This window comes from Larus michahellis, chromosome Z (genome assembly GCF_964199755.1).
Source record: "Larus michahellis chromosome Z, bLarMic1.1, whole genome shotgun sequence".
Lineage (NCBI taxonomy): Eukaryota > Metazoa > Chordata > Aves > Charadriiformes > Laridae > Larus > Larus michahellis.
The window spans coordinates 86,631,661-86,702,686 of record NC_133930.1 but is presented as its reverse complement, the minus strand read 5'-3'; the positions used below and the strand labels follow the sequence as shown (position 1 = coordinate 86,702,686).

The 71,026-nt window shown below is 46.1% G+C and overlaps 1 protein-coding gene across 6 annotated transcripts; it reads left to right on the top strand.

Annotated features, from left to right (window-relative positions):
• The first annotated feature begins 21,723 nt into the window (after window positions 1-21,723).
• Window positions 21,724-65,062, top strand: ELL2 (elongation factor for RNA polymerase II 2). Of its 6 annotated transcripts, none has more exons than XM_074570679.1 (13): window positions 21,724-21,844; window positions 28,846-28,893; window positions 33,875-33,922; window positions 38,900-38,947; window positions 44,514-44,635; window positions 48,158-48,321; window positions 51,010-51,269; window positions 53,955-54,079; window positions 54,219-54,306; window positions 56,075-56,645; window positions 58,560-58,629; window positions 60,388-60,559; window positions 61,742-65,062. In XM_074570679.1, exons 1-13 carry the CDS (start codon window positions 21,782-21,784, stop codon window positions 61,886-61,888), a joined length of 1,926 nt encoding a protein of 641 aa, XP_074426780.1. In that variant the 5' UTR covers window positions 21,724-21,781; the 3' UTR covers window positions 61,889-65,062. The 6 variants fall into 6 exon arrangements, with proteins under 6 accessions (XP_074426780.1, XP_074426782.1, XP_074426779.1 ...); XM_074570678.1 differs by having other exon boundaries at window positions 21,790-21,922; window positions 56,075-56,639; XM_074570677.1 differs by having other exon boundaries at window positions 21,790-21,922.
• Window positions 65,063-71,026: the final 5,964 nt, after the last annotated feature.

The window sequence follows — 71,026 nt, the reverse complement described above, 5'->3', positions numbered from 1 at the left end:
ACCAAATCCTTCATTTAAAATGTCCTGGAAGGTGTTGGTAATGCACTGACCTTTCTCGGGGATTCCACCTCCATCACCGCATCGACGCAGGCAGGTAAGCAGGCTGAGCGCTGCGTGGGAACTCATTAATCCCTGACCCTGGCTGCCGTAAATCCTCAGGCTGGTATTTAGCAGTGACCAAATAGCATCTATCTGCTATATTTTTTCAGCTGGCAAGCCAGCCCAGCGAACTGACACCAGCTCAAGACGAGTCCCACGTCCCACTTCATGCCATCGGCAGGAAGCCTGGCTTTGTTCTTCTGCTGGACGACAGGGTACAGCCGAGCAGCACAATTTGTCTGAAAAAATCAAAATTCGCTTTGAAGAGCTTACGTTGTATTTGGAAAGGAAACATAAATTCTTCTAGCAGCTTCTGCCTGTTTCAGCAATACCGTGAAAAAATAAAATGGGCTGTAAATGAGTATAAACAGAAGGTTAGTTCATTTGCATAGAGTGTGAATCATAGCACTTTTTTTTGTTTGTTTTGATGGCTGGTTTCTTTCTCTTCTCAGATACACATCATTATTGCCAATTACTGCTCCCATTCCATCACTTTCTCCCAGAGCTGCTCCTCCGTCCTCACAAACAAGGCCATGGAAGGATGGAGTGGGGCTTTTCCACAAAACAAAGTCTCACAACTTGTAAAAGCTTTCAAAAGAGAGGTAAAGAACTGCGGCGCCGGGCAGAGCTCTCCCAAAGTCTCTGCCTTGCTCTGCCCGGTCCCATTCACTCTCCTGAGCCCCGGGGGGAGCGGGACCGCCGTGGCTGCGCCTACAGCCCGTTCCCACCAAAAGAGCATGTTCTGAGATGCAACCCTGAGACACCACAGAAACAGGAACATAGAATCGCCCAGGTTGGAAGGGACCTTTCAGATCATCAAGTCCAACCATCAATCTAAGTCTGACAAAAACCAGCACTAAACCATATCTCTACCCATCTTTTAAATTCCTCTAGGGATGCGGCCTCAACCGCTTCCCTGGGCAGCCTGTTCCAATGCTTAATAACCCTTTCAGCGTAAAAATTTTTCCTAATATCCATCCTAAACCTCCCCTGGTGCAACCTGAGGCTGTTTCCTCTCATCCTATCGCCTGTTACGTGGCTCCGTCACAAGCTGCGGATCAGGTGCATGGAGATCCTCGCAAAAACTAACATTGATACAAACACCCTCAAACAGTAAACCCATCACCGGTTTTCTTGCTGAAAGGACTTAAAATACAAATAATCTTTGCTTAAGCTCATATTTAGCAGTGATGTTTTCCCATGCACTGCTCTCTGGTTGTTCGCCAGGCCGCAGTATGGCTGCTGCTTATCTCCCACGTGCGCCATGGAAAGGCATGGATTTGATGGATGGACCACCCGGTGGATAAGGAACTGGCTGGATGGCCGCACTCAAAGGGGTGCGGTCAATGACTCAATGTCCACGTGGAAACCAGTGACGAGTGGCGTTCCTCAGGGGTCAGTGCTGGGACCGGTGCTGTTTAACATCTTTGTCGGTGACATGGACAGTGGGATTGAGTGCACCCTCAGCAAGTTTGCTGACGACACCAAGCTGTGTGGCACTGTCGACACACTGGAGGGAAGGGATGCCATCCAGAGGGACCTGGACAGGCTGGAGAGGTGGGCCCATGTGAACCTCATGAAGTTCAACCAGGCCAAGGTCCTGCACCTGGGCGACAGCAATCCGAGGCACAAATACAGTTGGGTGGAGAATGGCTTGAGAGCAGCCATGAGGAGAAGGCCTTGGGGGTGTTGGTGGACGAGAAGCTCAACATGAGCAGGCAATGCGCGCTTGCAACCCTGAAAGCCAACCGCATCCTGGGCTGCATCAGAAGAAGAACGGCCAGCAGGGTGAGGGAGGTGATTCTGCCCCTCTGCTCCGCTCCGGTGAGACCCCACCTGGAGTCCTGTGTCCAGCTCTGGAGTCCTCAGCACAAGAAGGCCATGGACCCGTTGGAGCGGGGCCAGAGGTGGCCACGAAGATGCTCAGAGGGCTGGAGCCCCTCTGCTGTGGGGACAGGCTGAGAGAGTTGGGCTTGTTCAGCATGGAGAAGAGACGGCTCCGGGGAGACCTTATAGCAGCCTTCCAGCACCTGAGGGGGGCCTACAGGAGGGATGGGGAGGGACTCTGGATCAGGGAGTGTAATGATAGGATGAGGGGTAACAGCCTCAAACTGAAGGAGGGGAGATTTAGATTGGATATTGGGAAGAAATTCTTTGGTGTGAGGGTGGTGAGCCCCTGGCCCAGGTTGCCCAGAGGAGCTGTGGCTGCCCCATCCCTGGAGGGGTTCAAGGCCAGGTTGGACGGGGCTTGGAGCAACCTGGGCTGGTGGGAGGTGTCCCTGCCCAGGGCAGGGGGTGGCACGGGGGGGGCTTTAGGGTCCCTTCCAACCTAAACCATTCTGTGATTCTATGAAACAGGATGAAGATTTCTGAAGTGTTTGAGAGCCGCTACATATACGTACACTTCAACCCAAACCCTCAAGAGCAGCTGGAATAAATTACCCTACACAGCATATCTTAAAAAGATGATGTGTGAAATGGTTTAAAGCAACATGAGCCTTTAAAAAGCTAACTAAAACCTTAACGTAGCAGGGAGGCTATCCAAATTAATATTTTACACTTCTTCCAAATGAACCATAAATAATATGTGTCATGAAGGATCAGGCTGGCACAATGGAAATATTTGCAAAAGTGTAGTACACCAGTAAAAGCATAACCAGCCAAGAAGGCAGTTTTTTCTTCATTCTTTTTTCTTTTTCTTCCCCCCCCCCCCGCCCCAATAAGAGGCTGAAATTCCATCCTTAGCTCTGTGTCTCTAATTACTGCAGCATGAAGTATGTGGTATGTGAGATCGCCGTGTTTGGAGACTACTGAAATCTCTAGCCAAAAGAAAGTAAGTTAATCTTAACCCTCTGATTCCTGGCTTTTGTAGTTCTAGGGTAATTCAATGAAGTTCTTTTAGCAGGCTTCTTGTTCACATTTTCCTTCTTTTTTTTTTTCAATTTTGATTTTTAAAATCCATTTTAAATCGACATTCCTGATGGATAAGCTCTAATGCACTCTGTTTGGCCCTGAAATACAGCTTTCTTGTGTGTAACTTTTCTATCCCCTAAAATACGTCCGTTAAATATCTGTTGTTTTTCCACACTATCTGCTCTTCTAAACGCTTTCTCATCTGCTCCCAATTTGCTCATTTGTTCTGTGTGTACTAATGCAGACCCCGCTCCTCCCAGCCGTTACTCACACATCCAGCACTCACACCACCAGCGATGTGCACAGGAGACACGGCTGCAGTGCACCCCTTAGGAACCCATTTGTAAATCAGCGGAGCACGTTATGGGTTACGGTACATGACATATGCACGCAGGAACACATGGTACTGTCCAGGTTTGAGCAACACAGGACTAATGCTTGGGAAAACTGCAATTTTAGAAGACCGTAGTATCAGAATTTGGGAAAATATTTACTTTACAGCCAGCGAGGCTATGTGGGATTCAAGGTCTCCGTGTTTTCAAGCTCCCCAGGTGCGGGGATGAGGAGGAGCAGACCCGGGCACTCGATCCAGGCTGCCAACAGGGTTATTTCCTACCATGAACGGCACATCCAACAGAAATCAGAAAGTTTGCTGAGGAGCCCCCTCTCCCTCCCTCTCTCCCGTGCTGGCTGCCGTCCTGCGCACTCCTCGCCCCGGTGCCGGAGCCCTGAGCCCTTCCCTTCCTCCTGCAGCCGCAGCGCTGGCAGGGTCCCACACTGGCTGTCCCTGCGGGGAGCGCACGGCTCCCGATGGCAGAGTGGGCCGCGTATAGTTCTGGGGCGTTTTACATTGGTGTCGGGATCAGTACTGGTTCTTTAGTGTTATTAATGTTAATTATTTAGTTTTATCCTATTAAATCTATTTATATTTCAACCCTCAGGTTTCCTTTTTTTCTCTGATTCCCCTTCCCAGGTGGGCAGGGGTCATCAGGTGAGAGATAATTGTCTAAACAACAATAAATTGTTGTGGGTTTCTCAAACCGTAACAGGTACACACAGACGGCACACGCAGCCATTTGCCTTGGCATTTCAAGGGGATGGGAGGGAATGGCGGGGGAGAAATGCAGAGATTGTTACCGGAGTTACGAGCACGCCAGGAGGCACGGCAGGAGCAGGAGGAGGCGGAGGGCAGGGGAGCGGCCAGGAGTCAGGGATGCTGCACCTGCATGCCACCCACCAGCCAAGAGCAGTGGTCCCTGTGCCAGGGCTGTCCCCGCTCATGGCCACCAGCCCGGGCTGCCAGGCACCCACCCAGCTGCTCTCCCACCACCCATCCTCGGTGAGACCAAGGGGTCTCCGGTACCTCCCCGCACCATGACCCTGCACCCTTCCCCCCACAGCCCTCCAGTGCCTCCCAGCGCCCCGCAGACTCCGCATGGGGGCTGGGGAGGAGACGGCCCAGCCAGTGGCATCCTCACGGACGGAAAAAGTCCTTCGCTCTTGGACGGGAGAGTTTTAGCCATAAGGACAACTTTAACTACAGAGCTACGAGTATCCCAGCAGAAGGGACAGACACCGTGGCAGATCTGCAGCTGTAGATCTGGGTTTCCAGATTTAATAACAAGAAATAACGTAATATCAGTATAATATTATCCTCTGGCAGACAGGGTGTTTGGGAATTCATTCCTGTATGCTTATGCTGCTGGATAATCTGATTTTTTTCTAGTATATTCAGCACATTTGCTTACTTCTAATTTGTAAGTTTTGAACTGCCAGTTAGATGACGAGGCCTCACCTTTACACTGAACCAAAGCAACCCTCAGCCACACTGATCTCTGTCACCTATCACAGAAAGAGAGAGATGCGCGTACGGAGTGAACTCACGCCCCTGGACCGGCTCCCACAACGCCATCCTCCATGAGAACGCGGGTCTGAGCTGGGGGGAGCTGCCTGGGCATCAGCCCACGGCTGGCTAAAGAGGTAAAGAACTTATTTATTTTCTAAGTCTATCTTACTTCATGGGAGAGGTAGCAGCACATCTGCAAAATAATCTACCATCCTTCCAATCAAAAAAAAATATAATAAAAAAAATAATTTATTTTTCTTGTCTTTCGCGTGCAAAAACTGTGGGCTACGGTCCATGACCTGCTGGGACAGTGTTAGTTCAATAATCCCTCAGCCCAGAGCTGCAAATACAATAGCCCTCAGCCATCCCCAGTGGCGAGCCATAAAAATTCTCCCATACCTCAAACCAAGCCGTAATAATGTGACATTACTGGACCGGCCGCTGGGAAAACGGCCTTTGTCTGCCAGCCCTGCTGTGGATATTTGGGCAACTTTCCTCTGGAAGCCCTTCGCCTCCAGCACCCGAGTCTGTCCCTGAGGGCAATGCAGGCTAAAGGACTGTTGTCTTTTCATCTGGCAACCCAACGGATTGAAACAACAGCGTCAAATTGCGTGGATTTCTCCCATACGCGGGATCTAAGCTCTCAAGCCTAATCACGACCGCTTAATTGGCAGTAATGTTAACTGTTTCACAGCTGGACTTTGTTCCAGAACCAGCATGCGTTTGTTGGGGCTGGACACACCTGAGTAAATCGTGATGGTCTTTCATTTGAAAAGGTACAAATATGTGTCCATGGATTTTAGTATAGGTTATAGAGGAAACAAAGACAAAAGGCTGGAAATTGGGGTATTTGCTACTCATCCCTGCACAGAGACCAGAGAATTCATGATCCAAGATGTGTGGGCACCACGGGACACGGTAGGTTTGTGCACGCGTGGGTTGGTGGGGCAGAGGAGGTTCCTCCTCCCTGGCTCGGAGTGAAGGGGCAGAGGGGCCAAGCTCTCACTTGTACAAGGAGAGATGACATTCCCTAAGGCTGTGGATATTCAGAGGCGTCTCATTTGCCAGCTCGTTGCAATGTTCAGTTCCACCTCTGTTACCTGATGTGTTATTTGAATTTATTTAAAACATCAAGGAATGAATGCTTTAACCTTCGACCTGCTAACCGGAACATCATTAACTGGTTTACAATTTGCTACCAAAGCACCCTGTAATCTAGCGGCCAAAACTAGAAGAAAGACTTGGTCTAACACTCGGATGTTTTCACACTCAAACTAAGGCTCAGCCTAGAAATAGCCAGGCAGGACCTTCCTTGTAACACCACCGCTGCAAGCTCCACCGAGGAGCATCCACAAAGGGGTGCGGAAGCTGTTGCAGATCTCCAAGGAACAGCTATTTTGACTCCACTCAGCTGTGGCTGTGCACCAGGTCCCAAAACCAGGACTTTACAGTTTGAAGGTTCATAATCATATTATTTCCTGTATTCGCAAATGATGGCCATCTTTTTTAATTAAACCTATATTTATATTTATTATCATCATGAGATCACAATGTGCTAAACACTCTCTACTGTTAATGGAAGACTTCATAACTCCAAAAAGGACTTAGCTGTTAAAAATACTAATAAATAGCTGGCAGTTTTGAGAGTCTGAGCATCCAGATGACTGAATTTTCTAGAGAAAAACCACTGCCGTTATTAAAAACATTGCCATGTTTTGCTGAATCAGTCTCACACTTCAGCCCTCTCCTTGAAAGAATTTCAATGCAATTAATCTTACAAAGCCTGAGCCAAAAGAAAGACATTTCCTACAGCTGTGAAGGCCATGCCTTGTCAATAGAAACTGTCTGAAACTACTGCAAGCAATCAAACGGTGGTGGGCTCGCAAGCCACTGACTGTTGTCACCGTAACTGCATCGAGGTTGGTATTCCCTGGAAGAGGTGCAGAGGTTTGCCTAGAAACCTAGATGTCTACCTAGAGCCTGCTACAGTTTGGTGGGCTGGCAGGCTCCTGAGCTTTGTGGAGCCCATGAGTAGTTTGGACGGGGTCGTGCCATGAGATCAGTGGGGACTGTTGGGCAAAGCTCACCCCCACCGTGGGAACGAGCTCCTTTCAACCTCGACGGCTCACCCAGGAGACCCAGGCGCACAGCCAGCGCAGTCCCAACCCAGCACAGAGTAGGAACCACCTTTGTCTCCTTGTGAGCAGCTCCCACAGCGTCTCCTATGTGCCTGGTGGTCTCAACCCTATGCAAGGCCCTAGGGGAACATTAAGGATGGCAATCCAAAGCAATGGTCACACTTTGGCTACAGCCAGCCATCTGTCAGAATATCTCAAACACCCTCTGAAACTGGTTGCACCAGATGTTTTCCAGGGGATCTTGCAGAAGTGGTCAGTGGAACAGATAACCAGTGCACACCAGCTGTGTGTCAAATGCATACTTCTGGGGAGCAATACCAAATTTTGGGGTGTTCTCTCCTGTTAACCTAGTCCCTATTGGTGCAATTGTCAGTGATTAGCTAGATGCAAGCTCGCTAGAGCATCAGAAAAGGCTTTGGCTCATAAGCCTCTCTGGTTCAGCGACTGTATTGCACCCAGACTCAGCAACGTGGGACTTACACGTTGTTGTCTCTACCCCGTCTCTTGCCATGACTCTCTCATGCAAGCGTAGCTCCCTGAAGCAAGTGTACTCGTCCAAAGCCTGTGTGTCTGCTCACACCAACCTGTAGTTTTAGTCTTCTTATGCTCCCACAGACACTCAGGTTAGTCCTTTCGCGTACAAAGATCTAGAGGGCTCTGCAAAAGCTCTAACGCTGGATCGCAAGTGCATTAAGCCTGGAAGCTCATCGGCTGCAATACAGAGCAACAATGCCAGGAAGAGAAAGTGAAGTGACACCATGGGAGAAAGGACAAATGCTCAATCTCATTTATCCCGTGCTGCTTTCACATCGAGCATTGTAACTATTGTTCTCACCTGCTTCTTTCTGTGCGTGAGATTTGTCCCGTACCTCAACCAACCCAAACAAGGGCTTTTAGCAAAAGGGCTGGAGGTGTTTTTCTGTCCAGACTCCAGCTGTGAATTCCACCCTTTCTGCCCGTGACTGCATTACCAACCATCTACCCACACGGTCACCCAACTCAGCTTCCTGGCCCAAGTGAAAACAAGCACTTTTTGGAAAGGTAAGTTGTCGACAGGGTTGGTGAGCTGACTTGGATGACCACGCAGTCACACCATCCAGAGGCACAAGCAACGTGCTGGCCAAGGGAGGTGACTGATAATTCATGTTTCCACCATGTTTTTCAGGTAAACCTTCATTAGGTGTCTGTATATGTATATATCTGCTCTTGTAATTAATAACATGGGGTTGTACTTTGCAGCTTCACACACTTCAGTTTGCATTTAGCCAGCAAAAGGTGACTTTTCTCCAGCAACGTGGACATCAGCAAACCGTTTCAGAGCAGTCCGGGCCAGGACAAAGGAGTTCAGCTGTTCTAAGAGCAGCTGAAAGGTATCCAGAAAGGAAAATTTATTATAGGGAGATTATATGGTGGTAGGAGCAAGATAATGCTACACAGAGACAAAAAAATACTTGCACAAAAAACCACTCAAATTTTAAAAAAAGAGCAGTTCCTGGCATTTGAAGCCCTGCCTTCTCCGAAGAATGATCTGGAAGGAGATCAGTCTCACGTCTGCTCCCATGAGTGGGCTGGAGAGTCTCTGTCCCACACTGAAAAGCTTCAAATGGAGAAATGGGGCTGTCGGTGCCTGCAGGAGGCACCGGGAGCAGCCGGAGGAACTCCCGGGAACCGGGGCTGCTGCCAGGGTCCCTCCGGACAGCGCGGGAGGGCTTCTGCCCCCGGTGTGCCACGTGTCCTTGAAAGGTGGGGACACCAATTTCGTCTTGTCACTAAAGTCTTCGGTCCAGAGAAAGCCCTACAGAGCCCTTCTGGCTAACACCAAGCCGCTAATTAGATTTGCCTCTAACTTAATGAAATCCTGAGCAAAGTCATTAAGGGTTTTGATGACAATAAGTGACTTAGAAAGATGCTAATGAGATGCCACAGGGACCTACTAGGCAACCAAAGCTGCAAGATTTATTCCACGGGTGTCCTGGAAATAGAAGGCATATATACATATACACACACACACACACACATATATATATATGTTTATATATATGGTGACTCTTAAGTGGGAGCCTGCAAGCTTGACTTTTCTGACAAGGCCCTTCTAAGGCAGTGGCCCAGTGTAGTTGTGGGGACGATGTCAGTGCAATGGAGTTTGCCTGAGGATACGAAAGAAGGGCCAGCAGACAGGGCGACCCAGTGGCAGCCGCTTATTAATTTCCCTACTCTGCTCATTTTGGCAATTCCCCAAGAAGCTGCTTTTCAGTTCCCACAGCACCGCAGCAATGACGTCCAGCAGCGCAAGCTGCAGAGTGGTCTCAAAGGCACAGCTTATACCTTAATGGAAAAGGGTTCATGCGCTTTCCTTTCTTGGAATTATTTGCAAAATAAAACCTCAGGCCATTCCACGGTCCTCCCCTCTGGAACAGCCCCCCTGCCCCAGCACACACAGCACCTGGGCAACACACGGCACTCAGGAGTAATACTATTGCCAGAAAAGTCCCTTTCTGAATGCCGGCCAATTCTTTGTGATCATCTCACATTATCTGGAGAACTAATTACTAATTAGTCACAATCCAGACCTCACGTTCAACAGCTTTCCAGCAACGAAACTGCTCCCAGAAATGACAAATTGTATGTGAAAGGCTTTTCAGGATTAAGGATAAATTAATTACTGTAAAGCACAACAATACAGTTAATCCCAACCTCTTGTTCTCCTGTTTAGCTTCATAGTAAGGCAGACATGTTATAGTAATTGTATTTTTGCATTTACAGAGTATCTTCCATTAGAGTAATTCAAGACACCGCAAAGGTAGGTACATCAGTATTAGGTGCCAAGCAATTACGTTCCTTGCAAGTCACTGCCAGGAGAGGAACAAAGCCCCGCTCTTTTTGCCATTACATACTTGTACAATTGTGGCATCTACCAGCTCCTAATCAAAAGCCAGTTTTTCTTCACATTAAGCATCACTGAAACCCTACTCCCCAATTTGGTGTTTTCATTTTGTTCGCTTTTGTCATGAAACTAAATGGCCTTTGCTTCTGCTTCAGTCTGAGCCAGAAAGCATTCTTCCAGTGGGTCTGGGGTGTGAGGAGAAAGGATCAGAGTGAAGAGAGCTGGTTTTATTTTCCTTTTGCCATGGTTCCTCTGCAGTCAACGGCAGCTTTTCCGACAGTTTAAGTGGAATCAGAATTTCAGTCCAACAGCAAATGAGAATGGTATTGGTACATGGCACCTTTTCCCTTCCTTTCTTGAGTGCAGTCATTTATGTATTTATTTCTTTATTATTTATACAGTGCACTGTAATCAAGTGGATCGCATGGAACACCTGATTTTTCCACCAAAACCCATGTCTTCATTTCAAATGCATGACAGAAATTTAAGGACTGGAAAGTAATGCGGGAGGCGAACATTCCAAGTCGTACTTAACTTTCTCGATGAATGAAAAAGCTTTACAGAGCAAATGTAAACCCAAACCCACTGAACATAAATAAGCTGGTTTCAGCAGTTCCAGCCTATATCGAAATTTAAACTTCCCTTCAACAAAGTAGAAAAAACTCCAAGCTTACAATTAAAAGAAGATTAAAAAAAAAAAAAAGGAAAAAGAAAAGCTAGTTTAAAATACAAGAAAGAAAAAAAAAGAAACATTTTAAACAGCGCAATGTGAAATAGGAAAGGGTGACGAGCTACCGAATACCTGATAGTATAAACAATAGCAAAGTGGGATGCACAATTCTAATTGTCAAAATTACAGTAACTGCGGTATTTTGACAGAGCTGAAGGCGTCTGAATGGTGACGGTGACTATTTCTAGCAAATATGGTAAACAAATCTTATTACAACAGCAGTTAACAGTGCTATTTTGTGAAGAAACCCAGCGCTGCACATCCCTATTTCAAGAGCTGTATCTAAACGTCTGGGACAATTTTAAGCATGGTGCAGGGAAAGAAAAGCAAAAACCCAAATGTCTTGCTACATACTAAGTTACATATAAATTACAGGTTGCAAGTCTTAAAGAAATTATAGTCAGGAAAAACATGTCTCTAATTGGTTTAATGATTCTCCAGCATAACAGAGGCATACAAGACATGTATTATATTGCAAAGAGGCTGTACCTCTATTTATAGAATAAAATTACAATAAGGACTAAAACTACAAGTACTCAACCGTGTATTTTAACAAGGAGCAAGTTTAGCAGCTGAACTCCTCCGTAAGAAAGCACATCAAGGCTGGTGTGTTTCAGACCACGCAAAAGTAGTGCAGAACAAAACATCCTTCATAATTTTCCACGTTGTATTCAAGCAATGAAACAAAAGATACTCAACGTGAAGTGTGATAAACAGTGATATAAAAAGAACGTTCAAGAAATCTGGAAGCTTTTACTGGTCTGTAAGCTCCAAATAAAGAGAAAAATTTATAAATCTGGTGCCATTCTCACAAGGAAAAAAGTTTTACTTCTTACAGTTCACTATCACACTCCTATTTTCCCCATTTTGGGAAAATTACACTATTATAGTCTCTTTTCACCTCTAAAGCCAAGAGCAAGAAGAGAAAGCAAGAGCCATGTTTATTTTCTTCTAATAACATGTGCCTTGCACTTGGCTATTTACAGAAAGCATAATCACAAAAAGTTCATTCATGAGAGAAACCAAGAGTATTACAGATTATTACTCATATTTTTAAAGTGAATGGAACTGAAAATTTAGGTCTGTCCTCCCTACCACTTTTCATGAAATAACAAGTCAGCTGCTGATTTAGTTTTATGCCTATTTTTTCAGTCTGGACCCAGAGACATCGGGAAGATGATCAGAGCTGTTTGCAAGACAGAGGACGTGAGGCGGCTGTAAGGTGGGCCCATCCCTAGCAGGTAGGGTGGCCCACGGCTCTGCACTCCCTCGTAGCCATGCCGCTGTGTTCGTGCACAAGCCGACCCGATAAACTCAGTCTGGGCTAAGCAGAAATACAATCAAGAAAACACAAACCCAGTATTCGCAGCATTCTCACCGCTCAGCCTGGAGCAGTGCTATCCCCGTGCTTTCCCTTCCATCTAATATTAAGCAACAATTTAGTTAAAAATCACTAGATAATTTCAGAGCACGGGCCAGTTTGTACTCAGCAATTTGTATTGTTCACTTTTCCTCCCTGTGCAAGTGCTGGCACCACTGTACGGACACGGGGTGTCCTGGTTTGAGGTAAAACCAAACCAACTGTGCGTTCAGTCATTTTACTTCTGAGCGAGGCCTCTTCTCACTCTGAAATTAACAGCACGTTGTGCCGAAAACGGTTCGTTCTCGGCGCGATAAGACCAACGTTTGCAGCTTGTGCCGAGGAGCGGCACGCAGGGAGGCTCTTGCTTATACTTACTGCCGTAACACCCAAGCTCAGCTCATTTCGTTATTTGCCCCGTTGGAGGGTGGGAAGCGGAAAAGCGCAGAGGGGTCCCACCTGCGGGGAGGGGAGGAGCGGACGGGACAGGGGACCCCAAACTGGCCAACAGGGTATTCCAGCCCACCTGTCCCACGCTCAGTATGAAAGCTGAGGGATCAAAGGGTCAGCTCGCTCTCTTCAATGGGCAGCGTCCCAGCAGGGCCCTGTCTGTTCGTCGGCCTGGGATCCCCACCCGCGTGCTCCCGGCTCCGGCTCTGGAATCCAGCTCCCACCCGTCGCCGAGTCCAGTCTGGGACTTCCCCAGTGCCTGCCGGTGACGGCATCCTGGGAGCCTGGTACGGCTTTGTATCTGCTGTATCTATTTCATTATTTCCTTTTTATTTTATTATTAATATCACATTAAAGTGGTTTACTTTCTTCTAAACTCGTAAATCTCTTTATCTCTCCTCTTCCTCTCCATATGCGAGACGTTGGGGGGGGTGCATTTGTCGCCGGCCAATGGCCAATTTGTCCAAAACCACGACATAGGGCCAGCAGACACCGCACCAGGCTGGCACTGGCTCGACACTGGCTGCTGGACACCTGAGCCTGCTACCCTACAGAAAGAAAACAACATTTTCCTACACAGCTTCCAGATTTGATTTCTCACAAATCGTCACAGTGATTTTACGTTTAGTTTTAGTGCATTTCACCAGGGAGACAAAGCGGTTTTGGTTCAGTGCGAGGCTTCCTAGGATCAGATGTAGTATTACAGAGAGCCAGGGGCTACGGATGAATTTGGATGAACTGGTGCAAACCTCTAGGACTGGCATACGCCAGTTTAAATTATACTTATTCTGACAGCAATTAATGTACTAAACGAGACGAATTTTCATTAGAAATGCGCAAGGTTTCTAAACCACAGAGTGTGGTATATAAACTCTTCTTCCCATTGCAGCTGCACAGAGCGAGAACCCTCTCCTATATGTCTGCCTGCTCTGAAGCGATGCTGCAGTCCTCCTGAAGCAGCACCGTGCCCAGAAAGCAGGGAGGGACACAGAGGACTGACCTCCTTCTCTTTGAGAAACAGGGGAAAATGACCCCAGCCCAGGCAGGACTGCTTTAAAAATTGAATTCTGGGCAAAACTCACGCTTTCCAGGGAGGAACAGAGGGACAAAAGAAGGCGCTTTGCAACCTGCGGTTAATGAGCCAGGCGGACTTCAGGCATGGGAAACCCGCCTGACAACAGCTTTGTTCTCAGGCACCGACCCGCTGATGATGGCATTCCGGCAGCACAGAGCCCCTCGTGCCATGGGCAGGTCCCTCCACAACACCTGCTCAATTCAGGACCAGGAGCTGAAGCAGGGGGACGCACGTGGGATGAGACACAATGACGATAGCGTGAAGAGCAACCAGCTCCTGTGACGGTGTCCAAAGCATCCCCTGTGGCCTTGGACCATTTCTTTGACCATGAAGCAAAAAACATGGCTATTTTACCAACTAAGAACACCTTCACCCTCTGTGTACTTCAGACAGGGGCACAAATTCCATGCCTTCGTGACTGACCAAGAAAATGAACAAGACTTGGGGAGAAACAGCGTGTTAACATTAAGAACACCACATTACTTAAACTCCTAAATTCTCACATCAGAGAGAAAGTACTTGGTAACGCTTCTGCTTTAGACATACATGATTTTAGTTTACCTTTCATCCTGCAAACACTTACATGCGTACTGAACTATCAGCAGGAATGCTCTTTTGGGACCATGGCCTAAAACTTATCTAAAACAGAGCACCACCACCAACAAAAAATCCTACATCTCTTTCTACGAACAACCCTATCATTTTATTCACCTCTTAACATAAACCCAAACCACAGTTTCATTCTGTCTCAGCTGTATTCAGAATAAATTATGTCACTGTTACCCTTGCTATCTTATAATAAGCAATAATTTGGTTAAAAATCGCTAGACAATTTCAGAGAAGCACACGCATTCATCCTTTTGCACTGAAGCCACTCATTAATAAAACTACAGCATTTGCTTCAGAAATGTCAGATTGTCATGACATGACTACGTTTGTGTATACCTGATTAGAGAAGTGGATAATGTCCTTCAGCCAAATGAATTACTGTTTGGTTCTCCTACTTCTTCATCCAAATCTCGGTTACCTTAGCAACTTCACATTATCCAGAGGAATTTAAAACACATCACAGCCATGCAACTTCGGCCAAAACAAAGGCAGCATGCCATGCCGGATGCTTCCCAGCAGTTACCACGCCTGCATGGCACGTTGCCGGTATGCAGGCAGCATATATCCAACTAATTCTTTGCCTACATTACGATTTTATTTTTTAAGTTAAGTAGGATAAAGAAAGGATTGTATTTCATGGCAGGAAAGATCGCAGGAGTCAAGAACAACTGCAGCATACATTGTGCAGATATATTTCTGTTTCACGATTTCTGCTGAATTTCAGGGGAAAAAGTAACAGTGATGTCTAGTAGATTTAGGTCAAGACAAAAAATTTTTCTGTTCTTGTAAATTTTTCAGCAGCCTTTTGAAAACAGAAATCTTGCCTATGCTTTGATATATATGCCACAGAATTAAATACCATATATATATCTGTGTGTGTATATATATATACACACACAAACACATGCAGGCACAAGTGCAGCTTCAGGACTGATGGTAAACAGCCATTAGTTTAAAACTGCATAGAGGTTAAGTAAAATAATTCTACTTTCTAAATGCTTCTTGATCTTCCCTGTGCCTTGTACAGACCAATAAAATACCTACATAATCTGTTCGGGCAATTTGAGAATGATACGCCTCTCAGTCTCACACAGCCAGTAAGTAGTAGTAAAAATAACCTACAAACCAGAAATTATGCAAGCTCAACCTTGGCACTATGCAGATGTAGACGGCAGCTGTACAAAGGACTAGGACTGCAAAGGAATTATGCGCCTGGACCCTGTGTGATCCCTGTACGTTATGGGGTTCACGAGAAGGGATGGGAAGGTTTCACTTTGTTGCAGCAGTGAACGATCCCATGTAGAACATGGATTAACGATTACAGTGTTAGCCATGAAAACAGAGACTGTATAATAGGCAATTTGGCATAGGTTGTATAATAGACAGTATTTCACTAACTTACACTGACATTTTATGAACGCAGTGCGAGAACCACATAAGTGGTTAAGTAGATTAAAAAGTCAATACTGCACTGAATTTTAAAGCAACGTTTTGACGTTCTTATAAGTAATTCACTAGCGAAGACTACCAAAAACTAAGCACAGCCATTTCTTAGGTACATCTAAACATTTTGTTTCCACTATCTGTGGATGTGTATTTTTAACCTGTATAATGAGGAAAAGGAGATTTTTTTCTTGGCAGACCACAAAATACGTCCACATCATCCACCACTCCTCCAGCAGCATGAATTATCACTGCAGCCTCCGTTGAGAGCCCACGAAGAGCTCACAGTGCATTAAAGGAACAAATAATGCAATTGGCTGTTTTGCAGCAGTAAATGTTCTCCCTGAACACTGGCTACTTTATTTTTTTTTAAGCGTGTTCATTAGAGGAAGAGCTAGCCCTAAGAACTTGGTTCGACTTTTCATCACAATAAGAGCGTGCAGGACTGAAGCCATATGAACTTTGGCTTAGTACCATCAATTACCAAGCTTAAAAAAAGAAAAACCCCAAACCCCACAAGCTGGGTCACAGCAACCACCTGTGAGATCTGATCCTACTGAGCAGCAGCGTATGGACCTCCTGCTGTTGACATTAGTGAGAGGAAGATCACGCCAGAAACCTGTAGCTGTGAAAGTCCTTTGCAATTAGTCGCCTTCATCAGGCAACTACCAACCCGCCCCGTCGTCCTGGTGCTCCGCTCTCTTGCAGTGGCAGGGCAGTGGCACTTCAGGGGTGCTGAGCCCTCTGCTCGCCAGCGCAGGGCTGCAGAGGAACCTTGCCAGAAACAAAGCGTTTCCAAAGCATAGCCATCTCCTTCCTCCCCTCCTGAGCACAGAGCAAACCAATGCTGATTTTCAGCAATGGCATCACAGGAACGATAGCCTGATTTGTACCACATGTCAACTAAACCACGTACCACAGTAGCGTGCAAATTAACATGCCATATGCTTTAAAATCGTTGCTAACGCTTGCTTTTCGATTTTGTTTGTGCATATAAATGCACTACAGTGCTAAAAACCTGCAAAGTACTTTTGCTCCTTTTTGTAGGGAATGAAATACAGGAAAAGCAGTAGAAGGAACGAAAAGACTCTGCTTTTATCTGTTGTTTCATGGAATCACGGAATCTTCAGAGTTGGAAGGGACCTCTAGAGATCATCTAGTCCCACTCCCCTGCTAGAGCAGGATTGCCTAAACCACATCCCTCAGGGCTGCATCCAGGCGGGTCTTGAAAATCTCCAGAGAAGGGGACTCCACAACCTCCCTGGGCAGCCTGTTCCAGTGCTCTGTCACCCTCACCGTAAAGAAGTTTTTCCGTGTATTTGAACGGAACTTCCTATGTTCTAGCTTGTGCCCATTGTCCCTTGTCCTGTCACTGGGAACCAATGAAAAGAGTCTGGCACCATCCTCCTTAAACCCACCCTTTAGATACTTGTAAACATTAATCAGGTCCCCCCTCAACCTTCTCTTCTCCAGGCTAAAGAGTCCCAGCTCTTTCAGCCTTTCCTCATAAGGGAGGTGCTCCCGTCCCATAATCATCTTGGTTGCCCTACGCTGGACTCGCTCCAGTAGTTCCCTGTCCCTCTTGAACTGGGGAGCCCAAAACTGGACGCAGTACTCCAGTTGTGGCCTCACCAGTGCAGAGTAGAGAGGGAGAATGACCTCCCTCGACCTACTGGCCACAGTCTTCCCTATGCAGCCCAGGATGCCATTGGCCTTCTTGGCGACAAGGGCACACTGCTGGCTCGTGGATAATTTGCTGTCTACCAGGACCCCCAGGTCCTTCTCCTCAGAGCTGCTTCCCAGCATGTCCGCCCCTAACATATACTGGTGTTTGGCATTCTTCCTCCCCAGGTGCAGGACCCTACACTTGCTTTTGTTGAACCTCCTGAGGTTCTTCTCTGCCCAGCTCTCCAGCCTGTCCAGGTCACGCTGGATGGCAGCACGGCCCTCTGGAGTGTCGGCCACCCCTCCCAGCTTGGTATCATCAGCAAACTTGCTGAGGATACACTCTGTCCCCTCATCTAGGTCATTAATGAATATATTGAACAAAATTGGTCCAAGTATTGACCCCTGAGGGACACCACTGGTTACAGGCCTCCAACTGGACTCTGTGCCGCTGATCACAACCCTCTGAGCTCTGTCACTCAGCCAGCTCTCGATCCACCTCACTGTCACCTCATCTAGCCCTTACTTCCTCAGCTTCCTAATGAGGATGTTATGGGAGACAGTGTCAAAGGGAGACAGACCTTGCTAAGGTCAAGGTAGATGACATCTACGGCTCTCCCCTCATCCAGCCAACCCGTTATAACATCATAGAAAGCTATCAGATTGGTCAGGCATGATTTGCCCTTGGTAAATCCATGCTGACCACTTCCAACAACTTCCTGTTCCTCTATGTGTTTGGAGACAACATCCAGAATGAGTCGCTCCATTACCTTCCCAGGGACAGAGGTGAGACTAACCGGCCTGTAGTTCCCTGGGTCCTCCTTCTTGCCTTTTTTGAAGATTGGAGTGATGTCAGCCTTCCTCCAGTCCTCAGGCACCTCTCCTGTTCCCCATGAGTTTTCAAAGACGATGGAGAATGGTCTAGCGATAACATCTGCCAGCCCTCTCAGCACTCGCGGGTGCATCCCGTCAGGGCCCATGGATTTATGAATGTCCAGCTTGGCCAAGTGGTCTCTGACCCGGTCCTCCTCAACTAAGGGAAAATCTTCCTCTCTCCAGACCTTCCCCCTTGCCTCCAGGGTATGGGATGTGTGAGGGACGGCTTTATCAGTGAAGACCGAGGTCCCTTTGGTTGTTTCTACCAGCACAATTGTGCACCTCTGAATCACATCTGGTTTTTTCCATACGCACCCCCTACCTCCTCTAGGCACATACGCTCCTCTGTCACACCTCAATAGGCCAGGGATGAATGACGCCGTTGCCCAGTTACCAAGCTTCTTATTTTACAGCTCCTTTCTCCAAGAAGCTCTTCTAGGGCAAAGCAGACTATGGAAGAGGAAACAGTATACAAAACAAGCAGTACGGTCATATGCTCTCCTTTTCCACTTCAAACAGCAACAAAAAAACTCCCAAACCCTGTATATTGATACTAGCCTCTGCTTATAGAAAGCAACTATCACAAAGAAACAATAGTTTAAGCTTTTTAAGATTAAATTAGATTTCTCACCTTGACACTTGCAGAATGGTGTTTGGAAAAACTCTAATTATCAGAAGATCTAGAAACTGCACAGATGTTAAAGCTCATCTGAGCATGGAATTTGCACTTTAAATGAGTGAGGAAAAAAAAAAAGCCTTCTTCCATATCTACCTGTGCCAGTGGAAGAACTTATTTCACTTATCATTTGCCACTAAAGCAATTTGCGTCAACATTTCTTAACTCACTTTTGCAAGATAAGCTGAAACAATTTACTGTGAAACCTCTGTCATTAGCCTAAAGGTGTCCACTTACAAAGCTGCACTGGTTTAAGTAGCTCAGCGTGCAATCACACGTTTAATTAAAAAGGTGCAACTTCATACATTGGCAAGACCACAGGTTCTTCCCTACAGAGGCAAGCCCTAAAAATCCAAAAAATCTGCAGCACGGAGAACGCAAGGCCATTGACTCCTGCAGGAGGCATGCAAGGTTTTCTTTTGGGGTCTGTTTTCAGGAATAGGGCCTGCGACCTCGCTTTGTAACACCAAAGAGCGAGCTGCAATGCCGTCATCCACCTGGTAAGATGTCCATTACTTTTTTGTGAGTCTCATATTGTATTTTTTCAGTTTGATCCCGGTAATAACAGGAGCTGGACCAGATCCCAAGTTAACTGAATGACCAGAAATGTTTCATTCCCGGCAAAAGATTATTTACACTCTGCATGTTCTCACATAGGAAAACGAACAGCAGAAAGAAAAACTGCAAGCGGGAGAAACAAGCATAAATTAGGCTTTTCCTTTGCAATTGCTGAAGATGTTTATTTTTCTACTATAAACCTTTGGCTTGTTTTACAAAGCTCCTAGCTGTGTGTCTCACAGGCGAGGTTCTCTCTGCTTTTCCTGGGGCTGTTGGTGGGGGAGAGGATCCGCCGCCTTCTACCTGTGGTGATGTGCTTGGGAGCTTACTGAAGGGGAATGGGATGGAAAAGTCTCAAAGTTGGGACCTGAAGCAGACTGCTCTATTCTCAGTTTTTTGTTCACCTGACATTTGAAAACACAGTGAAAATTATATGCACCACACATCCCAAAAATACAACCGGAAGAAAAGCTAAAAGCTACTCCTGAAGGGCTGAGCAATGGCAGAATGTGTTAAGGGAACAGAGGAGGATGAATGCACTGCCCTTCCAAAAGCATGAATTCTCTTCAACACGTTCAAACGTTTTTCCTTCTACTTTCTTGTCTTTATTTTTGTACAGACTCTGCATTGCTACTTGCTGCATATATGATGACCTGGTGAAAACTTCAAGACCCTACACATCGAGGTGTTTTGAACAAATCACTGACCTCTGCTCTCCATACCCTATTGGCCCCTGAGCGGTTATTATGCATATAATAAAGCAGTCACCTTAAGATTCACATTCCAGAGGACCAGTCTTGCAAAGAAACATCTACAGGAAACCTTGATTGAGACACAGCACTGCACAGACACACCTATAGGTATAACATTTATAGGACTCACTTAAGTCCTCCCTAAATAAGAAATGACACAGTATGGATAGAATTACGCATTATATGGTCAAGAGGTTTTTACCATTAGCTTTCTTCTTATTATATATTTTATTCAGCTAGTTTGGACAGCAATTAAACATCACAAAAAAAATACAGCTAAACAGGTATATATTGAGAAATGACCTGAAGAAAGAGGGTTGTATGAGGGGGTATATATACAAGTACATATATATGTATGCATGTATGACGGTGTATATATATACACACATGTATGTGTGTATACATCAGAAAGGCATTTTGGTCCAGGACAGCACAGAAGAGCAACTACTAGTGGAGAAAAAGAACAAACCTGGTGGAGACGGAAGCAAAACCAGTAAATTATAATCTGAACATGGCATCCAGGAGACCAGACCAGGGCAGATATGAACACGGTCTTGAAGGTAAAGACAAGATTTTAATTTGCCACATGAAACACATGCTTTGGAAGATAACAGCCAACACATTTTAAATAGCATGCTTTTAAATCCTAACCTTGTAAAGACTGGACAAGTTTTTTTTGGTGCTAGCTGACTGAGATGAATGGTACAGCAGGAGTAAGACTGGGCATGGGGAAAATGAAAAGTAAGACTGTTTTAAGCTGCCTATGAGATATTTTCCGTGGATGCAAGTAACTTAAATGGCAACCTGCAGTCAGCAGAACGATCGGCCTGTAACTTTGGTCGGTGCCAAACTGATCACTCTGTCACGTCAGCTCCTCCTGTGGAGTGTATGGGAGCCTTCGGATGCTGCCGGCTTACCTCTTCTTACGAAACTGTGGGGTGAGAAAAGGCCCTGAGGAATTCTGTCAGATGGATGAAATCTGAACGGCCGTGACAGGGCAGCTGCGCTGATCCCTGCAGACCGACTCACGCACCCACGGGCGAGGACCACCCTGCTGCTCGGCTTCGTGGTGCCAGGCTGCTCCCTCACCTACAAGACGGTAAAGCAGGGCAGTTTCCCACAGAAACGCTCCATTATCCCTGATTCACGCAAGAAAGCTGCTTCAACAATTCTGTATAAAAAGCAGCAATTAGCGACAGCGCTGCAGGACGTGAAGCCGGCGGCCGACGTGAGGTACCAACGCCCCCCGTGACAAGGCGGTGCGTCCGGACCGCGGTGGGCAGCCCGTTTCCCGGTATATGCACGTAACGCCTGATCATTTTGTGCAGGCCCGGGGCCGCCGTTGCCGGTCCTCCACCTCAGGCCCCGGGGACGGGGGTCCGTGTCTAGGGCCTGGGGGGGCCTGGGGGGGCCTGGGGGAGCCTGGGGGAGCCTGGGGGGGGTGCAGCCGGCGGGGGTGCAGCCGGCGGGGCGGGGGGGTGTCATTCCCCACCCCCGGCTCGGCACCCTCATCGCCCCCAATTTCCCCTCACACACCCTCGCAGATGCCCGCCGCCGGCGCCGCCCTTGAGGAGCGGCGCGGCCCCGCCCTGCCGTGACGTGACGCAGGCCCCGCCCCGCCGGCCAATGGGCAGGCCGCGGCTGCACGAGGCGGGCGGTGGCGGGACTGTCGTACCGGCAGACGGCCGGTGCTGCGGCCAGAGAAAGATGGCGGAGCTGCGGTGCGGGAAGCGGTGCGGGAAGCGGTGCGGCATGTCCGGCTGCGAGGAGGTGCGGCAGGTCACCGTGTTGCGCGTCAAGATGTCCGAGACCGCCCTGCGGGCGCTGGAGAGCTACCAGCGCTGTCAAGTGAGGGGCGAGGGGTGCGGGCGGTGGGCACCGGGGCGGTGGCGGTGTGGGGAGCTTGTCACCTTGTTTTCGGTGCGGGCACCCCCGCCGCTCACCGTCCCCGTCTCCCATGGGGTCCCCCCCCGCCGTGGAGGTGCGCAGGTGCGGCGGGCATCCCCCGGGAACCCGCCGGGCAGGACCGGGCTCCCCCAGTCGCGGTCCACCCGGCCGGCGAGGGGACGGGCGGGCGGGCGGGCAGCGGCCGGTGGCGAGTTGGCGGCTGTCGCACGTTTCGTGCGCCGTGACACTTCGCAAACTTCCAGCAGCTCATCGGCACTCCTCCTAGGCTGAAATTAATGAGTTTGTCATTAGGCGTTGTTAGGGCCAGCGCCGGCTGTGCCGCCCCGGCGGGGGAACAGCCCGGGCGGCGGCGGCGGCGGCGGTGGGGGGGGGGGGGGGGGCGGGTCGGGCGGCAGGAGCCGGACAGCGCGTCCCGAAGTGACTTGGGTGCTTGGTGTTTGCAGTTACAGCTCCGCTCCGTGGTGCCGGGATCCCTACGGCTCATTAGAGTCATTAGCTCGGGGCGAAGGAGGTGCTCTCGAGGGAGGATGCGGGTGGGATGCCGGCGGGATGCTGGGGTGGGATGCTGGTGACGCGCTGGTGGGATGCCAGCGGGATCCTGGTGAGATGCCGGTGGGACACGCGTCTCGGGTGGGAGCGCATCCCTGGCGACGGGAGCCCTCACGCCTCGTCTGGGGCATCCGGCGCTGTCATCGGGAGCGGAGACCCCCAAGGGGTGGTGGTGCGATAGGTGATGTTGTGGTTTGGAGTCAGGCACTTCTACGTGTTCATGCATGTGGCGAGTTGGAAATTGTGCTGACTGTAGTAAAAATGCTTTCTTTACTGCAGGTAGATGCATCTTGGAAGAGGTTTAATTATTTCTGATTTATGAAACGACTCGGGTAAATTATTTACCTGTGGTTTTTTCTACACTAGGATCAATTCCCAAGTTAATGTAAATTTGCATGAAAAATGAGTAATGCATGCCTAATCATCAGGGTATTGCAGACTGAGTGAAGAGCTATTTGTGGTCATCATGATCAAGAAAACAATTGAAATTCTTTCCCTGTTTCGCTGTTTCTTCATCTCCCGAACTGTAAATGAGACTCCAACTCTTCCTGCAGGTCTGCTTTCCATTATGTGGTCCTGCTGGAGTTTGGATGTGCCATTTGAGCAGTGGCGAGTGGAAGAATAAGGGAACATAAAAACTTCAGGCTCTGTTGTTCCAGCCTCTGGAATTTCTGGGTTTAAAAAGGGTCATCTTTTAAACTATTCAACCAAATCACACATTTCTAACTTTCGCACTGGCAGAAAAACCTCCTGTGGCACTGTTCAGGAAGTGATCCTCAGACTTATGTCATTGCAGATGCTTTTTGGTTTGTTTCACTAACGTTTGACAAGAACATCAGCATCAGGGGGAGGGACGAGGGAGTGAGAAGAAACTATCCCTTTCTGTTTTCTCTACTTTAAATAGGTCCGGTTGTGACCTGCTGACTCACACGTCTGTCAGTGCTGCAGGAGGACAGGACTCATGGTGTGTAGCTGGTGGTACCTTCCTTTTCTCTAGGGCGGTACCTTCTCCTTTTCTCTTAATGCTCAGCCACTTTCCTGACCCATTTCAGTTCTGACTATGCAACTGAAAAATTTGCAATGAAGGCACAAAATCAGTGTGGCCAAGAACTGGGGAAGGTGGTAAAGGTAATGCGAGGAAGGTAACCTACAGCTCTGCTGCTGCTCTGTGCTGGAGATCTTATCTGTGTAACACAAGTAATATCTCAGAAAGGGTGTAGAGCTCAGAAATCAGGATAACCCTCTGGTGACCTACTTACCCCATCACCTGTAGAACCTAGGTAGCATGTAATCAGGCTCTGTATGCTTAATTGCTTACTGTTCCAATTTAAGCAGTCTGCATAAAGAATGAAGCACTTGCTCCTTCTTGTCACCTCTGCTAGGGATTTTCCTTGGTGGCATGACAGCTAAAGAAAACTCAAAAGACTCTTAAATTCTTCCATCGATTCCACCTTCAGAAATCCATAACAGAGATTGTTTCTCTTTAGCAGGCCTGATCTCTGCAGCTTAGTATAGGTGAGGACAAATCCCATTTCCCTGCTCACCATGGCCTGGGGTAGGCTGCATTCAGATGGTGGGTGACGTTCTTCTTGCCTACATTTCCTTCCACAATATTGAGCAGCATGCTTTGAGGTCCGTGAGCATCATCTGTGGCAGTATTAAAGCACAGCTAATGCTTTAATGCCAGTGGGACCATGCTCTGGCATCTCGCTGCTGCTGGACATGGCTTTGCTGACCCTGGTACATCACCTGTGCCCCTCCCTCCCTTGTATTGCCCTCTGGGACTTTTTGGAACCAGTTTATTTAGTTCTGAGGTTCTTTTGGTTGTTTTTTGCATTGGTTTAGTGCCTGATGGAGAAGCGTGAGAACTAGTGCAGTGGGAGGGCACAAAGAGCACGTGGCCAGGATAAGCGGTGGGAGCAGAACCTCCCTTTTCCAGTGGCACCTAACTGATTAGATTAGCTCAAGTTTTAGCATGCAACTCCACCCTCTGTGCAGAAACTTTGCCCAGCAAAAAAAAAAAAACACAAAAATAACCTTTTGCTGGCTTACTGCGTGATCCTCAGAAGCAGAATAAAGAGAACACGTTAAAGAGAATGGCATTGGTTTACCTTGGTGCACACGGAGCCTCTCCTCTGGCTTGGCTACAGTATATAATTCCACTGTCACTGATGGTGTCCTGACCTAATCTGCTGACTGATCAGAGAATGCTGCATTGAGTGGTGTCTGCAGAGCAGTGGGGACAGCTCTGCCTTCAACTGATGTGGCTTTTTGCCGGATTACTGTCCATCTACAGTCATGTTTCAGCTGTCCTTCTCCAGGTAAAAGCAGCTGGAGGCATGTATTTTATTCTGCATGCTGTTAAAACAAAGGCTTTGGCCTGTAAAGTCAGGGCTTTTCAAACCAAAGGATAATTGTAAGTCTTAGGAGTCTGTTTTGCATTTAAGTTTTTATTCTTCAAACAGTCAGGGGGATGTTCCAGCTGCAGAACTGCTGAGTCAGTAAGCACACGAAACATGATCGTTGCCTGATGTTCCCCCACTCTGCGCAGTTGAAATGAAGGCATAGGGCTCTGCCACATTTCATTTACCAGGGTCAAATTTTCCCGTGGCTTGTATCTACCTCAGATGGCCAGGGTTGGGCTGGGGGTTAGGAAACTCATTTGTTTGAAAGGATTGCCCTTTTAGGGAGCTCTCGCAGCATCCTGCTGGGAATGAGGATGTGCTTCTGCTCACAGGTGGGGCAGATGTCTTAGGTTTTGCTTTTATGTGTTCAAGATCAGGTCTGAGGCGGACACCTTGTTGGTCTTTTCAAAACCATAGCTTGCATGTTGCCACAGCTGTGCTGCATTTGGATTCATGTCTGTAAGGATGGGCTCTGGCACTTGTGGTGCAGAGATGCTACCCTAGAGGAGCAGCCGAGGAGTTACCAATGTGGGACTTGTCTGGAGGGGGAACTAAAGGTGATGATGCAAGAAGACTGGGAAGATAGGCTAGGAAAAGAGAAAAGCAGACTGGGGTTAACCGGGAGTGATGGAGAAGACCGGGAGCAAGAACTATTAGGAGATCTGGGTGGGCAGCCAAGGACTGAGGTCGGCTAGTTATTGTCCCTCCCGTCTCCCAGGGCAGGGAGTGGGCTGCAGTGAGCTAGCGGTGAGCAAAAGCACGGCTGGAAGAGGTTGAGGGAAGAGGCTGAAGATCATCCTCACAACAGGAGTATACAGGAGACTCTGGTTCTTGCAGGGCACTTCCAGAGCCTACAGTGGAGTTGGGAGAGCCCAAGTTGTCCCGTTCTGCTGTCAGCATATAAACAAATGCATAAAAGCATGCCGGTAGTATGTTTGCCACCAATATCCAAACTGCAGGGCAGTGGTGTTCAGTCTGTGCCAAAGAAGGGATGGGCCTATGTGACATCTCTGTGTTTTTGCCTCCCAAGTTGCCAGTCTAAATACACTGATGGAGAGTTGATGACAAGTTGTGTGTCTATATTCGTTTGATTTCTTGAAATCTCAGATTGCATGTATCTTAATGTATGGTGTAGCTGATAATGCAGAGTTAATCAATTTGGTTCAAGCAATTCAAGTATTCATTCAAAATGCAATTTCATCAATGACTGATTGATTGCAAGCTCTTATGAACCTGTTTTCTTATGGCAGCAAGGCCTGAGTGACGTCACTCTGTGTGTTTCTGTATTGTCGCTAACTTCTGAGTCTGATTTCAAGCAAGTCTGTTAGTGGGGAAAAACAAAGTCTTTATCCCTACAGGGCTTTTTGAGGCAGCTGGGTGGTAGCCGTAGTTCTTCCAGTGGTATCGATGCATTAGCTTCCCGTAGAATTCCTACCTCATCTAGCACACGGGGCTGCCCTGGGTAAATCAGAGGTCTGGTATGAAGTGACTAAGATGTGTATCCTGTTGCAGGTGTCAGAAGGTGGTGGCTGGTGAGACACGGGACTGCAGGAAGAATTTAGGGCAGTTACACACTGTCCTAGCAAATGTGATGGCTTGATCATAGTGCCTTGCCTGCACCCTGCGCAGGTGATCTCTAGAGACACAACTGAGCGCAATGTCCAGAGTGATGTTGTGGGGTGGCTTGAGCTGATTCGAGGCTTCGTGACTCCTGAAAGGGGAAAGTCCTGTTCCCTTTCTCTCCATTGCAGAAAACTACCCATTTAACTATTTTTTGGGAATGTCATCTTCCAGGTTAGCAAGTTGGAATGAGGTTATGGAAGAGATCCACAAGTGCAGGAGTGAATGGGTAGAGAAAGGAGCCGGACCATCCTCTTTCAGGCACTGTGTTGAGCAGATGATGGCAGTGCAGCAAGAATACAACCTTGTTTTCCGACACAGCTAAGTAGATCTATTTGTCAGCTTCCCTAGGAAGGGCAGTCCCACCTTCTGAGCCAGCGCCTCCACCGCTTTCCCTCTGCCAGGGCTGCGACATCGGTGCTGTGGCTCCGGGAGATGGGGCGATGCACCAGGGAGGCCCATTCCTCTCTGCATCTGTGCGCTGCTTCTGCGTACCTTGTCCCCGTGCCAGTGCTGGCATTCTGGCTTTGGCACTGGACAGTCGACTCCTCCCTTCGGCAGCGTTCCTCATGTAAAGTGCCACTGCTGTGCACTGCTCATGGGTGCAGTGAAGGGAACGGGGAGCTACAGGTGAGAATATCAAGTGCCAACAAGTCTCAGTGAAAATCAGAACTTGGACTTTTTCATATCTGACACCCGAAACTACCAGGTAATGCAGATTGTAATTGTCTCTTTCCGTTACTGCTTGTAAAATGGTGGTAATGCCTGGTTACGGTGAATTGGAGGATAAACGCACCCCTACTTGTGAAGTACTCTTGGTGTAACGGTGAGTGCCGTGTCTCCAGGGTTTGTATGGCAACCAAGTTGTGGAGCTGTGTGCTAAGGGTTTTTTTCAGTATTTTGGGTTTTCCTGAGTGCTGTCGAGATCATGTGAAGGCATTGTCTATTTAAAAGAAAAAAACAACAAAAAAAACCCCACCAAAGCTAATCAGAATGCATACACCAAAGGAGGCTAAATTCCAGTTATACCTCCATATCCGTGTATCAAAGTGGCTTTGCCACCCCACAGCATGGTTGTTTCAATATATTACACATTTGGAGGTCAGAGCTGGTGATCTGAACTTCGTTAAGTGCGGCCTGGCTGGCTGTGTATGTAAGGAAGGGATCTCCATGGCAGTGAGATGCTGCCTATCGTAATTCAATGGACTTAGTCAGTGCAGGTGGTCTTTCCTTCCAAATACTTTTTCTCTTCCTTATGAGGAGACCTCTGTAATTCCTCAGGATAAGTTTTGCTGGTATATGGCCATGCTCTGAATTGACAAATAAGTTTTTTGGGCTCTGTGGGAGGCTGTAAGCCCCGAGGCAGGGAAGAGAGGCTGCTGAAAGGAGAAGGAGGGGAGGGGGGAAATCCTTAGGATGGCATTGCCAGAGACCACCAGCTGTGGGATTTCCCAGTGTCGGGTGATGCTCGCTGGGGACGTTGAGCACTGGTGAGGCTGGGCTTAGCTGGACGCTCCTGCTGCTGGCCTCTGCCTGCTCCAGCGCTCGCAGGACAAGCAGGATCAGCTCATCAGCAAGCCCAGTGTGGAGAGTCTTCTGCTGGATGAGCAAGGCGGATTTTATTGCGAAAGGGCAAGACAAGTGCAAGTGGAGGAGGAGGAGGAACCTCTAGATGTAGGGAGAAGAGGACAGGAATTGGATCTAACTCACCTTTCTAGTGATACCGAGTCCTGAATGTTCCTGAACGGCAGCTAAATTTTAAGTCCATACATACTTGCTTTTGCTGGAATAAAGTCTGTATTCACTAGGATTTCATTTTTTGGTGCAACTTGTTTAGCATAAGTGTTTGCAGTGGGTTGGCAAACTCCCCGTGCACAAAGCCCAGCAAAGTGAGCTCGTCAGCGTAGCTGCCCCGTGGTTTTGTGTCCAGCAGCATAATTTTGGATTCACACATTTCAGTGGCGCTTGGGGCAGAGAAGGAGTTGACACTCCTTTCCGTGCCAGCAAATACCCTTGTACAACCCTCAGCATTTTCTTGTACTCCCCGTGGTGCCCCGGTGTCCCTGCTGAGCTCGGTAACGCGTCCGCTGCTGGGCTCTGGGTGCCGAGCGGAGGAAGCCCTGGCTGGGGTCTGCATCATGGTGCAGGCGCAAGGAGCACTCCCGTCTGCTGTGGGGGCATCCGCCGCCTTTGTCGGTGGCAAAATAACTTCTGTCAGCAGCAAAATAACTCTGGAGCGCGGGGGTTTGTCATTTTGCCTACATTCCACTTGTTTTCTTTCTCTTGTAGGGTAATGCTTCTTCTCAGCCTGCAGTTCAGTTTCAGAGATCCCAAGGGGTGAGTATTTTGTACTCTTGCTATATTGGAAAATAAATGCGGTGTAGATTAACCGCTTTGACTTACTTTAAAAAAAAAAAAAAAGTCCTACAGACATTCTTAAGATCTGCTTAACACCAGATACGTTCCACTGTATATTCACTTAAGACTTGTAGCTGAAAGCGGAAGAGAGTCATGTTTTAGGGACGCTTCTTTTTTTCTTGCTTTTGTCACCTTTTAGCCTAAATTTGAAATCAACAGGAATAAGTTGTAAGTAATCAACTGAGCAGTGCAAATTTAGTATTTTAAAATGGACTTTAAGTGGTTATTTTCAAGGTGTGAAGCAGAACTGCAGATTTGAGGAGTGGGGTTTTGTGTGCCACAGACTACTGATCGTTCTTGACCCTTTTCTTAAACTCTAATAAAAGAGAGTATTTCAAGCCTGTTGAAGGAAAATATGAGGAAATATGGCCTCCTAAAGGCCACAGGTCCTGTTAAACAATTGATCAGTGGTGCAAATTGGAGAACTAAAGCTGTAGGTAAAATTAAATACAGACTATGATCTGCAAGTAGAATGATTTAAGATTTTGTGCTTAAAACTTAAAATTTAAGGGAGGGCAAAAGACTCGTTTTTGAAGACTGAAGCACGAACTGTGCCTTTTATGCTGTTAGCCTTAATTTAGATCTATTATCCCGATCTAGTTTTCCAGGTTAGCGGTGTGGCGCTTGTGTAGAGATAGCCGGGAAGGGATGAGAGAAGGACGGGTAAGGTCTTTATGCCGGCGTGAGGAGGTGTGAAACTGCAGCCCTGGCCCAGCGTCAGTCTGGCTGAAGGGTACTCAGATGCTGGGAGAGTCGTATCTACAACTCGTGCAGGCAAAAGTCTCTCCCTTAACACTGCACTCGTAAGAAAATCCTTTCTCCTTATAGCTTACTCGCAATTTAAACTACACTGGCAAATATCGAAAGTATACCGGTGAAAGAATTTCCTCGCTAGAATGAATAACCACCTCAGTTAAGAGACTCAGTCAAAATAGCCGTACCAGGAGAGAGTGGCTGGGAGCACCGATCGGTTTGAATTTGTGCTGCCATCAAGAGGGAAGCCAAACTTGTTAATTTGGCTGGGGAGTAATCGAGTAAAAGGGACTGGCTGGCCCCACCGGTGGGCTCACCAGCGCTGCAAGGGATGGAGCAGGAGCCGAGTTCAAAATAAGCTCTTGGAGTATAAATAATTAACCTAGCTGTTTGCGTGAAGTTCTGCAAGCAGTACGCGGTGAAAGAAAAATTAGCAGTGTGCTTTATCAACCCTGCACCCTCTCTTTCTCTGCAAAATTTCACATGCTGCTCTCTCCCCTGTTCTTAGTAGCAGCTCTAAAGCTCTATGTGAGGTTTGAGACATTGTTAGGCTGCAGGAGACTTTCTTAGCTGTAAAAAAAATCTAGGTGATTTGTCAAAAGCTGTCAAAATCTGGAGGTCACAGGACTGCTGAAGAGCCAATTGTTAATTTACAATGGTGTCACCCTTGTTTCTATTAAACAGTTAATCCAGGTGTGTTTTAGGAGGCTTTTTCTAGCCTCCTTTTACATAATACGTAGCTCTTTAAATATTATCAAAGCACGTGTAAATACTGCTACACATCACAATCTCTAATGTGCTGATGTGAAGGCATCTTCTGCTCACTCTGAGTCGCCATGCCTGAAAAACAGTAGATAATTAGCTTCATATACAAGGGTGGTGCCTTCTAAATATCTGAGTTATTTGCAGCGTGCCATGTGTGTGCGCAGATCTCGAGCCTTGCGAGCAGATACAGCCCCTGCCCAAGACTAATTATTAAGCAAAATTGTGAACCTAGAGAAGACAAGCCAGCTAGCTCGTGAGCTCTTGGCCCACAAATTAGAGATTTAAGACCTGAATGTCAGAGCTCCTCTAGCTAATTTTTTTTTTAACCCATCCTGTGGAGGAGACCTTACTCTGTATCTTCAATATCTTAAATAAAATCTTCATATGCAAATAAAGAGTAGTTACTTAAGTGAAGTGTGCCTAGAGCTGTTTGTAGCTTGGTTTTCAGCCGAGTTGACACCTGATTGTTCCTACTCTTTAGAGAGGGGATGCGCACGTTGCTCTAGCCTAACGGTTTTTCCAGGATCACTTCCTTGGTTTAGCTAGATGGGACTCTGGAGTTTATGCGCTGGGTGTGGGATCGTAGGGTTTTCAAGTTTGCACTGTTCCGAAGTTTTGGGCTTAACTGGCCAAACTGGACTGGGAGGAGGGGTCAGCTCACATGTTAGGTGAGAGGTGGTGCTGGTTAGATCGGCACTGGAAGAACGACGTGCAGAAATGGGTCTGTCTTAGTGGTGGCTCTTCAGGGCGGACGTGAGTCCGCCTCTGATTTCCCAGGTGTCAGCCGGAGAGCCAGTTTCACTTCACATGTCCAGCAGTGTCTTGGAGAAGGTATTGAGATGTCAAAACTTGGAGGCAATACTCGGATTTTTCAGGTGATGAGAAAGTCATGCTGAGGAGCTCCGGAAAGACCTCACCAATCTGGATAGGTGGCATATGGTTTTCACCAGAGGTAAAGTAACATGTAGGGGAAATTAAGCTCTGCATGCATGACATGAAACTTGGAATAGGCAGTTGCAACTACAGAATAAGAGATCTCGGAGTCACAATTTCCAGTCCTTGGAAAGCATTCGTTCAGTGTGCATCAGCAGCCAGAAAAACAAGCAAAGAGCTGGGCATCATCTGGAGGGCGTTGAGGGTGATGGAGAGGGTCCCTTTGGTGCTGTGTAAAGCTCTTGGGCATCTGCATTTCAAGTCCCCTGTGCAGTCCTGATTTGTGAGGGGTGCGAGGGAGTAGAGCTGTCCTCTCCAGCTGTAGCAGCTGCCTTGCGAGGAGAGACCATGGAGGCTGGGGCTCTCCACTGGGGAGTGAAGATCGGGGCTACGGGTTGGGGAATTGTAAGTGATGTGATGGTGGAGCTGGTACTGCTTGTGTCTCACAGTACTGGAGCGAGGGGGCAGTTGGTAGAACCAGCAGATTGGGTCTGTTCAGCTGTTGGATGGTGGACTTCTGCACTTTGCTGCCATAGGAGGCCGGGGGCAGGCAGTATCGGGGGCTTTGGACAGGGACTAGACTAATTCCTGGACAGCAAGTGTGCAAATGGATGCACAACAGGGCTAATGAGGGTTACACCCTCTAATACTCCTAATAAGGGTGGGTGGTGGGGAAGTTCAAGGAGAGTGGGCATGGGAAAGTGGTGGGTCTCCTGGTCTCCCCCAGAGAGCCACTTCTGCAAAAGTTTATGCTCTTTGCTGTGAGAAAAGAAATGCAGGAAAACTGTGTTTTCCTGGGGGAGCAGAGGGAAGGGGGGGGTTGGAGAGGTGCTTCCTGCATCTGTGCTGCGTCCCAAGGTCCAGATGGTGGCTCTGCAGAGCAGTCGGCTCCTCGGGCGCGGTGGGTGGCAGAAGGTTTGGCTGGAGGGCCAAGGTCCCCTGTCCCGCTCCCTGCTGCAGCAGCCTGCCCCTCCACCAGCCAGCGGGCAGGTGAGACCTTTCTGCTTTTCTGCGAAGTTCAGATTTTTGTAATGCTGTTTCCTCACACTGAAGCAGAGGAGGGTAGCTGCTTAATGCCTGCATGGTTTCTTCAGCTCAAAAGCAGCTTGTGTCAAATTCTGTGGGCCATTCCAAGAAGGTGATGGCTGCGGCGTGGTCCTACACAATCATTGCATCTCCCCTCTGGCTTTTAATTGCCTTCATATGTTAATTTCTGTGTGGAGCGTTAAACTTCGTTTTTGAAAACCTCAGACAAGGGTTAGGATTTATAACCCTACACCAGACTTCGCACATGTAACCCATTGCATTCTTAAAAAGAGTTGCAAAAAAGAGATTAAGCAGATAGGTACATTAGTAATCTCAAACTTGTCTCAGTTCTAAAACTTTCTGGCTTTAAGTTGGAAGATTTGTGGAGCAGGCAAATTTGTAGTAAACGGTTTCAGGGCTTAAGGTGGTACATGTTGTTGTCTGATGCATAACTTGAGATAGCGCATCAGCCTCTGATCATGGAAAAACAAGCATAGTCATTTTTAAAGACCCCACCATCAATCCGTGTGGGAACTCCAGCTCTCCGGCAGTATTATTTCTGCCTGAGCCCAGCTGTGGGATTTCCCAGTGTCGGGTGATGCTCGCTGGGGACGTTGAGCACTGGTGAGGCTGGGCTTAGCTGGACGCTCCTGCTGCTGGCCTCTGCCTGCTCCAGCGCTCGCAGGACAAGCAGGATCAGCTCATCAGCAAGCCCAGTGTGGAGAGTCTTCTGCTGGATGAGCAAGGCGGATTTTATTGCGAAAGGGCAAGACAAGTGCAAGTGGAGGAGGAGGAGGAACCTCTAGATGTAGGGAGAAGAGGACAGGAATTGGATCTAACTCACCTTTCTAGTGATACCGAGTCCTGAATGTTCCTGAACGGCAGCTAAATTTTAAGTCCATACATACTTGCTTTTGCTGGAATAAAGTCTGTATTCACTAGGATTTCATTTTTTGGTGCAACTTGTTTAGCATAAGTGTTTGCAGTGGGTTGGCAAACTCCCCGTGCACAAAGCCCAGCAAAGTGAGCTCGTCAGCGTAGCTGCCCCGTGGTTTTGTGTCCAGCAGCATAATTTTGGATTCACACATTTCAGTGGCGCTTGGGGCAGAGAAGGAGTTGACACTCCTTTCCGTGCCAGCAAATACCCTTGTACAACCCTCAGCATTTTCTTGTACTCCCCGTGGTGCCCCGGTGTCCCTGCTGAGCTCGGTAACGCGTCCGCTGCTGGGCCCTGGGTGCCGAGCGGAGGAAGCCCTGGCTGGGGTCTGCATCATGGTGCAGGCGCAAGGAGCACTCCCGTCTGCTGTGGGGGCATCCGCCGCCTTTGTCGGTGGCAAAATAACTTCTGTCAGCAGCAAAATAACTCTGGAGCGCGGGGGTTTGTCATTTTGCCTACATTCCACTTGTTTTCTTTCTCTTGTAGGGTAATGCTTCTTCTCAGCCTGCAGTTCAGTTTCAGAGATCCCAAGGGGTGAGTATTTTGTACTCTTGCTATATTGGAAAATAAATGCGGTGTAGATTAACCGCTTTGACTTACTTTAAAAAAAAAAAAAAAGTCCTACAGACATTCTTAAGATCTGCTTAACACCAGATACGTTCCATTGTATATTCACTTAAGACTTGTAGCTGAAAGCGGAAGAGAGTCATGCTTTAGGGACGCTTCTTTTTTTCTTGCTTTTGTCACCTTTTAGCCTAAATTTGAAATCAACAGGAATAAGTTGTAAGTAATCAACTGAGCAGTGCAAATTTAGTATTTTAAAATGGACTTTAAGTGGTTATTTTCAAGGTGTGAAGCAGAACTGCAGATTTGAGGAGTGGGGTTTTGTGTGCCACAGACTACTGATCGTTCTTGACCCTTTTCTTAAACTCTAATAAAAGAGAGTATTTCAAGCCTGTTGAAGGAAAATATGAGGAAATATGGCCTCCTAAAGGCCACAGGTCCTGTTAAACAATTGATCAGTGGTGCAAATTGGAGAACTAAAGCTGTAGGTAAAATTAAATACAGACTATGATCTGCAAGTAGAATGATTTAAGATTTTGTGCTTAAAACTTAAAATTTAAGGGAGGGCAAAAGACTCGTTTTTGAAGACTGAAGCACGAACTGTGCCTTTTATGCTGTTAGCCTTAATTTAGATCTATTATCCCGATCTAGTTTTCCAGGTTAGCGGTGTGGCGCTTGTGTAGAGATAGCCGGGAAGGGATGAGAGAAGGACGGGTAAGGTCTTTATGCCGGCGTGAGGAGGTGTGAAACTGCAGCCCTGGCCCAGCGTCAGTCTGGCTGAAGGGTACTCAGATGCTGGGAGAGTCGTATCTACAACTCGTGCAGGCAAAAGTCTCTCCCTTAACACTGCACTCGTAAGAAAATCCTTTCTCCTTATAGCTTACTCGCAATTTAAACTATACTGGCAAATATCGAAAGTATACCGGTGAAAGAATTTCCTCGCTAGAATGAATAACCACCTCAGTTAAGAGACTCAGTCAAAATAGCCGTACCAGGAGAGAGTGGCTGGGAGCACCGATCGGTTTGAATTTGTGCTGCCATCAAGAGGGAAGCCAAACTTGTTAATTTGGCTGGGGAGTAATCGAGTAAAAGGGACTGGCTGGCCCCACCGGTGGGCTCACCAGCGCTGCAAGGGATGGAGCAGGAGCCGAGTTCAAAATAAGCTCTTGGAGTATAAATAATTAACCTAGCTGTTTGCGTGAAGTTCTGCAAGCAGTACGCGGTGAAAGAAAAATTAGCAGTGTGCTTTATCAACCCTGCACCCTCTCTTTCTCTGCAAAATTTCACATGCTGCTCTCTCCCCTGTTCTTAGTAGCAGCTCTAAAGCTCTATGTGAGGTTTGAGACATTGTTAGGCTGCAGGAGACTTTCTTAGCTGTAAAAAAAATCTAGGTGATTTGTCAAAAGCTGTCAAAATCTGGAGGTCACAGGACTGCTGAAGAGCCAATTGTTAATTTACAATGGTGTCACCCTTGTTTCTATTAAACAGTTAATCCAGGTGTGTTTTAGGAGGCTTTTTCTAGCCTCCTTTTACATAATACGTAGCTCTTTAAATATTATCAAAGCACGTGTAAATACTGCTACACATCACAATCTCTAATGTGCTGATGTGAAGGCATCTTCTGCTCACTCTGAGTCGCCATGCCTGAAAAACAGTAGATAATTAGCTTCATATACAAGGGTGGTGCCTTCTAAATATCTGAGTTATTTGCAGCGTGCCATGTGTGTGCGCAGATCTCGAGCCTTGCGAGCAGATACAGTCCCTGCCCAAGACTAATTATTAAGCAAAATTGTGAACCTAGAGAAGACAAGCCAGCTAGCTCGTGAGCTCTTGGCCCACAAATTAGAGATTTAAGACCTGAATGTCAGAGCTCCTCTAGCTAATTTTTTTTTTAACCCATCCTGTGGAGGAGACCTTACTCTGTATCTTCAATATCTTAAATAAAATCTTCATATGCAAATAAAGAGTAATTACTTAAGTGAAGTGTGCCTAGAGCTGTTTGTAGCTTGGTTTTCAGCCGAGTTGACACCTGATTGTTCCTACTCTTTAGAGAGGGGATGCGCACGTTGCTCTAGCCTAACGGTTTTTCCAGGATCACTTCCTTGGTTTAGCTAGATGGGACTCTGGAGTTTATGCGCTGGGTGTGGGATCGTAGGGTTTTCAAGTTTGCACTGTTCCGAAGTTTTGGGCTTAACTGGCCAAACTGGACTGGGAGGAGGGGTCAGCTCACATGTTAGGTGAGAGGTGGTGCTGGTTAGATCGGCACTGGAAGAACGACGTGCAGAAATGGGTCTGTCTTAGTGGTGGCTCTTCAGGGCGGACGTGAGTCCGCCTCTGATTTCCCAGGTGTCAGCCGGAGAGCCAGTTTCACTTCACATGTCCAGCAGTGTCTTGGAGAAGGTATTGAGATGTCAAAACTTGGAGGCAATACTCGGATTTTTCAGGTGATGAGAAAGTCATGCTGAGGAGCTCCGGAAAGACCTCACCAATCTGGATAGGTGGCATATGGTTTTCACCAGAGGTAAAGTAACATGTAGGGGAAATTAAGCTCTGCATGACATGAAACTTGGAATAGGCAGTTGCAACTACAGAATAAGAGATCTCGGAGTCACAATTTCCAGTCCTTGGAAAGCATTCGTTCAGTGTGCATCAGCAGCCAGAAAAACAAGCAAAGAGCTGGGCATCATCTGGAGGGCGTTGAGGGTGATGGAGAGGGTCCCTTTGGTGCTGTGTAAAGCTCTTGGGCATCTGCATTTCAAGTCCCCTGTGCAGTCCTGATTTGTGAGGGGTGCGAGGGAGTAGAGCTGTCCTCTCCAGCTGTAGCAGCTGCCTTGCGAGGAGAGACCATGGAGGCTGGGGCTCTCCACTGGGGAGTGAAGATCGGGGCTACGGGTTGGGGAATTGTAAGTGATGTGATGGTGGAGCTGGTACTGCTTGTGTCTCACAGTACTGGAGCGAGGGGGCAGTTGGTAGAACCAGCAGATTGGGTCTGTTCAGCTGTTGGATGGTGGACTTCTGCACTTTGCTGCCATAGGAGGCCGGGGGCAGGCAGTATCGGGGGCTTTGGACAGGGACTAGACTAATTCCTGGACAGCAAGTGTGCAAATGGATGCACAACAGGGCTAATGAGGGTTACACCCTCTAATACTCCTAATAAGGGTGGGTGGTGGGGAAGTTCAAGGAGAGTGGGCATGGGAAAGTGGTGGGTCTCCTGGTCTCCCCCAGAGAGCCACTTCTGCAAAAGTTTATGCTCTTTGCTGTGAGAAAAGAAATGCAGGAAAACTGTGTTTTCCTGGGGGAGCAGAGGGAAGGGGGGGGTTGGAGAGGTGCTTCCTGCATCTGTGCTGCGTCCCAAGGTCCAGATGGTGGCTCTGCAGAGCAGTCGGCTCCTCGGGCGCGGTGGGTGGCAGAAGGTTTGGCTGGAGGGCCAAGGTCCCCTGTCCCGCTCCCTGCTGCAGCAGCCTGCCCCTCCACCAGCCAGCGGGCAGGTGAGACCTTTCTGCTTTTCTGCGAAGTTCAGATTTTTGTAATGCTGTTTCCTCACACTGAAGCAGAGGAGGGTAGCTGCTTAATGCCTGCATGGTTTCTTCAGCTCAAAAGCAGCTTGTGTCAAATTCTGTGGGCCATTCCAAGAAGGTGATGGCTGCGGCGTGGTCCTACACAATCATTGCATCTCCCCTCTGGCTTTTAATTGCCTTCATATGTTAATTTCTGTGTGGAGCGTTAAACTTCGTTTTTGAAAACCTCAGACAAGGGTTAGGATTTATAACCCTACACCAGACTTCGCACATGTAACCCATTGCATTCTTAAAAAGAGTTGCAAAAAAGAGATTAAGCAGATAGGTACATTAGTAATCTCAAACTTGTCTCAGTTCTAAAACTTTCTGGCTTTAAGTTGGAAGATTTGTGGAGCAGGCAAATTTGTAGTAAACGGTTTCAGGGCTTAAGGTGGTACATGTTGTTGTCTGATGCATAACTTGAGATAGCGCATCAGCCTCTGATCATGGAAAAACAAGCATAGTCATTTTTAAAGACCCCACCATCAATCCGTGTGGGAACTCCAGCTCTCCGGCAGTATTATTTCTGCCTGAGCCCAGCTGTGGGATTTCCCAGTGTCGGGTGATGCTCGCTGGGGACGTTGAGCACTGGTGAGGCTGGGCTTAGCTGGACGCTCCTGCTGCTGGCCTCTGCCTGCTCCAGCGCTCGCAGGACAAGCAGGATCAGCTCATCAGCAAGCCCAGTGTGGAGAGTCTTCTGCTGGATGAGCAAGGCGGATTTTATTGCGAAAGGGCAAGACAAGTGCAAGTGGAGGAGGAGGAGGAACCTCTAGATGTAGGGAGAAGAGGACAGGAATTGGATCTAACTCACCTTTCTAGTGATACCGAGTCCTGAATGTTCCTGAACGGCAGCTAAATTTTAAGTCCATAAATACTTGCTTTTGCTGGAATAAAGTCTGTATTCACTAGGATTTCATTTTTTGGTGCAACTTGTTTAGCATAAGTGTTTGCAGTGGGTTGGCAAACTCCCCGTGCACAAAGCCCAGCAAAGTGAGCTCGTCAGCGTAGCTGCCCCGTGGTTTTGTGTCCAGCAGCATAATTTTGGATTCACACATTTCAGTGGCGCTTGGGGCAGAGAAGGAGTTGACACTCCTTTCCGTGCCAGCAAATACCCTTGTACAACCCTCAGCATTTTCTTGTACTCCCCGTGGTGCCCCGGTGTCCCTGCTGAGCTCGGTAACGCGTCCGCTGCTGGGCTCTGGGTGCCGAGCGGAGGAAGCCCTGGCTGGGGTCTGCATCATGGTGCAGGCGCAAGGAGCACTCCCGTCTGCTGTGGGGGCATCCGCCGCCTTTGTCGGTGGCAAAATAACTTCTGTCAGCAGCAAAATAACTCTGGAGCGCGGGGGTTTGTCATTTTGCCTACATTCCACTTGTTTTCTTTCTCTTGTAGGGTAATGCTTCTTCTCAGCCTGCAGTTCAGTTTCAGAGATCCCAAGGGGTGAGTATTTTGTACTCTTGCTATATTGGAAAATAAATGCGGTGTAGATTAACCGCTTTGACTTACTTTAAAAAAAAAAAAAAAGTCCTACAGACATTCTTAAGATCTGCTTAACACCAGATACGTTCCATTGTATATTCACTTAAGACTTGTAGCTGAAAGCGGAAGAGAGTCATGCTTTAGGGACGCTTCTTTTTTTCTTGCTTTTGTCACCTTTTAGCCTAAATTTGAAATCAACAGGAATAAGTTGTAAGTAATCAACTGAGCAGTGCAAATTTAGTATTTTAAAATGGACTTTAAGTGGTTATTTTCAAGGTGTGAAGCAGAACTGCAGATTTGAGGAGTGGGGTTTTGTGTGCCACAGACTACTGATCGTTCTTGACCCTTTTCTTAAACTCTAATAAAAGAGAGTATTTCAAGCCTGTTGAAGGAAAATATGAGGAAATATGGCCTCCTAAAGGCCACAGGTCCTGTTAAACAATTGATCAGTGGTGCAAATTGGAGAACTAAAGCTGTAGGTAAAATTAAATACAGACTATGATCTGCAAGTAGAATGATTTAAGATTTTGTGCTTAAAACTTAAAATTTAAGGGAGGGCAAAAGACTCGTTTTTGAAGACTGAAGCACGAACTGTGCCTTTTATGCTGTTAGCCTTAATTTAGATCTATTATCCCGATCTAGTTTTCCAGGTTAGCGGTGTGGCGCTTGTGTAGAGATAGCCGGGAAGGGATGAGAGAAGGACGGGTAAGGTCTTTATGCCGGCGTGAGGAGGTGTGAAACTGCAGCCCTGGCCCAGCGTCAGTCTGGCTGAAGGGTACTCAGATGCTGGGAGAGTCGTATCTACAACTCGTGCAGGCAAAAGTCTCTCCCTTAACACTGCACTCGTAAGGAAATCCTTTCTCCTTATAGCTTACTCGCAATTTAAACTATACTGGCAAATATCGAAAGTATACCGGTGAAAGAATTTCCTCGCTAGAATGAATAACCACCTCAGTTAAGAGACTCAGTCAAAATAGCCGTACCAGGAGAGAGTGGCTGGGAGCACCGATCGGTTTGAATTTGTGCTGCCATCAAGAGGGAAGCCAAACTTGTTAATTTGGCTGGGGAGTAATCGAGTAAAAGGGACTGGCTGGCCCCACCGGTGGGCTCACCAGCGCTGCAAGGGATGGAGCAGGAGCCGAGTTCAAAATAAGCTCTTGGAGTATAAATAATTAACCTAGCTGTTTGCGTGAAGTTCTGCAAGCAGTACGCGGTGAAAGAAAAATTAGCAGTGTGCTTTATCAACCCTGCACCCTCTCTTTCTCTGCAAAATTTCACATGCTGCTCTCTCCCCTGTTCTTAGTAGCAGCTCTAAAGCTCTATGTGAGGTTTGAGACATTGTTAGGCTGCAGGAGACTTTCTTAGCTGTAAAAAAAATCTAGGTGATTTGTCAAAAGCTGTCAAAATCTGGAGGTCACAGGACTGCTGAAGAGCCAATTGTTAATTTACAATGGTGTCACCCTTGTTTCTATTAAACAGTTAATCCAGGTGTGTGCTTTGTATTAGGAAAGTCTATGGTAAGGTCTGCTCGCACGCTGTATGAGACGGAAACGTCTGCAGGGACTTTGCTGCTTGCTGCAGAAGCAGTAATCTCTAACGGTACTTTCCAAATCTGTCCATAAGTAAGGAAATTCAAAATAAGGAATTTATTGCAGGAGATTCCTAGATCCTAAGTCTCTGCAGTAGGGAGAGAAATTTAAGGTCACTGGGGCAGACGGTAAGTTAAAGCAGGACATTTACTACTGTATGTACAATCGGAGGAAAATGGTGAGCTCGTGATTTCTGTATATTGTGCAGCCATATTCTGAGTATTTCCAGAGCACGCAAATTGCATGGCAGAGAACTGACCTGGCCCTCTGAAAGGCCTTCATTCCTCCTCTGGACTGGTTTCCAGTTGGAGGACTCTGGAGTGAAGGGCAGGCGGGGTGCGTCCAAGGCGGTGCAGGCTACCTACGACAGCGAGACATTTCCTTAAATGCTGCCGAAAACAAATAGTGAATTTTTTTATTTCTCTCTTAAGTGTACTTCCTCTGCAATTCAGGCAGCTATCTAACTCCCAGATGAGGATAAAATGCTAGCATTTAAAAAAAGGCTTTTTTTTTTTTTTTTTTTTAAATATTCCATCTCTAGCTACACACATTGTAGTCCCGGTCCTCTATGGATGATAGGAAGGGCTGGAGTGGAGAAATAAAAGGAGCTTTCTGGCATGGGGTGGTCTAGAGTTGTGTTACACGTGGGAATTGAGAAAAGGAGCCTAATGCTAGAAGACAGAAGGGAGGAGCTTTTATTCCATGTGTATGTTTAGCAGAAAGCTAAGATTGGTGTCAAAAGAGTTAATAAAATATCTGTGATTGTGAAAACAACCTTTTGCACCAGAGCACAAGTCGGCAGCTGGGAGGGAGAACTTTTCCTCCTGGAGCACCTTACTCCCAAACTGTCTGGACGATAACGTCTGCTGGTATCAGAGATAGCTGGAGGATACCAAGGGACTGCAAGAAATGGACCATTATGGTAATACAGATTCATTTTTAAGAAACACTTTGTAATTAAACATTTTGGAGTACATCTAGACAGCCTGGAGAATCTAGCAACTCTGCTGTGCTAGATACAATAGCCCTGAGGAATGTGACTGTTGGCAATTGACTTGAAACGCAGTAGGGATATATTTAAAAAAAAAAAAAAAAGGTCTTTTTATAGTCCAGCGTATTTCTGGAGTGATAGCGTTTCAAACAACCGTGCTTTCCCTGCTATGGCTTCCCTCCAGTATTTTCAACTTTCTCTGTTGTGTCCTGCAACTTGTAAATGCTTTCTTACATGAAGATAAAATTTGTGAAGCGTGCACCGTACCCGCCGCTGGTAACGTCCTCGATCTCCAGCTGCAATGTTTGTGCCTCTGACTGCCGTGGGGCGGCCACCGCTGTCTCGCCTTCCTTGCCCTCCTGGCGTTCAAGCGGTTGAACTGGTGTGTAAAGGTGAACTGCATGGATTTGGGGGAGCAAATACGAAGCTCTCAGAAAAAAGGTGAGAGAGGAAAAAAAGGAAGGAGAGGGGGAGAAGACTGAAACTGAAGGGAAGTCCTTCTCCCTTTAAGGTTTTTCATTTGTCTACAGGTCAGCAGAGTCAGTAAGATGTGTGCATTTGAAATGGCTTTTGCATAAAAATATTTAAATTTTTTTGCAAGGCAGCCATGTGTAGTCCCATTATTTCTGTGGAAAGGAATCTGAATTTCTTTTTGGAAAGGGACATTGGCCACTTACGTTCTGTAGCATAATGAAGGAGGAGGAGGTTTAGTACTTGAAGGAAGCAGCATTTTGCAAAAAGATTCCTAGTATAAAACCAAAAGAAATCAGTGCTGGTATTTTTTTTTTTCATGTTTTAGAGCAGTTTGTTGAAGTTTCAAATTGGTTGAGTTGGTTTCTGGAGCACTTTTGTCTCCTTGAAGGTGCAGGCTGGACATCTGCATTAACACAGTCAAAGGAGCAAAGTCACAGAATCCCAGACTGGCCGGGGTGGGCAGGGGCCTCTGGAGATCACCCAGTCCAACCCCTGCCAGAGCAGGGTCACCCAGAGCAGGTGGCACAGGATGGCGTCTCCAGGCAGGTTTGGAGTATCTCCAGAGCAGGAGGCTCCGCACCTCTCTGGGCAGCCTGTGCCAGGGCTCTGCCACCCTCAAAGTGAAGAAGTTCCTCCTCACGTTTAGGTGGAACTTCCTGTGCTCAAGTCTGTGCCCGTTACCTCTTGTCCTGTCCCTGGGCACCACTGAGAAGAGCCTGGCCCCATCCTCCTGACACCCCCCCTTTCAGTATTTGTAAGTGTTGATAAGGTCCCCCCTCAGACGTGTTTTTTCCAGACTGAAGAGACCCAAATCCCTCAGCCTTTCTTCATCAGAGAGATGTTCCAGTCCCCTTAAACTTGGGAGCTTACCTGGGCAGAAGCCACTGTAGGAATGATCCAAATGATGCTATGGCAAAAACTGTCACTCTTGGGATTTGTGACAGTGGAAGTTATGTGAAACACAGCAGAATGTCCCTGCTGAGCAGAGCAGCGCCCTCCCCCAGAAGAAACTGTGAGTAAACTTCAGCTCAGAAAATGGATTAATTGGAAACATCCCTCAAAAAAATAGTAGGAGCATAACTTTGAGGGCCTGGCAACTGTTAATTTTTAAATCCTTTAATACTGTTGGAGAGGCTTATGGCGTGAGCTGGGCACCGGTGTGGATGCACGCACGGGGCAGGAGGCAGATTCCAGCTCAGGTTTGCAAGCCACCAAATCTTATCCTTGGAAGTGAGTAGCCCTTTGGGGGAAAACCACTGGTGAGGTGGTAAGGTGGAACGATTCTGAGAAGAGACAAAGGAGGGAGAGGACTTCAACGCATCTGCTGAGCGGAGGCACCTAAAAATACGGTGCTCATTGCAACCTGATGCCATGACGCTGTAGCGTGGAAGAACAAGAGGAGAGAGTGGGTAGGGAAGAGATTAAGTGACTCAGTGGAAATGATGTAAAAGAGGACAGAAGTGACAAAAAGGTATGAGCCAGAGAAATTGGAGTGAGTCTGCATAGGAGCATCAGGAGAAAATTATGAAAACTGCTCTTATGTTAGAGAGCCAACGAGGATGATATGTCAGAGCAAGAGAGGCTAATGATAGATCCAGATTTCAATTACCAAGAGGAAGGGATTAAAGTCAAGGGTCTGAGTTGTTCTAGTGGATATTCTCTATTACTAAATTCATTAGATGGCAAGAAATTGCAAGCCGGTTTGAGGATGTAGAATTTAAAATGACATTACGAGTAGGCTGCAGAGGGTCAAGAGCGCTCAACACTCGTCCTGAAGTGCTTCAGCCCTGGCTAGTGGTGACACTGGGGCCAGGTCATGGCACAGCGTGGCGCTCCATGTGCATGCGAAAGGGTCTGCAGCTGTGGGGTCTGCCGGGAAAACTCCCCCTGCAGAGGGGTGAAAGGCAGGAACAGGGTGCCCCCGTGGGCCACAAAACACGCCTCTGTTGGTGCCCTCGTCTGCCTGGCCTCCCCCAGGTCACACAGCCGCTTGATCGGCGCTTGCTGGAGTTTGTCTGAGTTTGTTTTAAGTCTTGACTCTTTTTTTTGTGTCACTTAAAAGTAGAAGCTTAATTTAGTTTGAGAAGACTTAGAAGTGATCTCTGCATCCTTTTGTTTCCAACCACCCTGCAGTAAGAAAACGTTACCATTTTATCCTGAAGTATCAAATTTCCAAAGCGCAAAAATTTTCAGACTTAATGATTTCTACAGGTCTATTGTTCCACTTCTGTTTTCTGCATCCTGTGCCAAAACCTGCCTGTTACCACTGCCTGTTACCGCTGTGGCAGACGCGCAGCCACCACTACTTTCAGGGGCAGAATTGTGCCAAAGCAGGCTTTTTAGTGACGTGACTGAAGTCAAATCAAAGCTTTCACAGTATAGTTCCTCATTTAAAATTATAGTCCTAGTTAATCACAACCAAAGGAGTGCAGATTGAAGTTTTTACTTAAACTTTTTTTTTTTTTCCTTTTAGCTTATTGAAATTCCCAAAGTTGATCTACCAAAGGAAGTGCATGAATTTGACTTTCACATGTCAAATGTTGGCAAAGATAATCCTCAGGGAAGCTTTGACTGTGTCCAGCAAACAAATTCAAGGTAAGTTTTACTTAACGTTTTCTTTCATGGCAAATTTTAAGTAGATTCTGTGGCTTTGAACATATAGCAAAAACCTTTAAAAGAAGCGTGCTCCTAGCGATGAGCTGCAGTAGAACATTAATTTCTAGCAATAGCCTGATTCCTTGCTAACTATAAATACTTGCGTTTACATAGAATTCTTTTTTGGTTTTGCTCTTAAAAAAGTAACCTTTTGAGTACTTTCTCACCTCTTAGTACTATTTTTAAAAGCATTTGGAGTTCAGCATTGTCCAAGCTAGACCAGATCCATTCTATAACCATATGTAAATATGATTATGGCTGGCGGCATGCTGGCCCTGACAGATAGTTGTCTTATTTTAAGAACCACATAAAATGGTCACCTTATCCATAATTGCATGACCATGGTGTTTCAGAACCCAAATGTAATACAGCAGCACCCTGTCCTGGTCCTTTGAGTCAAAGTGAACGGTGTTAACGTCTACCGAAAAGGCAAAAACATACTACGCTTTTACATCAAGTTTGCTTCAGTTTCTAGAATGTTACGTTCAGCGTAGTTTTGATGTACTCCAGTGGTGTTGAATAACTGTTTGTCCCATTTGATTAACTGGGACATCGCAGGCAGAGTTTGTGTATTGATCTGGGAAGCTGATAACAAACAGGGACACCGAGACGTCTCCAAAAGGCGCTGCTCAGGTTCTGAGTCACTGGAGAGCTTCTGCCCTCAATTTCAAAACAGAGATTTGTCTAGATAGCAGGTTTTGGGAGCAATCAGAAAATGAGGTGATATAATAGCTGTCTGCCTAACAGGAGATCCCTCGGCATCCTCATCCTCCTCTCTCTCCCCTTGTATTAGGTCTCTTTACTACAGTACAGCCTTTCAGTGAACTCACTTAACTTATGGGATTGGCGAAAAGCCAAATGGCTTAGTGGCAGATCTGGGGGAGCCTGGGGCAGCGTGGGGTTTTTTTTGCGTTTTTTTTTGGATTAAACTGTGTCTGAAAGGGGTTGGACAGCTGATGAGGCTGGCACAAAGCAAGGTGAGAGGTCCTGGCTTGCCTCTCCCGAGCATCTCTGAGGGCACCTCCTTCTTTGGGAAGGAGAACCATCAGTTCAATTAAACTGTATTTTTTTTAAGTAAGATTAAGTGTAAGCTGCTCTAGCTCTGAATAATTCTGATTAGCACGCCTAGGTAGTTTTGATGTGGTTTTACAAATCTACTTCAAACTGTAATTCAGACTGGCTTTTGCGAGGTCCTGCGTAGCCAGCTCTCAGTTTGTGCAAAGCGCCTGCAAAGTTAATAAAAAGCTGTGTAGTGTTACATGCAGGGTTGCTTAAAAAAAAAAAAAAAAAAAAAAAAAAAAAAAAAAAAAAAACAAAAAAAAAACAGAAGGGACCCCAGCAGGGTATCTAGTCCAATTTTGTGCTCAGGGCAGGTCTAGCTTCAAAACTGGCTCAGATTTTGAAAATGCCCAGCCTGAGGAGGAGTATTACGCAGCGTCTCAGTCAGTGCTCGGCTGCTTCTGTGCCTGAAAAGCACATAAAGGCAAGGAAATGGGCAACAGGTAAAAGCTGAGCTTTAGATGTGAAGGCTCTTTTTTTCCTGTTGTAAAAGCGCTGATTTTGGAGCAAGGAATCAATACGTGGCTTTAGGCTATGGAGAAAATTGTAGCAGTATTATCTGAAGTATTGTCCAGTGGCTTGGTCCAGCTTTGCAACTGTCAGAAACGTGGTACATCAAGACACGAGATTCTTGACACTTCTTGGAGCCTTGATGGGGAGTTTTAGGGTGATTAAAGTATTTCGTGTTGGCTAAAGGTGGTGTCGTTCCTCTGGTCAGTGATAGTCAGGCCGGTTTAAGCGAAGCCGGTGTTAGTCAGCTGAGGTGCTCTCCTGTCTGGGCACCGTGTGCTGCAGGAGCTGCTTTGGACCGACCATGGCAGGCCGGGCTCCTCCAGAAACGCCTCCTGAAGCCCTGTGTCCGCCCTGATGCTGTGGAGGAGACCTCGCCATCCATCCTTCCCCTCGTGCAGGATTGCTCAAAGTGCCTCCGCTCGGACGTGAATCCTCAGAGAAGCCGGCGGGCAAGGAGAGGGGCGGACATTTTGAAAGCAAGATGAGGGGACACTGGCTTACCCTGTGGAATCATAGAATAGTTTTGGTTGGAAGACACCTTTAAGATCATAAAGTCCAACCATTAACCCAGCACTGCCAAGTTACCACTAAGCCATGTCCCTCAGCACCATGTCTATACCCTTCTCTTAAATACCTCTGGGGATGGCAACTCCACCACTGCCCGGGGCAGCCTCTTCCAATCCTTGACAACCCTTTCCGTGAAGATATTTTCCCTAATGTCCATCTAAACCTCCCCTGGCACAACTTGAGGCCGTTTCCTCTTGTCCCATCGCCTGTTCCTTGGGAGAAGAGCCCGACGCCCCCTGGCTACCCCCTCCTTGCAGGGAGCTGCAGAGAGCGAGAAGGTCTCCCCTCAGCCTCCTCTTCTCCAGGCTGAACACCCCCAGCTCCCTCAGCCGCTCCTCACAGGACTTGTGCTCCAGACCCCTCACCAGCTCCGTTGCCCTTCTCTGGTCTCGCTCCAGCACCTCAATGTCTTTTTTTGTGGTGAGGGGCCCAAAACCGGACACAGTATTTGAGGTGTTTCCCTCCCTCAGCCTCGCAGGGCCTGGGGCCACCATGCGCCACTGTGGGTGGAGGAGAGGAGACTTGTGCTGAACTCGGAGCTGGGCAGACGGCGGAAAGCCTCTGTGGCAGCAGCTGCCTGCCATTAGGGTGCCAGTGTAACTGCCCGAGTTGTCCCTCTAATTGTCATTTAAAAGCACCACATAGGAGCCCCTCTGCTGTGAGGACAGGCTGAGAGAGCTGGGGGGGTTCAGCCTGGAGAAGAGAAGGCTCCGGGGAGACCTTCCAGCCCCTTCCAGTCCCTAAAGGGGCTCCAGGAAAGCTGGGGAGGGACTTTGGATCAGGGAGGGGAGCCATGGGACGAGGGGGAATGGTTTTACGCTGAAAGGGGGAGATTTAGATGAGATATTGGGAAGAAATTCTTTGGTGTGAGGGTGGTGAGCCCCTGGCCCAGGTTGCCCAGAGAAGCTGTGGCTGCCCCATCCCTGGAGGGGTTCAAGGCCAGGTTGGCCGGGGCTTGGAGCAACCTGGGCTGGTGGGAGGTGTCCCTGCCCAGGGCAGGGGGGGGCACTGGGTGGGCTTTATGGGCCCTTTCAACTCTAACCTTTCTATGATTACAGTAGTTATTAGTACAACCACCAACACTGCCCTGAGCCTGCCTCTCAAACAACAGTTATGTGAAGAAATGGAATTACACTGACAGGTAAAACTGATACAATTTGGATGTTTAGAGACAATTTGAAATATATTTATGCCGTAGCCAGCTGTCAGAACTGGAAAACATTTTTCTTCACCTGTTAAGACAGGTTGTAGAGTTCCTGACACAACCATACTTCTAAACTTGAACTAGTGCTTGGGCTCAACCTTTTTTCAATGTTTTTATAGTTCTGGAGCCTCACAACTGACTTCCCTGGGATCTATGCAGAGTAAAATTACAGTACGTGCAAGAAGCCATTCCTGTGTGGCCACCCGAAAGCGCACGACCCAGGCAGAAGAGGAGTCAGGCAATCAAAGTGCAAATGTTATTAAACCTGGTGGACAATTTGTAGGTATGGTTGTATTTCATTTTCTGCTAGATGTCTGTAAATTTTCAAACTCAGTAATTGGTCTTTTAGCATATTCTTGGGAAAGGTGGTGTGTTCAGAGATGCCGGTGTAGGTAGGTAGTTTACTCTCACGCTAGATTTGCAGTCTCATGTTGCTGCATACAGTGTTTAGCCTTTTTTTCCCCTAGAATGGCTGCCAGTCCATCCTTGTTCCCATATTGCTTGACTGGTTCAGATTTTGACCATTGAGGTGAGAGGTTTTACTACCCCATGCACTTAAATTCTCTGATGTGGTAGGTAATGTTTTGGTTTTGTAGGAGCACTTTTGAGTACCTAAATACTGTGCTAAGCCATTAACCTTAGCCTGTAATCTAAAAAACTGAACAGTGAGGAAGTCTCATATACAAAGTCATAAGCTTAATATGAGAAACTTTGTTTTTCACACTTGCTAACGCTGCTTAAATTTTATTTATGTCTTGGTCATTAATAAGCAACTGTGACTGCATGGCCATGGTTTTTGATTTTTTGATTGTTGGGGTTTTTTTAGAAGAAAGTTAAAGTAAGGTAATGTTGGCATCTTCCCATGGATTTCATCACTTTCCACAAAACACAAAACGTTTAGGTGGAGTCATTCATTATTAAACTGTTCTGAGTACCGCTTGCCCAAGGAGCCCGGTGCCAGCTGCAGATAGAGGCAAGGCGAGCATCCGCCTTACAGGCCCTGTGCTGGGCCAGGTACATCCATCTTCACGAGGTGAAACGGGCTCTCCCGTGGCTTGGCTGCAGTCTTCCTCCAGCATGGACATCCCTGACAGTGGTGGTGCAACGCTTGCTCTGCCGCAACTTACTGCAGAGTGTTTTAAGGCAGCATTGTCACAGCTTTTTGGAGATACAAAACTACCTCTGTGTGTCCTTAACACTAGGGGAGCTGGGCACGGCTTAATGGAGTTGTAACTGCTTCCCCCAGTTGTCTAAACTGCTCTTTAATGGCAGTGTGAGAGGAGCCACTTTCATCTCTTTCTGAACTTCTCATTGGGGAAGTTCTGTTTTACACGTGAATGATTTGTGTGATTATTGTTAGTTGTTTAAATAGAATTTAAGTGAATATTTAAGACTAAATAAATGAGGTCTGAAGAACAATTACAGTGGTTGGAATACTCTTGTTTTTCAGACTGGCATTGACAAAGCTCAGGTAGGGCAGGTCTACTTGCTGGTAGGGCACGGGAGTGACTTTGCGACATGCTTCATGCAGCACTAATTAGGAAGTGGGTTTGTTAATCATGTTAATGGTTGTTTATTTTTTTCAGGTTTTTTTGTTTGTTTTTTTTTTTTAAGTGATTCAGAGACATGACTTCAGGAGGTATTTGCTGCTTACACTATCCACTGTGTCAGGGGTTTGTGTATCTGCATGGAATTTAGCTTGTCAAAACGTTTGTAACGCATTCAGTAAACAACTGGCAAGTTCATACTGTTCCAAAAGCGTAACCACATGTGTTTGCGCGACTGGGTTTGTTCTTCAAAACCAGAAGAGCAAAGTCCAGAGAACACGCAGGGTGGAAAGGTTATAAAGGTTTGGCCTCCACTGCAAAATGGAAACAAATTTTTGCTGTTCCAGTCTCTGTGTGTCTGATACAAGACAGCGAGCTCCAGATTTTCTCGCCAGTTCTTATTAAGTCTCCCTCATGCACGAAACACGAGTTGCTGGTTTCAGAAAAATGGCCAGGTTGTGCCACATCCTCTGTTGGATTGCAAACAATGTTTACTGCAATGATTTTCTGCAATATACTGGTAAATCCTTCTTTTTCTGTCCAATAGCAAGTGCTGTCTCAAAACATAGAGTAGAGAAGTTTGGGTCTTTTCCTGGAAAACTGAGATTCAGGTTGGGGGGTGTTATTTTTAAATTCTGGATGCATCGCTTGCAAACACTTGCATTGTTCCTCCAGTTTAGAAACACTTATTTTTGCAGAGTTTGATCCAAAATGCTATGCAGGCCATGTTTCAAAACTTCTCTGGCCTTGGTCCGAAGAACTGTTAAATTTTTGGTGTATTATTTCTGACAAACCTGGGCTTTTTTCATAAGAGGGCAACATTTCAGCTTAAAGTGTGGTGTAAATTATGGTAACTCAGGTTAGCAACCTGGTCTAGGGGGAGGTGTTCCCTGCCCAGGGCAGGGGGTCAGAACGAGATGATCTTGAAGGTCCCTTCCAACTCAAACCATTCTATAAAGTGATTAACACCAAGGGTTGGTAGTTTCTTTAAGCAGTGATGTAATCAGTTGTGTAGACCTGGTATCCCTAGGCATTAATGGGGAGTCTTTTAGCTATATGGAAGACCTTTGCATCACGCTTCAGAGTACTCTTCTAAAAAAATGCTTCATTTTGGGTATTCAGTGCCTGAGCTTATTCACTGGAAAAATAATAAAAGCACCATTTATATAAGTAATTGGTAAAGTCTTCCTACTGGTATCACTCATTTACCAGCTTTTAGAAATCCTGAATATTTCTTTTTGCTCAATACATCTTGTATATTCTTATAGATCTTGAAATGCTAATTAAATACAGATTTTAGAGTTTATTTGGCTTAGTAAATTCTTTCAAATCAACTTTCTTGTCTTCTCCCAAGCGCCCATATCACTCTTTTTTTTTTTTTTTTGGTTTATTTTGGTTTTTTTGTTTTTTAACCCTTCCTTTAGGTAAAAGAGTACCGGTCAGAAGAGCACCACAAAGCATTCCAGATGCTGTGCCTGAGAGGAAGAGAACGACACCCATGGACCCTGCAAACATAACACAGGAGACTCACACACAGAATTCTGTTTCTCTGCGACCGTACAGGGATAGGGTGATTCACTTACTGGCACTGAGAAGTTACAAGAAACTAGAGTTACTTGCTCGCTTGCAGAGAGATGGTATCAATCAAAAGGACAAGAAATCCCTTGGACCTATCCTTCAGCAGGTGAGATCATGGGGTTTGTGCCAACATTTCTTTTCCTCCTGCTAATCTTTCAGTCATGATTTTGAGGTGTGTTACTCCTGTATTTAAGTGAGAAATGTACGTAATTCTCCTTCTTTAAGTTTTTCAATCAACTTTATACAGATGCCCCAAACTGCAAGTCAATAGGAGGAAAGGAAACAAAAGATTGTGGGGGGCTGTTTTTGTTTTTCTAAAATGGCAGGCAATAATTAACTATTTCTAGCTTTGTTGCTCCTAATGTCTTACTTTTTCCTCTCTCTTTTACTTGGATGACTTAACTGCTTAATTGAGAGAGGCTAACCATGCATTCTCATGATTGCATGAAATCGTTTGTCATAATCCTTAATATTTCTTGTGAGGAGTTTATGAGGAGAGAAGCTTGGTAATCGCATAGATTAGCATTTCATGTGAACATAGTTGGTGGCCTGTAAATGGTACTTGGCTTCTCCTGGGATTGGTTAGAATTGCGATCCAGGGAAGGGTGTTACAGACAAATCATAAATGAAAAAGGTGATGGTCCGATTTTGAGTGTAGTGTTTCCTTGCTGGCATGTGGATTGTGTCTGTATCTTACTTGAAACCTTTTTTTTTTTCAGTACCTTTTCCAGTGCTTGTTTGAGTAAGTTCCATGATGGATATGACATTTCCTAATCATATCCGTCAAAATTGTTGGTAAGCCTATAATGTTAGGTGAAACTTTTAAGCTGTGTGTTCAAGAGCATCACACTAATTTTCTATTAAAACAGTTCAAAAAAGGCTTCTTAACGTAGCATAAGATGCAGTGTTACATACTCCCCATACCCCATAGACTGTGGCTGAATTATGCATGCATTAATATGTAAAGTAGGAGTATTTCCTATTTATCTACAAAAAGAGTGTTTTGGAACCTATTAAAATGAGTAAAATTCAACATTTATACAGCTTTTGTTGATCCTACACCGAATTTTAAAAACTCGTTCCTTGAATATGTTAAGTGTTGCTGCTTTGTTTGCCCAGTGCATTGGTAGTTTTTTTCACCCCAAAGGCATACACAGTTTAGCAAGAGCCATGTTCTTACATACAAATTGAAGTAGTCTATTTATACTTCAAGCTGATTACAAAATTCCAAAAGTTCAGCTGCCTAGCAGATAAAAGGTGCAAAATTTTTCTCCTGTCTCCCATTACAATTATCAACGTTTAAGGAGACTTTCTTGGAGTCTGTTTCCAGCATGTGGTGTGAACTCCCTCAGGGTACTGGTTTACATTCAGACATGGTCACTTTAGCAGCGCTACACCTTGAAAAGCCTTGCTCACGTTTTTCTTAGCTCCATAGTGATGGTTTTTTGTACAAATCTAAAATCAGCAGCCTGAACTTGCTAAGGTCTAATATGCACACATTTGCTTTTCTTGGAATACAGCTTTTAATTCTGTTTTTAACAAGTGAATTACTGTTTCTGGGTTATCTTTGTTACTTTTAATTTTTTTCAAGCTTTGGACAGACAGACATGCACACAGAGACGAATTAGCAGTATTTATCTATCATGTTTTGGAGGAAAAAATAGGCAATACTGCAAAAAGTGGTGGTGACTTGTTGATGAGTTATTCGGCATTTTGTGTCAGGGAAACTGAGGTTTTCTCTGGAGCTATGAACTGGTGTCGGGTGATGAAGTCTAAACCAGCACTTTATCTGTCAATGGTCTCAAGCTTATACTAGTTAATTTTAACTTTTAGAATATACTTTGTGTTTTTCTTAAAGAAGGTATAAACCCGTTTTACTTCCAAAGGTATACCGCAAGGCATACACCCGACCTTCTCATGGCAACGGTTTGCTGTAATGAACCCTCTGTCTGCAAAATAAAGAGTGCATCTGGGCCTGTGCAGCTCTCCTTAACCATTTTAGCACTAAGTCTTGGTTTCAAAATATAACTTACTAGATATGAGTACAGTTAATATTTTCCCAATCGGTGGAACTTTGATATGGCTTAAAACTAATGGGATAGATGAATAATTCGTCTTTGTACTAAAAGAAGAGTTTTGTGCCCATAAGGTTATCGCGTATGACTGTTCAGTGGAAAGCTACAGAAAGCTATAGCAATTCTGTTTGTCAAGACAAATGGCGACATACTGCGGTCCTTGATGTGATGATGGAAAAACATGCATTGTTCCAGGCCCGGTCTGTGCTTTGCCATCACAGTAGAGCAGTCTAAAGCAAAAGAACAGCAAGTGTCCTCCTGAAGTTGAACAAATCTGAGTTTGTGTGGGGGGGTGGTGTTCTTCAGTTCTTAAAAAAGAAAAATAATTTTAAAAGCCCAAAAAACAAGGCCTCTCAATGTATCGTATGCATTGAAGATTTAAACTTTTGGCATAATTTGCCTTGATTCCCAATGCTGTGTTAAAGGCGAGAAACCAGATACATGGTGTAGAGAGAGGTTTCCACAGAGTACGTTTCATACTTGCTCGCAGCAGTTTGGGATTGTCTTATGCCAATTTCTACATCCCAGATTGACCACATTTTTTAAAATTGGTGCTTGTTACATGAGAGCTGCTTCCATCGTCACATCTAAAAATCCTGGAAAATTGGTGTGTGATTCTGTTTGCAGCTTTGATTTAGCTTTGCAGTACCAATCTTATTTCTGTAGCTTGCATTTAGGTATAATGAACATCTGTTTTCTTAAATGTCTGCCTGTAGGTAGCCAGACTGAATCCAAAGGATAATACTTACACTCTGAAGAGTTATCTATTTAAAGAAATTCAGAAAGATTGGCCTGGATACGATGAAACAGAAAAAGAGTCATTGGAGTTAATACTTTCTGGGTAAGTTCAGTCTCTAGGGGAAGGAAAATAGCCATTTAAAAAACTCTTTCTGAGAAGTTAATGTCTGTCTTCGCTATAAATGAAAGAACTACATAGACATTTTTGCCTTGTAACCTGGAATGTTGGGTCATCCTTACAGAAAATTTAAGACATCTCAGAATGCCACCAGCAGAAGCCATGTGCAAGCTCCTGAAACTTCTAATAAAGGTTCTTCATCAGCTTCTCAGGTATGTTGTATATATTTTTTTTTTTTGTGCTATTTACAGTGTATTAAGATTTACCACATCTTATATTGGTGTAAAGGCTGTGATGTGAAGCACTGACAGTTTCTTTAACACATGAGAAACTGAAGCATTTATTTATATTCGGGTGGTTATATTTTTTTTTTAAAGATGGTTGCACTTCCAAGAGTGCAAAAAACTTACCATCATGTAGCTTAAGGGCTGCTATATTTAGTGTTCTGTATTTCAGAATGTTCATTAAAATATTCAGAAAAATAAACAATTCTTACCTACTCAGTGTTTTGTAAATACGCCTAGATCTCTGACAGAGACCACCCTTGTTGTGTTTCTACAGCCAACATGGTGGCCTTAGTGGTAGGTGTCCATCCACAGCACACTGACCTTGCAGAGCCTAGACTCGCCTGCAGAGTTCAAACTTGCCTGCTGAACTCCTTGGTTACCCGTTACTGTTACACAACCCTGTACTTTCTGGTTAAATAATTAAAACTGTTTTGTATTGCCATGTAACTTGTTTATCTTGGTGTGTAGGAAGGTCTTCTAAAGACATGTGTGTATTTCTGTTACAGGTTTGCGTGTGTTCTTTGTGATACTGTAGTTGCAATGCATAAAACATGCACAAACATCCTTGTGCTACTGTTTAAGTATAAAGCTTAGGAAAGTCTAGAATAAGGACAAATTGCAGTGGTGATCCACTTGGAGGAATACATTTTTTTTTCCCCCCCTGTAGGCATCATTTAAGCACCCATTTTGATTCAGGGTAGCCCAGGTGTGAAAAGGCGGATCCGAGTCAGCAGGTAGTATGTCTGCCTTCCCCATCCTGTGCGGACTTCAAATGCGTATGTCCTGTGTTTGTGTCAATACAAGAGGGCCATGCAAACCCTTTTAGAAGCAGCTCGGAAAACTCTGCACAAAAGGCATTACTATAAGGAAAAGTTTGATGCTTTCTGTGACTAAAACTGCTTTTCAATAAATGCCATTTAAATCTGAAGAACACAAGCGCTTGTGCATGTGCAGCCATAAACTGGGAACTACGGAAAGTCGTTCACTGCTGAGACGTTTACATTTAAATAGGGGAGGGAGGGCACACATCTGTTTCTCCCTGACTTTCTGCCAGTCCGAAGGGTGAAATGGTGCAGATCCCAGGGACCTGCCTCTGTGCAGACAGAATATGGGTTTATTTCAGCAGGGTGACACGGAGCTGTGCCTGGCTCTGCTGATCCGAGCTGCTGCTTGTACATCAACACGAGCAGCGTACGTTTGCTAGAGCAGGGGGTGTGAACCAGCATTTCAGCTGGAACGAAAACTGTGGCAAAACTGGGGGTTTTACTTATCAGCTTTGCACTTCTCACACGCTGATAAGCACGCTGCTGCAGGCTTCTCGGTGCTGCGTTAGTAAATTGCATGGCTGTGTGACAGCAAAAGCTGACTCTTAACCAGTTTGGTATGTCTGAACTGAAATCAGTACCTAAACAATACCAACCTGACATCCTCATTTTGGTGAAGCCTTTGATAAAGCTGCTGCTCCCAAAGATGTAGATTTGAAGAACAAACTTGCTAAGTCATAAGATTAGAAACTAAGAATGAAATAAACCATGTACTCAGCTGCAGTACTTCCTTGTTTGGCAGCTATTTTTAGATAAGAAAGATGTGTTTTGAACAATTGCCTGTTTGGAAATGTTCCTTTTTCAGAATGGGAGCAAAACTTAATTCTGCTGACTTTCAAATTTATTTTTTTTTATTATTATTATTACAGAAACAGCCTTCGAATCCCACTTCTATGCATCCTCTGGTGAGCAAAAAGCAGGGGATATCTCACCTGACCAGTCGAGCCCAGCCATCGGTCAGTGGCCGGGTGCCAGCCACCAGGGAGAAAGCTGCCGCAGCCCCTGCGCCTCCCCGCCGCGCCCCTGCCGTTGCTACTTCCGCTCCTCAGCTGCTGCCTCGCACACTCCTTCCCACTTCCAACCCTCCTCAAACTGCCACCTCCAGCTCCGCCAGCACCTCCAAGGGACGGGGGACACAAGACCTGCCAGCGGACAGCTGCAGTCAAAGTGGCAGTAGCATTTACAAGGACCAGCAACAAAAACGTACCTTTCAGACTGCTTTGGGAATCCCAGTGCCTGGCGCGGTGCAGGGGGAGCCTCCCAAGACCACAGGCGAGAAGCACGCCGTGTTGCACCAAAAGCCCGAGAAGGTAAAACAGCATGAGGAGAAGGATGCGAGCACAACGCAGGACACAACGAATGCGAGCAAAGAGGGGAAACACCTTAGGAAGGAAGAAACTGCCCAGCTGGAAGAACCCTCCTGTTCTGATTCAGGTGAAGGTATTAATATGCTGCTTTTCCTCACTACAATGTGGGTAACTGGTGAAAAGGGACCAGTTAAACCAGGAACTCAAATGGTCTGTTTTTTTCACTTGCTGTGTACTAATTGCCTTGCCATTATCCCTGCTTTATGGTGATGAAGAGTCATATTTTTTTTCTGCCATTGCATTACTTCATAACTGTTAGTTTAAAAAAAAAAAAAAAAAGGCAACAAAAAAACCCCACAAAAAACCCCAAAAACAACAACAAAAAAAAAAACAACGAAAAAACCCAAAAAACGGAAGCTGGACTTGCTCTGCTGCAACCTTAGCTAAAATTAGGTTAATTTTTAAGAATTCTCACTCTGTAGTACAAAAATCATTAGAACAAAGAAATCTTAAATGGATTGCTGTTGGGCAGAAACTGGTTACAGGGAAGAGCTAGGTACTAGAAAAACACAAAGAATGGATTTTTTTTTTTTTGCTTCATTTCCAGTAAACTGACAGTTTACTGAAACTTAACTTCACTTGTTCCAGCAGCAAGTTTTAAAGTCTGCACGCTGAAAATACAAACCTGTCACATGTACTTATTGCATACTAGTTTACTGAAATACTAGTTTACTGAAATGCGTAGATCAGACATAAACGTATTTCATGGTGTATCAGAAGATTCATCAAACCTGCCTTTTTGTGGAAAGTCAGAAACGACATACCAAATTATGTAGGTTTTATAGAGTTTTGATGGTACGCATTTAAAATAGCATTGAAAAGCACAAAGAACACCCACAGGCTTGAATTTTTGGAAATTAAGTGCTCGCAGGGAAACTGTTCACATAAGTTGTATTGTACATACGGTGATTATTAATATTTGCTGTTTGCCTTTTTCTCAAATTTCGTTCCCACTTTTACACTTCTTTTCATACTGCTGCTATACCGTGTAATAATTTTAATATTAAAAGCAAAATAATCCAGTAGAACATCTCATGATAGCTCTTTCCTCTCCTCATGATTTGAAGGTCACATAGCTTACCAGTTGGCAAGAATGATTGAGATTTAGCAGAAACACTGTGTTTAAACAGTGGCAGTGTAAGATAATGATGAATATAAAGGATTGTGTGTTTTTTAAGCTTGCCACAAAACCCCAAATGAAAAGCAGAGAGAGATTACCAAGATACTGAGCGTTCCTTCTTGTTTGAGCTAGCTTTTCCTTACAGCAGCTATTTTTCTCATTTATCAAAAAGATAGGGTGCTCCTGAAGTACTCCTTTAAAAAGAGGGATTAGGGTTTAAGTGTACTGTGCTTTCATAATGCCATTTAAAAGAGCAAAAGAGCAATTTACAAGTGCAAATAACTTTCAAACCCAGTATTGCCACGTTAATGAGGAGCAAGTCTTTGTTGCAGGTTATTGACGCCTGAATGCCAGCGACCCATATACAATGCTGCTGACTTTCCTGCTTAAAGAGTGCTGAAATTAAATCTAACTTTGGATATCCGTAATTGGCAGGGAAGGAGGGATAAAAACATGGCATGAAAAGAACTTCAGCTTTCTAGTCTATTCGTCACTGGAGCTGGGATATTGTTGTGTGTGTGTATATATATATATCAAGCTATCTTCATTGTGCAGCTGCATAACTTGAATTGCTGTGCAGGTGCCACATCGTGTCTGCAAATAAGAGAAAGCTGACCTCGGGGTTAATGCTGCGGTAGTGCAGGACCTGTAGAATAAAGTAGCCGTGCCCTCTTTTTAAACCCTGGTGCTGCCTACTGTGGAGAAGGTCATGTGAGCCCTATTACAAACTTACACAGTTTATTCCAAGTAATTTACTGTGAAAATAAAACTCTAAAGGATTTTTTTTTTCAAGACCATCAGGTTGGTATTGTTTGGCTATATTAAAAATCTTTTAATTGCAAGTGTCAAAATTGTGCTTTTCTGTAGGATTTACAGAAGCTTGCGGTGCCTGCAGCGATCCTCTTTCATTAAAAAGTGACGAACCGGACTACTTCAAGTGAGTAAAATAACGATTAAGTCTCTTGCCACTCATTGAAGCAGTTGAAAAATCACCTATAAAAACTCTCACTTAGCTACAAAATTGAAATTACCGAAATGTAACTTTAGAATGATGACAAGTTCCTTTAAGTCAGCCAGCTGCTGTACTTGAGTATCTGCAAGTTTTAAACTCTGAGATTGTCCCTTAATTATTGTGGGGGGGGAAAAGGAAGTGTTAAAAAGAATTTTTAATATACTTTAGAAGCAGACTTAAAACATTTAATTTCATTCTTCTTCAAGAAAACTATAAAAAAAGGAATACGAACGTTCTATAACTACCTAAATACACTTTCTTTCTGGATGTCGTCTCCAAACACGTTGAGGAACAGGAAGTTATTGGAAGTGGTCAGCATGGATTTACCAAGGGCAAATCATGCCTGACCAATCTGATAGCTTTCTATGATGTTATAACGGGTTGGCTGGATGAGGGGAGAGCCGTAGATGTCATCTACCTTGACCTCAGCAAGGCTTTTGACACTGTCTCCCACAACATCCTCATTAGGAAGCTGAGGAAGTAAGGGCTAGACGAGGTGACAGTGAGGTGGATCGAGAGCTGGCTGAGTGACAGAGCTCAGAGGGTTGTGATCAGCGGCACAGAGTCTAGTTGGAGGCCTGTAACCAGTGGTGTCTCCCAGGGGTCAATACTTGGACCAATTTTGTTCAATATATTCATTAATGACCTAGATGAGGGGACAGAGTGTATCCTCAGCAAGTTTGCTGATGATACCAAGCTGGGAGGGGTGGCCGACACTCCAGAGGGCCGTGCTGCCATCCAGCGTGACCTGGACAGGCTGGAGAGCTGGGCAGAGAAGAACCTCAGGAGGTTCAACAAAAGCAAGTGTAGGGTCCTGCACCTGGGGAGGAAGAATGCCAAACACCAGTATATGTTAGGGGCGGACATGCTGGGAAGCAGCTCTGAGGAGAAGGACCTGGGGGTCCTGGTAGACAGCAAATTATCCACGAGCCAGCAGTGTGCCCTTGTCGCCAAGAAGGCCAATGGCATCCTGGGCTGCATAGGGAAGACTGTGGCCAGTAGGTCGAGGGAGGTCATTCTCCCCCTCTACTCTGCACTGGTGAGGCCACAACTGGAGTACTGCGTCCAGTTTTGGGCTCCCCAGTTCAAGAGGGACAGGGAACTACTGGAGCGAGTCCAGCGTAGGGCACCTAAGATGATTATGGGACTGGAGCACCTCCCTTATGAGGAAAGGCTGAAAGAGCTGGGACTCTTTAGCCTGGAGAAGAGAAGGTTGAGGGGGGACCTGATTGATGTTTACAAGTATCTAAAGGGTGGGTTGAAGGAGGACGGAGCCAGGCTCTTTTCAATGGTTCCCAGTGACAGGACAAGGGGCAATGGGCACAAGCTAGAACATAGGAAGTTCCGTTCAAATACACGGAAAAACTTCTTTACGGTGAGGGTGACAGAGCACTGGAACAGGCTGCCCAGGGAGGGTGCGGAGTCCCCTTCTCTGGAGATTTTCAAGACCCGCCTGGATGCAGCCCTGAGGGATGTGCTTTAGGCAATCCTGCTCTAGCAGGGGAGTGGGACTAGATGATCTCTAGAGGTCCCTTCCAACGCTGAAGATTCCATGATTCCATGATTCTTGGAGCACGTGTGCTTACGCATCGCGTAGCTAACCGACTTAAAGCTTGGGTGTCTATGCTCGATACTCACTGTGACCTTGGTGTGAAATTGCATGTGTGCTTATTTTTCCATTAGAGAATACGTAACTGTAGTCTCGTACGAGCAACGCCAGAGTTACCACAATGACTTCAATGCAGAGTATGACAGATACAGGAAGCTGCGCGCTCAGTTACACAGCGTCACCAGGAGATTCACGGAGCTTGGTACAAAACTGAAGCTTTTTTGTCCAGGGTCCAAAGAGTGTCAGGTAAAGAAGGACAAAACTGTGAAGACTGTTTCATCTCTCTCTTATCCCTTCCAAAAGTCTGCATTTTCAGCACAGGCAGACTCCTCAGCATATTTATGTATTAAATTGTGTTGATGTGGTTTTAAAAGACTTGCCAGGCTCAGTGTCTGAGACGGAGTAACCGGTGGCATAGCTGGGATTACCGGACTGGCTCAGGTTTTGCTGACCGCCTCAGCGTCCTGCGGGGTGAGGGGGTGCTGCTACACCAGTGGAGGAGAAGATGGGGAGCGTCTGGAAACCAGCAGGCATAATCCCAAAGCCTTCCTCACCCTCTGTTTCCCATGATTTTATACGTTTAACTAAACCTACATCCACAATTTATCTTCCAGGTGGCTGATCCTACCTACGATTTTAACAGAGAAGGGTGTTAAAAAACTGATATTCTGACTTTACAGCTTGGAATTCTGTGATTTGGACATAGAAATTCCACACGTTCAATATCAGAATTCTTTAATTCTGTGCACATGCTGAGCATTTTTGGTTGGCTTTTATTTAGTTTTTGGCCAGATTGCAGATGTATCTGTGAGGAGAAGGAGCATCTTAAAATCCCTGTTACTGGTCAATCAGGCAAAGGGAAACCTTGCAGAATTTACCTACGTGCTCAGAGCCTGCCTGGGCTAGCTCTGATTTTTGAAGCCTGACAAAACCCTGCAAAAAGTTGTTCAGCCCTCAAACTCCACTTGTTTGAGCTGTCTGTGAACGCACAGCAGTGTGAGCAACTTCTCAAAGGGTGTCTTCAAACACGTGCTCCTTTTGCTGCCTATTTACAGGTTTAATTGCAGATCTTGGGTGATAGGGGGGCTTGGGGGTTATTTATGCAACGCAGGAGAGTGGTGGCTCATGGATAAGAAAATGTCATGAGTAAAACTGAGTTTATTTTTAGTGTTTTACATAAATTTGCATTTTCTGGTAGTAGTGAAGTGTTCTTCATATTGACTTCATGTATTTTTTTTCTTGTAGGTCATTCGTAAAGAATTAGTAGAAAAATATAAAAAGTTGAAAGAGGTATATGTAACACCAGATTTATGGGAGGTAGTAATCACTGAGACTGGCTCAGGGCTATTTTTAAGCAAAGAACATGAAATACTAAACTCTGCAGAAATGTTTTCGTGCCCTAATTTTCTTTCTATCTTGTCTTTACAGTCTAACCCAGACTACTGTAGAGAGAAGAACAGATGCGAGTATCTTCACAACAAGCTCGCTCATATTAAGAGATTAATTGGGGAATTTGACCGACAGCGAGCAAACGCAGGTCACCAGTCTTCTGCTTCGACCACGACACATGAATGAACTGAAGCTTATTTATTTAGAACTTAAAATTAGTTACTCTGCGATTCTAAAAAACAAAGTCAAACTTTTGCATTACAGAAGATTCAGTATTATCAAACCTAAGTTAACTACTTTTGTTATTGTTGATGTTTCTTATATGCATATTTGAAGCTGCTTTTTCTGGTCCCTTCTTTTCTTCAGGACTTATGTTTGTCCATTGAAATAATTTTATCAGTAGATGCTGGGGACCTGGTACCTCTACTGTGAAGTTGTGCATATTTTAAGACGATATTGTAGCAAATCGAAATGCTTTTGGATAAACGTAAGTCTGTTTTCTGACTTTTCTTGTTGATGCAAACTCTTTGCCTTCAATGGTAGAAGGTTTAGAAATTTGCACAAAACTTAAGAAAAAAAACATCACATTGTTTTGGAGGGTTGGAGAGGCAAGTGTATGTGCTGTATACAGCCCATTTTGTTACAACAGAAACTCACCCCTGCAACTTAAACCTCCCATTGCAGTGGTTGCCTTAAGGTGTTTGCTTGTGTATATTCAGTGTGGTTAAATTATTAACTGCACTGCTTCCCGCTTCGCTGAAGCAGTGGGAAGCACGACGTGGCCTACCAGTGACTGGGAGTGTGCGCTTGTACCGTGTGTGTGTTTGGGAATGTGTGGATCTGAGCATTCGTGATGGGGAAAAAATAATGAAAAAAAAGCTGCTGCTCTCAGTAGACCGAATGCTCAGGTTACAACAACTGACAAGTGTTGCTGTAGGTTTTTCCTATAACAATTGCTACTTCTATTGTGGAAGATGAGAGCATTTCCATTTCAATCGTTTGTCAGCTTTAATAATATTGGGGAAATTGATACTTTACAAAAACGAAACAGATACATAGTTTTGGGGCAAGATTATAAAAACAAACATGCTTATATACTGCTATAAAGTATTTTTTGAAGAGAGATATGCGAAGAAGCTATCACCTACATGAAATACATATTTAAAGATTTTTGTCCTGCGTGCCAGGAATATAACAAAGAACAGATGTATTTAACTATGAAATACTGTGATCATCAAACAGCACAAACTTTCATTTCATGCATTTCTTTTGTTTTATTTTGACGTAAACCATTGCTTTATCATGTGAAAACACAGGTTATTTGATCAAAAGTGAGCAAAATCTTTGTCTGTCTTACTGTGTTTGTCTTTTCAAAACGTTGCCAATTGAAAAGGGAAGCATTATGTTTACAAACCTGATTTGGGAATTTTTGCCAAAATTTTGCTAGCATTGCTAATAGACTTTATCTCCAGCATCAGAAAAAAAAAAAATATTGTGTATCACTGTAAACCAGAAAAAGCTGGATTGCCAGAAAACATGCATTCAGGTAAATTCTAGCAATTGAATTTTTGCCTTAAACTGAAGGGTTCAAAGCCGTTACGTACATGGAGATGGAACAGCAAGCAAGGTGCATCCCTTTCAGCTGCACGACAGCGATATTTGTGTTAATGACTTGAGACCAACTTGACTTTGGGTCCCTTGAAGACAGTGGTTTTCAGCTTCACATTTCAAATGGCGAAATGGAGAGTCCTTGCTTCCTGTAAAGAGCTGCATTCCTCTGGGTTTTAGCGACACAATTCAGTCCTGAGCATGCAGGCGTATCAATGCCTGGGTAGAAATGCCAGGGCTGTGGAATTCCCTGTAGTTCTGGTGCCGCTGGAACAAAGTGGTTAGGTTAGCTGTGAACATAGAAGCAAAGAGGCTTTTCACGCTAAAATTATGTGAATTTCCTGATGTTGGGACCCATTTCAGCAGTTTATCCAGTCTGTGTGCCTGGATTTAACTGCTGTTGTGGGGCACTGTTGCGATTGTAGTGCTATCACTGTAACGGAGACCTGGTGCAATTAATTGATCCCCCCCCGCCCTTGGCCGTTGTCCTGTATTCGCAGGTGTCCTCCGGTTTACAGGCTGCGTGCGTGTTGCAGCTGGAGCTTAGTGCTTCTTCGGAGGTGCAGCACCGCGTGTCGTTGTCAGCCCTGACGAGCTACTGTAAAGGCCTTAATTGAAGGTTTTGCCCATTTGCATTGAGCGTTTCTGAAGCCCGGCAGGTACACCCCACAGCCTGCGTATTGCAAAATACTGCTGTAAACCTACTTGTTTCTCTGGGGCTGATATTCCTGTTCAGCAAATGCTGAGAGCCCATTGAAGTGAGGCCTCTGACTGTTTTGGTTTTTTGGGTTTTATTGCCTTTCCTGTAAAACTGGCCAGCCTGCTCAGTGGAAAAAAAAAAAAAAAAATGTTGCACGTGACAGCGCTTTGGCTGGGGTTACACTACTAGAGATCCAGAGCAAATGATTGATGTAGAGAAGGGGCAACTGTACAAGTCTCCTTCGCGGAAACTCTGAATCTCACTACAGTTTATAAAAAAAAAAAAAAACACGTGCTCAAAAGGGAGGCAATAGCCCTTTCCAGTTGGCTGAAAAAAGCGTAGGTTAGAAGGATTGGTTTCCAGTTTTTCCGGGATTTGAGGGAGAAAAACTGCCCAAAGTAAATTTTTACTATTTTTTTTTTTTAAATTGTGGATATACTCTAAACTGTCACTTGAAGCAGCTGACTTGTCTGCTGTTAATTCTTCAGGTCACCTTGTCCGTTATCAAAAGTAATAATAAAAAAAAAAGTAGTACTCAAATCTTTTGGAAGTGTTTTGTAGAACATGTAGACAAGTCTTGGAAGCAAGGTACTTCAACAGGTTTTAAACAGAAGTGGGGTTAAGCTGTTGGTATTGTAACTCTTTTATTTGTTAGCCTTTTTAAAATGGTAACGTTATAACGAGTCTTTCTAGATATGTGAATGTTGTTTTCTGCAAAGACCTGTGGCTACTTTGAAGTATGGTTCTTTTCATGTATTTACTGTCATTTGTTTCTGTACCTGATGGGGGAGAGATGTGTCCAGCAATTTGGGGAAGGGTATGAAATTGATTAAGGGATGACAATATTTGTGAACGTGAAGGCCTAAAACAGGGCTGTGAATCCCCCTTTCTGACTGTGAGAGTGTTTTACTACTCTTTCAACTGTTTCTACACAAACTGTGTGAAGACTCCGTATGTGGAGCATCCTGGGGCGTTTTGTTAACCACCACTTGAGCCATTGTTGCCCCTCAGGTCTGCATGAATTTAAATTGAATAAAATGTTAACTTTCCAATCCAGAGACTTCGGTTTTTCCTTGTCTGGGGGCAGGGGGTTCCTCCTCCATCTCTGCGGTGGGCAGAGTGCTGCGTTACCGTGGAAGGGGCACACCGGTGGGACGTGGCCTCACCCTACCGTCCTCCGCTGCTTTGCAGAGCGTGCGGGAGTGCTGCTGTCAGGGAAGACGGAGAAACAAGAAAGATGCGTGTTAAATGATCGCTGGTGGGCGGGGCGTGATTTGTTCCAGCCTGTTTGGCTGAGCGTGCGCTGAAAGCAAAGCTATGCAGGTATTTTCCCTGCAGGTTGTCTTCTGTTTCTGACTGCTCTCCCTCTTTTGGCCTCAAGTTTAATATCCTGCCTCTTTCACTTCCCTTTCCTACACTGGCAGATGAGCCGTGATCCTTGGCTTCTGGTGCTGGGGATGATTTCTAACCGAAAAGAGCAAAATGTTCACATGCAAAATGGCATTTCTTGTTTTTCACACTCTTCTAAGTCTTGGACTCCTGTCTGTGCTCCTTCATTGCAAAGCACAGGGCATAGTCCTGGCAAAACACTTCGATATCCAGCAAATTGAAGGGTCCCTGGGGAACTGTCAGAGGTCACAGGGTTTTTCCCAGCCGGTACACGCGCAGCAGGCGGGGAAGGTGGCAGCAGCACTGTCTCGGGTCTGGGCATTAGCGGCATCACCAGGGCTTAATTTTCAACAGAAATTGCGTGTCTGTCTGTCCTCACTAACTGTTGGTACAAGGTGGTTGCATCACTCTCAACACTTAATTGTTGGTTATAAATATCAAACTGATGGATGGATAAAGGTTTTACGAGTTCGATATCCTTATTCTTGTTCACATTTCACTCCGTCTGTAAGGACATATGCTTGTATATGCTCGTATGCTGGATGAGCATATGATCTGCTGGATCAAGCACTGGCTGGATGGGCGGTCCCAAAGAGTGGTGGTCAATGGAGTTAAATCCAGCTGGTGGGTGGTCACAAGTGGTGTCCCTCAGGGCTCGGTGTTGGGACCATTTCTGTTCAACATCTTTATTGATGACCTTGATAAGGACATAGAGTGTATCATCAGCAAGTTTGCAGATGACACGAAGCTAAGCGGGAGTGTTGATCTGCATGAGGAGAGGGAGGCTCTACAGAGAGACTTGGATAGATTGGACCGATGGGCCAACGCTAACGGTATGAGCTTCAACAAGGCCAAGTGCCGGGTCCTGCACTTGGGCCACAACAACCCCACGCATCGCTACAGGCTTGGGGCAGTGTGGCTGGAGAGCTGCCTGGCAGAAAAGGACCTGGGAGTTCTAATTGACAAGCGGCTGAGCATGAGCCAGCAGTGTGCCCAGGTGGCCAAGAGGGCCAATGGCCTCCTGGCTTGTATTAGAAATAGTGTGACCAGCAGAAGGAGGGAGGTGATTGTCCCCTGTACTCAGCACTGGTGAGGCCACACCTGGAGTATTGTGTCCAGTTCTGGGCACCTCAATACGAGAGAGATCTCGAGGTGCTGGAGCGAGCGCAGAGGAGGGCAATGAAGCTGGTGAAGGGCCTGGAGAATAAATCTGATGAGGAGCGACTGAAGGAGCTGGGACTGTTTAGTTTGAGGAAGAGGAGGCTGAGGGGAGACCTCATCGCTCTCTACAACTACTTGAAAGGCCGTTGTAGAGAGGTTGGTGCTGGTCTCTTCTCACAGGTAATTAGCGATAGAACGAGAGGGAATGGGTTCAAGCTGCAGCAGGGGAGGTTTAGGCTGGACATTAGGAAAAAATTCTTCCCAGAAAGAGTGGTCAGACACTGGAATAGGCTGCCCAGGGAGGTGGTGGGGTCACCATCCCTGGATGTGTTTAAGACTCGTTTAGATGCGGTGTTAAGGGATATGGTGTAAGGGAGAACTGTGTAGAGTGGAGATGATGGTTGGACTCGATGATCCCAAGGGTCTTTTCCAACCTAAAAGATTCTATGAGTCTATGTTTCAGGATGTGTGGTTTTCACATACTTAACAGGCCCATGCATTTCTGGCTGTCATTTCAATCCAGATCCCTAAAAACTAAACTAAAACACCTCCCCAAACAGAAAAAAACAACCCATGACTCTTTTTAAAACCCTAAAAAGTTACCAATCTAGTAAGTTACAGTTGAGCATCATGCTACAAGATACAACTGTGATCAAGACCGTAGTGGGGTTTTTTTAATGATCAGAGTTTTCAAACTCAAACTCTGCTGATGCGTGGTAGTATCTGGGGAGCAAAGGAGGAGCATTTCTACAGACCCGTGGGGCTGGGGCAGCGTCCCTGGGGAAGGAGGTGACAGGGGTTGGCAGCACCCCCCTGTCCGATTCTAGCCAGAGAGCTGGGATGGACTGTGGCGGTTGAAAATGGCCAACAAGGAGAAGCGCTCTGGAGTTTCTTCCTCAAATAACACACTTTTTCCCAGCTGGTTTTGGAGCCCCCAGCGGGTTGCGGGGCCCGCCTGGGTTTCCCCTGGGAGAGCTGTCAGTCGCCTGCGTTGCACACAGGGCTCACAGCAAAACCAGGGATTTCCTGGCAGGTTGATGAACTCAGCCTCTGCCAGCTCCGGTTCTGCTCTGACTGCCTCAGCCCGCTGCTCCAAAAACAATTAGATGGTAAGGCACTGATAAGATTTTTGGTGTAGGACAAAGCAAATAGCAGCATGTACACAAATAAAAGGATACCCTGGTCTCTAGAAATTTCTCGTGTGTGAACTGGAGCCTCTCTGTCCTTCACAGGGGATAGGCTGTCATGGTCCAGGCTCCTCCAGCTATATTTTCACGTTAACAGCACCTGTCTGGGCGTTTAAAAGAAGCAATGTCGTGACTGGTTCTGGACTGCAGTGAAGGCAGCCCCCGCGCCTTCATCCTGAGCAAAGGCTAGTGAGAACTTCGTGTGCTCGTCTTCACCTTGAAGCTCCCAGGTGACTTTCCAGATGTCATGGAAAATCTGTCAAGGTTAAGAAACACCCAGACTTCTCCCCGCCCCCAGCCACAAATGTCAAAATCAGGCCTGGCCTGACCACAAAGGGCTCTGCCAGCAGCGGGCACAAGATGGAGATGGATGCAGCAATGTCCTTGTTGGGCTCAGCAGTCGTGTCCCACAGACCACAGGCCTGCTGCTCCCCTCCCTGCTGAAGGCTCTGTCCCTCTGCCTGAACCTCCTCCTCCTTCTTAAATGACAGCTATGTGCACAGGCTAAGAATATCTTCAAGACTTAATGAAATACATGCTTCTAAAATTGCCGTTTTACTAGTAGTAAAGTTGAACACTAAATGCATGCAAGTAAAAAAACTCCATGAGCACATCTCTTCACTGGAAAGCCAAAAATACTGACCTGGAGAGGAAAAATAATCACAGAATCGTAGAACACCAGGTTGGAAGGGACCTGAAGGATCATCTGGTCCAACCTATTTTGGCAAAGACACACACTAGGCAAGAAGGCCAGCGCCCTGTCCATCTGAACCTTAGAAGTGTCCAATGATGGGAAATCCACCACTTCCCTGGGGAGATTATTCCAATGGCTGATTGTTATCAGTGTAAACAATTTTCCTCTTGTGTCCCATCAGAATCTCCCCAGTAGTAACTTGTACCCATCACCTGGCATCTTTTCCATGTGACTCCTTGTAAAAAGGGAGTCTCCATCTTCTTTGCAACCACCCTTCAAATATTGGAACGTGGTGATAAGGTCTCTCCCCTGAGCTTTCTTTTCTCAAGGCTGAGCAAACCCTTTCCTCATAAGGCAGTCTCCCCAGTCCTTGGATAATCTTGGTGGCCCTTCTCTGGACCCTCTCCAGTCCGTCCACAGCTTTTTTGCATAGAGGGCACCAAAACTGAGCATGGTGTTCCAGGTGTGGCCTGACCAGCGCTGGAGTGGGATAATGAGTTCTTTCTCTCTGCTGGTGATGCTCTTGGTGATTCAGCCCAGCACCCTGTGGGCTTTCTTTGCCGCAGCAGCCCACTGCTCACTCACATTGAGTTTGTTGTCCACCAGGACCCACAGGTCCCTTCCCACAGAGCTGCTCCCCAGCTAGGCAGATCCCAGCCAGTGCTGTGCTCCAGGATTATGTTTTCCCAGGTGCAAGACCTTACTCTTGTCCTTGTTGAACTTCATACAGTTCTTGTTAGCCCCCTGTTCCAGCCTTTCCAGGCCTCCCTGCAGGGTGGCTCTGCTTTCCCGAGTGTCCACTTCCCCACTCAGTTTGGTGTCATCAGCAAATTTCATCAGGATTCACTTGACCCCATCACCCCGATCACTTAAGGAAGACATTAAACAGCGTTGGGCCCAGTATCGATCCCTGGGGGACCCCACTTGTGCCAGGTAGGTCACCAGGTTGAGAAGGAGCTATTGACCACCACCCCCAGGGTGCGGGCGGTCAGACAATTCCTCTCCACTGCACAGACCCTTGTCTGGACCATAATGCACCAGGATGTCTAGGAGGAGGCTGTGGGGAGCCATGTTGGTAGCCTTGGAGAAATCCAGGTAGACAATGTCCACCGCTCACCCCACATCAACTGGGCAGGTTACTTTGTCATTGGAGGTGATTAGGTTTGTCAAGCATGATTTGCACTTGGTAAATCCGTGCTGGCTTCCAAATCACGTGCTTCATTTGACTTGTGATAGTACCCAGGAGAATTCAGTCCCTGGGACTGAAGTAAGACTGGTGGGCAGATAATTTCCTGGATCATCCTTTAAGCCCATCTTGTAGATAGGGGTGACATTAACCTTCTTCCAGTCTTCTGGGATGTCCCCTGATCTCCACAACTACTCAAAGATTATGGAGAGCAGCCTTGCAATGACGTCAGCCAGCTCTCTGAGCGTCCTTGAGTGAATAATGTGAGGGACCATCGATCTGTAGGGGTCAAGCTTCTGTAATAGTTCACATATCGACCCTCCACTGGTGGTGGGTCTGCGTTTGCACCAACCCGAATTGTTGTGCCCAAGACCTGGGGCCCAACAGTGCTGGCAAAGACAGAGGTGAAGAAAGTGCTGAGAACCTCTGCCTTTTCGGCGTCATTGGTGACTTATTCCCTACAAGCTTGTAAAAATAAAGCTTTGACCAGAACTCAGTCTTCCACTCCAAACAACCCATTGTACTTGGGTGAAGCGTCGCTGCCTTAGGGGTTTGTCTTCTCTCTCTTGCAATCTGAGGCTTCTGGGGCAGACCAGGACTGGCCGATACATCTGCCTTCATGCTGACAACGCTTTCTGCAGAATTTTCTAAAAGAGGAATTGTGGTTTTCTCCTGGATGGGACTGCTAAGGACAGCAACTACTGTGTTACTTGCTCTCCACTTGACAGAGCTTCCCCTGCTACCACTGCTGTGAAATGGGCACAAACCATGCCCAGAATATCATGTCACAACCCCAGAAACAAGATGCCAGCTGTTACCACTGTGATCTGCAGCAAACTTAATGCCATTCCGCTGTGTGATTTCTAACCAGCCAGCCAGCCCTTCCCACAGTAAATTGCTTGCAGTTGCGCATTTTTGTCACAACATGGTTAACATTTCACCATACAAACTTCTGGGAAGAAGACAAGCAGGTTGTCACAGATTTACAGTAGTGGCCGCAAAGACAAGAAAAAACAGTCTTAATATCCTTGGCTGAATTGTGTCTTGCTTCCAAAACTGCTGAAAAAGGTGAACAGATGATGAAAAATGCCAAGAAGCTGATGTTCACAAAGCTCCTCCACCCCCAGGAGTGTTTGTTAGGAGAACCAGCACAGGAGGAGAAGGGCAGAACAGGGAACTGGAAACCAGTGAGGATTTTGCAGATCAGGAGAGAAATGACAACGCAAGTGCTTCAAGAGAAGTAAAAAGAAGGTGGCCCCTGGGATGTCTTGCAGTGCTATAAGGAGCAAATGCAGACAATGCACACAGTTGTGGAGCAATGCACACGAAGTTGTCCTTTCTAGTGCCTTTCATCCCACTGACAACAAAAACAATGGTGTGATGTGTGGGAACAATGGTT

Bases quoted from the DNA above. Each gene is read 5' to 3' on its own strand.
- ELL2 (XM_074570677.1), top strand. From the start codon at position 21,827: ATGTCCGGCTGCGAGGAGGTGCGGCAGGTCACCGTGTTGCGCGTCAAG. The intron at 38,948-44,513 runs GTGAGTATTTTG...TTTTCCTTTTAG, and splicing joins AGTTTCAGAGATCCCAAGGG to CTTATTGAAATTCCCAAAGT. The intron at 54,080-54,218 runs GTAAGTTCAGTC...TCATCCTTACAG, and splicing joins TTGGAGTTAATACTTTCTGG to AAAATTTAAGACATCTCAGA.